The sequence below is a fragment of the Strigops habroptila genome, chromosome W (genome assembly GCF_004027225.2).
Source record: "Strigops habroptila isolate Jane chromosome W, bStrHab1.2.pri, whole genome shotgun sequence".
Lineage (NCBI taxonomy): Eukaryota > Metazoa > Chordata > Aves > Psittaciformes > Psittacidae > Strigops > Strigops habroptila.
The window spans coordinates 26,242,364-26,314,452 of NC_044301.2; the positions used below are offsets into that span (position 1 = coordinate 26,242,364).

Genomic DNA, 72,089 nt, shown 5'->3' on the forward strand with positions numbered 1-72,089 from the left:
AAGTCTTACAAATTCATCATAGCAGAGCATGAGCCCAGTTTGCTGACAAGAGAAGAGGTCCTGCTGTGGCAATGTGCTGTGCTGGAGAGCCTGAGGAATGGCTGACATCCCTCCCTGGGCAGAGGCAACCAGCTGGAGCAAGGTCCTTCCTGCAGACCCTGCTTTTCTACCTTGCTCCTTTTCCCTTTGCAGCCATCCCCTCAACACTCCTAGACTACAGGGGCTCACTTTCCAGTTTATTCCCTCTTGCTCTGGTCCCACTTTGCAGCATGGTGTCCCATGGCCCCACCAGCATGCCCTGCCTGGGACACAGAAGCAAAATACAAGACACCAAGAGGGTTTGAAGGAGCCGGTGACAAAGGTACCTTGGTGGGGTTGGTGGTTTCAGTCACACATCCCATGGTCCCACCGACACCAGGTCCCAGCAGTTGTATGCCAGATGTGCTCTGCAGAGCGGAACCAAAAGCAGAACCAGAAAGAGGATCTGTCCTCTCCTCTGTGTGGGGACATCCACCAAGCCGCTCTGGGCTAGGGATGTCCCTGCCAGGAAGAGGCTTGGGGGTTCTCAGAGGCAGCAGCAGCAGCTGCTCTGGCCCAAGTACAAGGCAGCTAAGAGCAGCCTGTGCATGCAACACTGCCTATCCCTCCCTTTCCTCCTCACCCTGGCCCATCCTCAAACACAGCTAGAGCAAATGACCTGGAGCTGGACCACAGGCAGTCCACATGCAGGGCTGAGCATCCCCAAACATCCTCCCAAATCTGTGGACTACAACAAATCCACTAATTGGTATCCAGAACTGCTGCACTATGTATGAGCCCTCAGTACCACATGTCCCCTGTTCCTTCCACTCAAGCCAAGAACCACAACCATTTTTGCCAGCCTAAAGTGAGGGCAGACACAACAGCGCCCGCTGGACTTGAAGGAAACAGTTGGTGTTGGGAATGCCTGCCCCTGCAGGTCCCCCCCCTTCCCTTTTCCAACCTGATGTGTTCAGGTATCCGCTCACTTCCTGAAGGCAAAGCCCAACCACCTTCACATGGCTTCTTCCATGAACTGCTTACTTCCCCCCATACAGACCTCAGCTCTTCAAATCCCAGTTCTCCCCAGGGAGCACAACCTGAAGAGCCACGATCTGCATCCCTGCTGCAAAGGGCCAAAGCCCTGAAATCCTCCAGAAATATCTCAGCAGCAGGGCTATCACCCCAACTTTGTGCTTCGCTAACAGTGTACTCACATGAGAAGCTATTAAGGCCAAGTACATCCAGCAGCCAAAGTGTTTTAGTTCTCTTACACTGCTCATTTTTCTACTTTGCTGGATTTTTGCATGGTATGAACAGGAAAAGCTTGAAGGGTTAGGGGTGCAAGTGGGCAAGGCTTGTAGGGACAGTCTCTTTCAGCAAACCAGTGGAGAACAGCTGGAAAACACAGGAGCTCTCTGGTACAAACTTTTTCCAGCTCTAGGTGGTTTCCCTATTTTCAATCTAACCCTTCCTCTGCTATGGGAAAGAGAGAGGATTGAAGAGTGAAAAGTGATAAGGCCACCAGTTCCTGTGAAAAACAGAATTACAGCATGAAGCGAGGCAAAGTGGAGCACTGGAAAAACCCATGTCCCCCAAGACAGAGTTACTCATCTGAAGAGTTGTGGGGAACAACAAAGACTTCACAAAAGTCTCACCAGCTGTGATAAACTGTGGACCAAGCCAAGTAAGCAGCATCCAGCTGAGCAAGAAACATTCCCATTTCCCACTTCATCCCCTCCTACAGGTACTCAATTTTTACAGTACTGGCCGAGGCAGCACTCAGCTCTTCCACATTGCTTTCCCACACACACACTCCTGAGCTTTAAGAAATGAGCCCAAGGCAATTCTGGCAACTCACTCATCTCAACCTGTAATTGAGAAAGCTATTTAATAAAGTTACTTAACCCCCGAGCAGCTCCAAGCTGTGCAGCAGCTGGTGAATATGCATGTCCTGGGACTTCCCAGCAGCAGTGTGAGGACAGGATGTCAGGCAAATTAGTTATGAGAAATGTGGCCTATGCAAACATTGGCTCTGCTCTGACTTCATGCTGCAGTTCTCATTCCTGAAGCCATTTTTGTTATTCTCTTATTTTCATGGGAAATGTAGTAACAAAATAATGTAGCTTTACAGAAATAGGTCCTATTCCTATGCACAGGATGGGTTCCTGAGCACAGCTGTAATAAGAGTGGGGTCCTGGACTAATGGCAGACAAAAAAAAAAAAAAAAAAAAAAAAAAAAACACACAACAAAAAAACACCACACACAAACAAAAACACAACCAAGAAAACACCACAATAAAAATGCAGAAGTGCTGCCAAGAACCTGTCAGGCCACACAATTGGAGTACATGCAAACACTCCCAAAGCAGGTGGCAGGTCTCAAGTTATTCACAAAGCAATCACCTACATGATTTCAGTACATGACCACCACCGAGGTTCAATATTAGATACTTGAAGTTATATCACCTAAGATTTTTGCAGCTCCACAAGAGGTTTGCAGGTGTAGCACGTACCATTCATAATTTCCCCATAGGACTTTGCCATGTTTCCCCATTTCCTGAATTTCAACATGCAAACTACCTGGTCTTCCTCCTCATCCAAAGCACACAATTAGCAAGATTTAATGGCTGCTGTAAAAATATGCCCAGAAAAACTACTCTTCTAGAGGCATGCACAACTTGCAACCCAGTGAGATAAAACTTCTTAGGGTCACTTGGAAAGCATATCTCCTTCAGTAAGCAGAGTATATTCCTTATAAAAACCTCAAGAGTTGGGGGGGGGACACGACACACCAAATTTTCCCCAACATATGCTTTTATATTAAAGATTTTGAGCCATGAACACCCTCTGGACAGTCCCCAAACAAGGGAGGTCCTCACCTTAATTCCATGACCACTGGATGTCACTATTGCTTTAACCACGGACACCAAGGCAGCCCTGCTAAGGCAGTAGGTTGGAAAAATCACCCCATAAACACCTAACACACAGGTACAGACTGCCAAGATGTCAGAAATAAATTTACAGTGACTTGTTTTCACTACACAAGTTTATTATGAAAGTTAAACATACAACACAAAGTAGCAAAAGCAATCCTGTAGCTTAAGGCAACTCTTACAGGAGATGAATTCAAGAAAGATGATGCAACTTCAGTTTAAATAGAAATTATGAAAAATATAAAATTGCATCAATAACTTAAAATGTACTTTAAAAAGTCTGCACTAGCCAGCAGAGTTGTAAGGGCTTGTGATCTTAATGCCAGCATTAAGATATTGAAAGCAGCAGAATGTTAAATGATAATAGGGGAAGTTCAGTATTTACACAAACATAACATTAATATCTGATAGCATAATTTCCTGTGTACTCATGGTATAAAACCACTGCCTGAAAAGGTAGGAAAACCTTTTAAAATACATCTTCAGACTATTCCAAAAATACACAGGTGGCAGAGGAGCTCCAAGGCTAGGGATGTGTGCAGGGGCATGCGGGTGTCCCTTAACTCATTGCAGAAACTAGAAAAATTCTTTCTTTGGGGGAAGAACAGCAAGAAGAATATGTGGTCAAAGAGTGAAAAAAGGTTCTTTTTCAGGTGAATCACATTTAAATTGAAGTATCAAAATATTCCTATTTGATGACATTATCACAGTTTACTGTTATTGACATGAATATTTAACATTCACATCAAAATATTATTAACATACAGTCTCCTTCACATTGACATCTGTTTACATTTTTGCAAGACCTCTTTTGCATCGTTTTGCCATTAGTGAGGAACGTAATTATCTTCATCACAGAATTTAATAAAGATTTAACTGTTCTAACCATAGTTCCTAACTTTGAAATAATTCTTAAAATACTGAAGCCAGATTACCTATTAAAAAAAAAAAAAAAAAAAAGAGAGAATTGCAGTGACATTTTAATTCATTGGGCTGTACAGGAAGCACCACATTTTAACAAAGCCAAATGACATCACATTTCCAATCTATTTTCTTCAAATATTGGATGCAATAAAAAATTTGGAACAAGTCCATTCACCATCACCCCAAATAAAACAAGATAATTCACACAAATTCATTCTAAATCTTACCCTGTTAGAAAATGCAATATATACTGCAATGTAGTCTTAATTTGCCTAAGATTGTCTTATGCATAGTATAAGATTCTCTGCACACAGCCTCATCTTAACTTTTTACCATTCAGCACTTTACAAAAAGCCTAAGTTATAAAATATACTTAAAGCGGCTATCTTAATCATGATTTAATACATATCACCTTTTGTTCCCAGTTGAATGTACTGTTGAATCCAATTGTAGAGTTGCAGTATCCCTTTGAAGTACTAAAAAAAAAAAAAAAAAAACAAAAAAAAACCCAAAACCAAAAAATACAAACCCCTGAATAAAACAGAAGCCAGCCTGCGACTTCTTATGAGTTTCAGTAAAGTACTATATACAGGGGTATAACCACGACCCAAACTTGCTTGATACTGTAATAAAAATATGAGACAGATACTGAGGCAGAATGCATTATTAATGCATTAAAATTACATTTAAAGATTTTATCCTTTAAAAAGTGGAACCAATGGATTGTTAGCAGTTAAAAGAATACTACAACTAACATTTACAAACCCACAAAATTTGAGAAGGGATTCCAACAGCTCTGATTCATGGGGTTTAGTTTGGAAATAACGCAAAATAATGTCAGCAGTTTTAAGGTCTTGCAAATTTAGAAAAAGTAGTAAAAGATAAGAATGCATATCTAAAAGCAGGAGCACGATAAGTACAAAATTCCAAAAGCCTATATTAAAAAAAATAAGCTTGGAATGCATTGGCTTCCAGCAGTTAAAAAAAACAACCAATCAAAAAAAAAAAAAAAAAAAAAAAAGAAACCCACAAAAAACAACCACCACCACCACCCACAAAACAAACAAAAAACAACCCACAAAAGAAACCCACACAAAAACCCCCCAACGAAAACACACAACCAACCAAAAACCAAAACAGAAAAAAGCTTTAAATTTGTAATATCTTGACCTATTTAAGTGACAATTACTAGGTTTGAGAAAAATGGTTTTATAGCTGCATAAGTTTCTATTTCACTAAAATAGTACCAACAAAAGTAAGGATGCATTTTAAAAAAAAACCACAACAAAATTTCAAATTGCCACTGGCTATATATGCTTAAAATGGAAAATGCAGGTATTGTTACATAAACATAGTGCAAACCATGGCAGTTCATGGTGATTCTGACTGCTGCAGGTCAGGAAAGAGACCATAGCATACCCAGTTATCACAGTTTCTGGTCTTTTATTAAATCCTTTGTCAAGTAGAAGCAATGCATGTGTGCAGACCCATGGTACACCTGCCACTTTTGATTAACGTAGTTTGAGATCATCGCCACTTCCTAGGTTAGATCCAGGACTAGGGTCTTGTTGTCTTCTTGCCTGCATTAAGACAGACATACTTAGGATCAAGAAGAAAGGATTTAGAAGTTAGCAGTTAATTTTTTCAGCATATTAACATGACCAAGACCATAACCAGTTCTAAGGCAGAAACTTTACATTTCAAGCAGTAACCAATCTGGCCTGGGAGCAGGCAAGGCTGGTGCTCTGGAGAGTGAGTGTGCACACACACGTGCACACTCAGACTGCCTCAGAGGCTCTCCTGTAACCAGACTGAAATGCTTCTCCACATCACTTCAACCATCAGCAAGAGACTTCCAGAATGGTTAGGCAATAAGTTTGTGTCTCTTCTTCCAAAACATATTTTCTTTCTTGTAAAATTCCCCGTTAACCTTTTTTGTGTTTTCAGGATCAAGATATTTGGGGATAAAGGCTACAATGCAAGATGGCAGGGTATGTTACATCACTGCCCAATAGATCTCCCCTCAGCATTTTTGTGTGAGAAACACTTACTTTAGGTTTGCCTGGAATAAACATGATATACATAACACACTAGCACAATTTAAACTGTAGACTGACACACATTTTAACACTTGTGGTTTTACCATAGCATACTTTTTCCCCTTTGGTGCACCTATAAAGTTAGCAATAATACAAAACTGAGGAACTCTAGTACTTATTACAGCCCTGCATTTAAAAAAAAAAAAAAAAAAAAAGTAATGTAAGTTCTCCTTTAAATAAGTGATTCTGTTAAACAGTTTAAGTTGATTGTATTTTGGTATTTTAAAGAGGAAGTTAAGGATGGTCAGTCATAATAATATCAGTCATCAAACATCACTATCTACTTTCCCTACCTGTACACATGCAGGCGGCTCTCAAGTAGCACACACAAATGCTGCAGGTAAATACTTTAAAACACTGATATACTTGAATTTTAAAGCAATATTTCAATTCTGGGAACATCTAATATATGCTAGCTAGTTTTTAAGACATTTCAGTGCTGATACTCTTATTTATCCTGTACAGAGTAAATAATAGCTGGCACCTCAGCCTACCCAAATGGTACCAGGGCCACCTTCTCAGCTGGCAGGAGACATCACTACACAAGCATTATTCCACATAGCTCCATTAGTTTCACCAGCTGCAATAGGTTGCCACATTCAGGGCTTAAAAAACAAACAAAACCAGAAAAAAAAAAAAAAAAACCAAAAAAAAAAAAACAAAACCAAAAACCACCAAACCACCAGCAAAAAAACCCAAAAACAACAAAACAAAACAAACAACACACCACACAAAGAAAGGAAAAAGAAATAACACACCAAAAAAAAAAAAAAAAAAAAAAAAAAAGGGGCTCTCTGGAAAAATGCAAATCAAGTGACCACCTCCCTACTTTGAAAGGCTTCTCATTTTGTTGAAAGAGGCAGGAACAGACTTGTCCAAGTTAGACTTTTCTCTTTTGCAATTGCTTTGTCAATTCCCCCTTCCCTAGCAAGTGATCCCAGCTGCTTGGCTTCCCTACTTTCTAGTTCATGAGTATCAGCCCCCTTCTCCCAGCATCGGAGCAACCAAGTGACCATGTGCTCCCCTGGAAGATGGCTGAAATCTTTTCGTTTATTCCACAGCTCAGTCGAGGTCTGGGATCCCGAAGTTACCTCCAATTCTTGTACTGATAACTCTTGGTCATATGCCATCCCCCCTATTACACACATTGGGTCTTCATCTTTCTTCACTGCATGGGTTGCTCTTTGTGGCTGTTGTTTGCTTTTCCCCTTGCTCATAGGGCAACTGATATTGGCACAGACTGGTCCTTTGGTTCAGCTGCAGTCTATCACTGTGGTTGGAGTGGCTGCAGTGTCTTTCAGCTGGGTTGAAGCGGCTGCTGTGCTTGGGGGTTGAGCAGCTGCATTATCTGTTGCTTTGCCATCAGATCCAGAAACATCTTTATCCCCTTGAAGGTGCTCCAAAGTATTGAGCAGGGCTCTGTAGGTGTAGGCGAAGCCCCAGTACGTTGCCATGATTTGTCCCTCTCTGGTATAACCAGGACGACAGCACACCTCGTTTAAGTGTTTTACTAGTTTTTCCAGATATTGCCCTTGTTCAGTGGTGAAGTTCCAAAGCACTGGAGGGGCCCACTGGCCTAGGTGCTTGCCCATACAATCCCACACACCCTGCCTGTGGGAGGTAAAAGGGACAGGATCTGCATGATGGGCTCGAGCAACACTCTGAATGCAAGCTATGAGGCCCTGATAACGAACAAGCCTTGGGCTGATGGGCCAGGATGTTGAGAGACAGATAAGCCAGGATGTTGGGAGACGGGAAAAGCATGGCATGCCTGGGCATGTTGAGAAGGTACTGAATGAGGGAATAAAAGGGGCTTGATTGTAATAAAGTTTGTCTCAGTATCCTCACCGACCTGAGTCCGTGCTTTCAATACACACACCTGCCACTCATGACTGTCCAGCCTCAGGGAAAGTTTCTTGGTGGTCCTCATATATCATTGTTTAAGCCTAGACAAGACCTGAGCCCAACCCTGCTTAACTTTTGAAATCAGACAAAATAGGGCATTCTCAAGGTGGTATGGCTGTGGGTAGAACACATGCAGTATTTGTGCCAACATGCTGATTCTCAGCAAAAGCAGCAGGCAGGTTTCAAGGCTATCCAAAGGCCATCCAAAACCTTTAGAATTCTTAAATGCTGCTGTAAATAGCCTGGTGGGGGAGCAGAGGATGTGAGCAAATGTCTCCTTCATAGGTTGCCCCCCCGAGGAGAAAAAAAAAAAAAAAAAAGCTGTCTAATTGCTCAACAACTCCATTATATGCCTCCCAAAGCATAGAGGCGATGGCCATGCTGAGAACACATACCAGACCAGTTTAATGATGAGTCTATTGTATTACAAGTCATCACCATGAAGCACAGCGAAACAAGAACCTTAGCCCAGGCCCCACAGCCGATAAACACTAAACCAGCAAATACTGGCTGTAAGTAAGGTACAACATGCTGAAACTCCGAGACCAAGCACAACAACTCTGAGAGCAAATAAATCAGCATTTTGACAAGTGACTATTAATCTGAAACAATGAGTGCTTATCACAAATATGATTAGACACACTCTGGTCAGATCTGTCATTATCTCAACCCTGCGTGCTGCATGTTGGGCGCGAAAAAGAACCATTGTCGTTTATGCCCAGTCGATAACTCAGAACCACACAGCTGCTCACTCACTCCCTCCCTGCATATATAACTTGGGACAGTGGTGAAGAGGTAAAGAGGAGGGAGATTATTTGAAGAAGGGCTGTCACAAGGAGTAGCCAAAATAAAGTCTCTCCACAGACAACTCAACTACAATTCTTTAATTGCATTCTGGCAATTCCATACTGCTGAAACAGAGCAGATGCATCATGTGCCTTAGCATCTGTCATCTATAATTTACTAAATAAGGGAAAAATCAGGGTATGACAAACTAAACAGTGAACATTTGGATTCTCTTAGAAGGACTGTGAACCTCCTGAAAAGCATTTCAATAAGACACCAAAACAAAACACAAACCTGAGAACACGCTGCAGATACTTTTCAAAAAAGTATACAACCACAGGACAAAACACACACCCGGACAAAAGCACACCCAGCCAAAAAAACCCAACCTGAAACAGAGAGCACCATTCAAAAATGACCAATTCCAATCAAGCACACCTCCATGTTAGTCCTGCTGAGGCAGACCCACATCAAGAAAAGCAACAACTGAAAGCTCTTCTCCAAGCTGCTGGTTAGCAAGAACCTCTCCTGTAGAGATTTAAACACAGTTAAAATGCTGACCATGCCTCCACTTCAGTCACCTTTACTCAATAGAAGAGTAGGGGTGGAAAAAACTCAGCCTTCTCAGAATTAAAGTCAGCAAAACCAGACCACTACAACATAGAATGACAGCTTACATATAATAGAACTTTCTTTGGTCACAGTCACAGCCTGATGAAGCACCCTGGGTGCTTTCAGGTCTCTGCAGGGATTGCAAAGAGACTCTCCTTCTCAATCTTCAATTCTCAGAAGAGCTTTAGCTACAGCATCAAAGGGACACCATCATCACTACATACTGCACCTACAACCCGCTGGCACTCAGTAGGGGATATGATTTTTAACCACATTCCTAGCAGGTATAGCTATCAGCATAAGACTTTGTGGCCCAGATCCAGTCTCTGGAGGTTGCTTGCTGGCCATAACAGTCTCAAATTTAGTAAGAGAAACTATACTGAAAGTCAAAATAAACAATTTTCTTAACAAAGGTCATAGATAATTATTTAGCACCTACCTCCATTAAGATTTCATTTCAAGCCTCCAATGATCTACTTCCTAGAAACAGAGTACTCCTAAACACACATCAGTCATGTTATACACAGTCTGCTCTCCCACCACCAGCTACAGAGAGCTATAGAGCACAACCAGGCCAAGGAGCATAATTTGCTTACCAGTCCTGATGCACTCTCTTGCCTGAAATCTTTGCAACAGTTGCATCTTTGTTTAAAAGCTATTATGAAGCTACAGATTCTAGTACCACCACATTGATAACTGGACTAAGATCAAGCCAAGAAAAGCAGCAGCATGGCAAGTGCATAGGTCAAGAGCTTTAATAAAGACTAAAACTTTTTATTTTAATATGAAATCTTCTTTTCCAAGAGGGAAAAAGTGAAACACTCCCTTTTAGAAAATAGTTTGAAAGCTGGTATAAAGATTATAATTAATGTTGATTGCCTCTAGACAGCATTTCTCTATTGCTCAGACCCTTTCTAACCTTGACTGAAAGATGACGCTTACAGTATTGCCCAATTTACAAGATTGATCTCTGTACTACCCTAAGCATTGATTCTGTACAGCACAAATTGTTTTTGCGAGATACGCGTTCCATAGCACTTTTACATGAGTACCAGCTATTGAAAGTTCTTATGAAGCAATGAAACCATCTAGTTATAACCTTAATGGCCTACTTGTACTATACTCACATTGTAGAGCCTTTTGAGGCAATGCATATTCACACACATAATTTTCTAAACTGCATCGTATTCACCCTGAATATAAACAGGTCATATATAGATGCTTATACACAAATACTTCTACATACACAAGCATATACCCACTCTGCATTCTCCACCACATATGAAGAATTAACAGTTTTTCTTTCCCATCCAAAAAGCTGCATTAAAGGTTATACTATTTTTATATTGTTGTCAGTTTGGGAAGCACATACTGTAATTAAACTCATTCTAAATTAATCAAAGTTTGATAAGAAAAGGTGAAAAAAAAGAGAAAACCTTATTGTAATACTGTATTTTCTTCTGAAGCCAGTTATATTTGACAAAAATAGAGAATTTATATACACTAGTAGTTTCATCTTAATTCCCCCCCCCCCCCCCTTTTTTTTTTTTAATAACTTCACTGTCTAGAACCTTGGAAGAATAGGAAAGTTCTACTACTTGATTTTGTTGTTTCTTCCGCAGCACAATAAAGGATTTTTAAATGAGAATTTCATGCAGTTTTACAAAATGGCTCTGCTTAGCCATTAACATAATTTATATTTAGCACAAGCCCACAACCAGACAGATCGCTAGACTAGACTGTTTCAGGGAAGAGCAAACCACTCTGCCACTTTACTCATGGTGCTTCCAAAATAGAGTGTGTGGCAGTAGCATGGGAAATGAACACAACATAGAAAAGTGACATTTAAAAGATCCTGGTTGAACAAATTTTGTAAAACTGAGAAGAGATCCAACCCACCTCCAAAAAAGGAGCAATCAGAAGAACATCCTTGACTAAGCTCAAGAGTAGTAGAGTAGGACAAACTGTGCACTCAAACAGATCACTTACTTAAAAATTGAAGTTACAGTTTGCCTATACAAATCTTTAGAAAAACAACTATCCGCACACAGCAACATGAGTTAACCTCTTCTCTTTACCCACTCCCTTGAAATCCACTGCTTTGTACCTGCTGCTCCAGTGAAGAGCTGCAGGAAGCACCTGCTTGCTGCTTTTCTGGACTGAACGCAGGCTGTTACTTGCAATGTATTCTAATTTCACCAACTGAGGACTATTTAAATCTCTCTCTGGACAGTGTAATGCGGTCCTGAGTTCAGCTATAACAGTTATTTTTCTCCTTCCTAGTAGCTAGTGCAGTGCTGTGTTTTTACCCTTAGTCTGAAAACAATGCTGATAACACACTGATGTTTTTAGTTGTTGTTACATAATACTTACCCCAATCAAGGACTTTTCAGTCTCATGCTCTACCAGTGAGGAGGGGGGGAGTGAGCGAGCATGGTTTTTGAGTTACCAGTTGGGCTTAAACCATGACCATTTTGCATCATGCTACTACGGTCAGAACACTGACTAAAAAGCCAAAGTTCTTACTGGAAGATTCAAGTACATCTAAGGCAGCAACCTCAGTGATTTCTGCAGAACACTTCTCATCCTGACACTGAACTCTGATCATTCATACTGAAGCCATAGCAAACAGAAAACACTAGTATTGACTCTATCCCCTTGTGTCTTGGTTTAGAAAGATAGTTAAAATTAAGCACCTGCCTTGCTGATACTCCTTTAGCCTCCATTTTTTCTAGTAGATTGGCAAAGGGGAACATACAAATACTTCAAATTCATATACCTGTTCAAAGGCATCAGCTCCAGAACACACCCCGAAACAAATGGCCTTGGACCAAGTTCCCTGTTGTGAGGCACTTGTCATGGGAAGAGAATTTTGCCTTTGACTAGTATAAAGCCCCTAAACAGTGCAAGCTCGCCAAGTAGATCAGTATTCCTAAACTAACAAAGCTTCACACAACCATTTATTTTTACCATAATCTTTAACTGGGGATAACGACTTTCTTCATGTGTATCATTAAATATTTACTGTCTCAGCATTCCAATATTTCTGTAGAAGTGAAAGCCATTGGAATTATTAATTTTGAAGCCATTAACAACTCACTGACTTCAAAAGCATCTTTGAAACAAAAGAATTCTGAACAGTGAGACAGGGTTTGCAGTAACTGATGTGACCAAGCTACATAAGTTGATAGAAAAACTCAAAAGCATCTTGTATTTAGAACGGAAAATGTTAAAAACACAGTAGAACACAGTTCAATTTAGAGGCACTTAATTTAAATGAAAATTCCTAAATCCACTCACACCCTCTTTACATTAGGGGAATGCTGTAACCACACAGAAATTTGATCACTTCTGGAAATTCAAGCCTTTATTTGGTTGTGTTGGTTTGGGTGTGTGGGGGGGGGGAGGGGCAGGAGTTTGTTTTTTGGTTTATTTTGGGTTTTCTTGTGGTTTTGTTTGGTTTTTAGGATGCTTAAGAAAATTAGTATAGTGATTACTCCCAAGTTGTTAATGCACTTGCTATTCCCCCTTCAAAGTATCACCATTCTAATATCCAGTGCCACATACAAACCACTTTTACTGTTTTCAACAACCTTCCTTAATCACTCCCAGGCAAGGATATAGCATTTGGTTTTAAAAGTCTACAGAAAGACTTAGACTAGGGAATGTTTCTTACACAGAAAGCTGTATAAAGAACTGAATCTGATCATTTTCATGTGCTGCCAGGCTTTGGGTGGATAAATGTTTCCAAAGCACTGGCACTTGTTTTGGGTAGGAATGGGTGGAATATTGCAGGATTCCCCTTCCCTCCCCCACTGAAGCAGAATCTGGTTTCTATTAAAGGCATTTCAGCTGTAATTCTACTGTCTGAAATATCCCAATTTTATGCAGTGTTGCAGTTCTTAAAATAGTCTAACACTGATGAGATCCTGTTCCAGGTCTGGCAATTCTGAGTTTTACTGTCCAAGCTTAGCAGGAAAGAAAATTTTCAGTTTTAGTGATGATGAAAGGTATATAGCTATCATATTGAAAAGCTTATGTGTGCTGAGGGGATCATCTGTGTGTCGTGTAACATACATAAAAATTTCACTCAGCACACTTAGAACCCACCTTTTCTAGATATAAAAACCTTCAAGTGCAACCAAAGATACTATTTCACCTACAGAAATCGCATAAACTGTACACAATACAGTTTAGACTAATGTTTTTATAGCTGTCAGCAACACAACTATCAGTAGGGTACAAGCTGACCAAGCATGTAAGCATTGGAAAACTTCATACAGGCCATAAATACAACACAGGAATGTGCATTTCTGTGTTACTTTCTATTGGGAATTTTGTATGATGATCATGAGCACCTTAAGTACTTACTGATTAAAGTTCATTTGACTGCCCAAACACTGCATTAGAACACAACTAAAGTGAAAGTCAGGGAAGCAATTGTTTGGAAACTTGATTCCTCCTTAGGAATGTATTGTAAGTCTATCTTAGCTCTCTCCCCTGCCCTGCCTCAAAACATCCCAATTTTTATGCAGTCTTAAGATCCAGAGTGCAAAAGCTCATTCTAGACATACAGCCAGGACATCTTTCTCCAAACAAAAATGAAAAACTGAAATGTAAAAAACACCAATTATAGAACTACAAGTAACTGAGGCAAAGATCTTTGTTATACATATTACACAAGCACAGTAAAATAAAATCTAAAGTATGCATAACAATGTATTTCAATTATTAAAAACCTGTATTTGACATCACAAATTTGAAGTACCTTTTGACAATCTTCCATTCTGCTTAAGCATATTTCAAAGTCAGTAATTTTTCCTTTTCTTCCTTTCTGTAGGTGATCTACACCAGTGCTTTAGAGCTAGAACAGTGACTATCATTGCTTTCAGAGCAAGTGCCTACTGGCAGCTAATAAGGATATTAAATAACAACTGCCTGCTGCCTTATTAAAAGACAGTCTTCAGAAGTTATTGAATCCAGCTCCTACAGCTGGCCAGGGATGTTGCTTTTTGTGTTTCAGTGTCACAAGTTCTGATGTCTGTCATGAAGCCCCAGATGCCCAATACTACCTCAATCTCACTATTAATTGAAAGGGTTTTTGCACATCCTAGCTGCAAATAAGTTGTCTTCTATGCTTGGAGGAAAGAAGAAGTCTCACAGAACTCCAGAAGTTATTTCAGGAAGCTTCACTTTTTTTTTTTTTTTTTAAACCTTCAGCACTCAGTAAGCACATGGCAGCTTCTCTGTAGTAACAGGAGTGGTGAAGAAGGGCACAGTAAAAGAAAACAAAATCAAGAAAAGCTTGAAGTAAATTGAGGTCAAGGACATCAGGCAAGCTTGAAGTTCCTACTGTGTTGTTAGAATTAAGGCAGACTGCCACAGATCTTCATGAACAGCTTTAAGTTAATTCCACCTTCCTGTTGAACTGAACTTACAAGCAGGTTCCAGCTCTGCTATGACAGAGGCAGAAAAATTCAGGTAATCTCACTGTTGCTCCAAAGATCCAGTGGCAGCAAGGCCTCCAAGGCAAGGATTTTACCTTTGCTACAGCTGACATCTAACCTGGCCACATCAGTGTTTACAAAGAGAAGCACACCAGTCACCCCTTCAAAGTGAGAGGTATTACTCCCTGCATCAGCCTTTTCCCTCCCATTCTCATGCTCAACATTTTCCAACTGTACTTGGAAGGGAAAAAAGCCTGTCTAATCTCAATTATCCATAAGGATGCTAGAAGAAAAGTAGTTTAGCAGTAACAATAATAAAATTCTCTAAAAACCTGAGAAGCAGCAGACAGATCACATTTGATTACTCAGCGGATAAAGAATTGGCTGGATGGCCACATGCAGAGTTGTGGTCAACAGCTCATTGTCCAGTTGGAGACCAGTAAGGAGTGGTGTCCCTCAGGGATCAGTGTTGGGACCTGTCTTGTTCAACATCTTTGTCGGCAACATGGACAGTGGGATTGAGTGCACCCTCAGCAAGTTTGCCAATGACACCAAGCTGTGTGGTTTGGTTGACATGCTGGAGGGAAGGGATGCCATCCAGAGGGACCTGGACACGCTTGAGAGGTAGGCCAACACCAACCTTATGAAGTTGGGGCAATCCCAGGCATAGCTACAGGTTGGGCAGAGAAGAGATTCAGAGCAGCCCTGCGGAGGACGACTTGGGGGTGCTGGTTGATGAGAAACTGAGTATGAGCTGGACTCAGTGTGTGCTCGCAGCCCAGAAACCAACCATATCCTGGGCTGCAACAAAAGAAGCGTGACCAGCAGGTTGAAGGAGGTGATCCTGCCCCTCTACTCTGCTCTCGTGAGACCCCACTTGGAGTATTGTGTGCAGTTCTGGTGTCCTCAACCTAAAAAGGACATGGAGCTGTTGGAGCAAGGCCAGAGGAGGGCCACGAGGATGATCAGGGGGCTGGAGCACCTCCCATATGAAGACAGGCTGAGAAAGTTGGGGCTGTTCAGCCTGGAGAAGAGAAGGCTGCTTGGAGACCTCCTAGCAGCCTTCCAGTATCTGAAGGAGGCCTACAAGGATGCTGGAGAGGGACTCTTCATCAGGGACTGTGGTAATAGGACAAGGGGTGATGGGTTCAGACTTAAACAGGAGAAGTTCAGGCTAGATATGAGGAAGAAGTTCTTTACTGTGAGGGTGGTGAGGCACTGGAACAGGTTGCCCAGAGAAGCTGTGAATGCTCCATCCCTGGCAGCGTTCAATGCCAGGTTGGACGGAGTCATGGTTTAGTGTGATGTGTCCCTTCCCATGGCAGGGGGGTTGGAACTAGATGATCTTAAGGTCCTTTCCAACCCTAACTATTCTATGATTATAGTAAAGTCAGGCTGTACTGATGAAGCAGAAAGTAAAAAACAGTAAGGGAAAAATTTTAAGTGTTTATTTTCTCCCTATTCTCTGCCCAACCTACAGCCTGCCTTGGCTTGCTAACTCTCCTTACGTATTATTCATCCTTTTACAGCTCTTGCCTTTCTGACATGTCAGAGCAGCTGGTTTCCATTCTCTTTCCTGGCTCCTCTTTGCTTGATCCCAGTAATTTCTGCTCTCATCAAGAGAAAACAAGATTCAAGACTGTGGGGCCCTAAAAAGAGCAAAGAACAAGATAGTGGGAACTACACCAGTGAAATAGAAGAGTAAGACTCTCTGCCACTAAGAAATAGGTGAGAGGAAAATAAAACCAGCCTGTACAAGAAAGCAGACTGTGGCATCTGATTTAACTCACTGGTAATGTTGCCCACAGCATGGGATTATGTGCCCACAGCTCCCAAAGCCTTTCCTGTGTTCATGAGAAATGCATGGAGGAAAAGATCCCTCTCTGCTATTAAAGTATCAGCTGAGAGAGATACAGCAGCTCTGTGAACAAATGTACCCTTAAAGCTCAAGTACCCACAGAAAAGGTCATGTACAGAAAGGAAGGATAAAATCTGAGAATTCTTATCAAAACTTCAAAACCTTGAAATTAATTTTAAGAGTTAAAAACAATGCATTTTGCAATTTTTATACAACAAACAGCAAACACAACATTGGACAGACAAATAAATGGAAACAAATATAAAGTTTCGGGAAAGTACTAACCAGTTACTGACAGCAGCTGTGAAACCCTCACCTCCATTTCCTCCCGATGAGACCTGTCTCTATCCTCAAATTCACGAGTTCGCCGCCGAGCTTCTTCAAAGGCTTGTTGTGCCAATGCATCCTCCTGCTACCAAACCAGACAGAGTGACACAAGAGGCTACCCTCGTTTCTATTAGATCACATTTCTTTTGAATATTAGGGATCACTTGGCAGCAAAGACAAGAATGTCCTACAGAATCTGCTAGAACACAGGTGAGTTCCAGCAAATGACAATATAGGTTAATGAAATGCCTTCATCACTGCAGTAGTGACACCCAAAGCTGCAACGCAGCTACTACTAAAATACACTTTAAAAGGAGAAGTGCTGTTCCAAAGTAGTTTAAAATGCTGTTTTCAAAAAAGCTAGGAATTCTTAGAAGTTATGAAAGAGGCAATGCATTTTATTCTCCTTATAAAAGTCATTTTGAAGGCAGTATTCACAGGTATATCTAGACAGTTCACCAGCATCATTATATAAATAATGGTAATTTAGTTCTCTTTCATTTAAAAGTATTATCTAAGTTATGATCCAAATAAACCCTGCACTTTACAAAAAGCTGCTGAAGGCACATCAATAGGAACATTCATAATCCTTATGTATCATTTAAATTTAGATGCATAAGAAAGTGCAAAGCAGAAGTTACTTCTCCACTTTGTACACATTCCCATACAATGCAGGTTTGACAGCCCTGTTTATTTTGAACAATGGCTTTTACACAGGAATACATTTAATTAATGCTAAAAAAGTTTTTAAAGTGTTATTAATATGTAGCCCACTATTACAAGTTGTCTTAGAAAAACCTTTTAACCCAAATTTTGCTCAGAATGAAAATAGATAGCTCCATTCCCCACCAGAATTTTCAAATGTTCAGAATGGAGGAAACAAGTCTAAAGAGGTTCCGCAAAAGACCAAGGAATAAAATTTATTGGCTCTCCCTCCTCCCAACTCCTCAGCTATAATTACTACTAACTCTGCTTACGATTCCCACATACATGCAAAATGTTATTTTCAAGTTGATAGTTTATTAAAATAAAAAAAAAAAAACTCTAACCTTGACTGTTAGAGGACACGAAAATGTTGAGAGTCCAACTAAATTTTACTATACCAAGGGACTAAGTGTATAATTATTTTAATTTAAGATAAAGCATCCCTAGTCTAAGAGAATGTTAAATTGCCTTTTTTGCCACCAGCACAACCATGCACCCTGAAGCTACTTTGTGAAATGATGTGAATGAGTGCCCCCCACGGCCTGACACAAATACAAACACCTGCCAATCAATAACACTGCACAGCCAGGTCCCCAGAAAGCTATGTCAAAAGGCAGTGTTTAAAGCTGCCAATAAGATCATTTTAACACTACCTACTATTTTTTAAGATTAGAATTTGGCCCTTTATAGCTATCTTAATGTTCACACAATGCACAGAAACCAAAGTCAGGCAGTAGAAAGTAAGTTTGTTCTTAATAATGCAGCAGGATAAAGATACATAAGCTTGTCTCCTAGATGACTACAGAAAAGCAGCTTTTGTAAATTAGGAATAAGGCAACATATGTCTTTATTACCCTATTTCTGGTACAAATCTACTAAGAAAAAGCAGCAGCAGCAAAACATGAGCCAGATCAACATGAGATCAGAATAAAAAAAAAAAAAAAAAAAAAAAAAAAAAAAAAAAAACCACACCACACCCCAACCCAGAAAAACAAAACCCAAGTGAAGCTTAAACATCCCTCCCCCGCTCATACACATTCCCCCCCCCCAGCAGCCTGGTAAGAAAAGACTGTGAGAACAACCACCACTTTTAACTACCACATAGCAAGAATGCTTTATTACAGAAGATATACAAAAGTACCCAAGACAGAAACAGCCTTTTGATAACCTTCAAGATAAATACCAAATCCAGGGAAATTTCAGCCCCAAATGGGGAAGATATTCAAGCACATATGTAGAGCTTTGTGTGCATTAGCCCACTGAAGTCTGAAAAAGCAGCTGAAGTGGGGCCTCCAGTAACAAAAAGACAGCTTAGTGGTAAGACATGAATAAGCTGTGAATTAAATGGAAAGAACATTAGCTTAAAAATTAAATACTGTACTGTTATGCATGTGTTTTTTCTTCCTAAAACATTTTTTGACCTGGTGAAGGATAGCATAATTTTCAAAGTGTGACAGCAAAGAAAAATTTTATCCAATCACAGTATTAGGAAGTGGTAAGAGACAGGAAAATGAAAAGTTAAGATTTCTTAAATGGAAACTCAAACAACATTAATAGTATTTAGATATGTAAGCATTCTTTTATTTAAGAGTTTATTTGCATAAGGCAAGCCCTCCAGAAAACATATGGGGGGGGGTGTGAATGCCAACAGGACTTCTTGTTACAAAAGACAGTAGGTACTACAGGCACTACACTGCATAGTATGAGGCACTTTGATCCCAAAACAACACTACTGTCAGAATGGGTTTAAATCAGAAGTTAGGTCAACTGCCACTGGCAATATTAAAAATTATTTAAGAAAAAAAAAAAAAAAAAAAAAAACCACACACACCCCCCCACACACAAAAAACCCACACAAAAAAAAAAAAAAACCCACCACACAAAAAAAAAAAAACCAAAAAACACACAACCCCACACAAACAACCTGAAAAATGTAAGATTGCCCTAACATTTACAATACTGACAACTACAAGGGTGCACCTACCTCTGTGTCTCTAGTGCCTTATGTCACTGGGAATTCTTAGGTACTACTGTAGCAAATAAGATGCCAAATGACTTCCCTGTAATTGCTGAGAAGCACAAATTACAATTGCAACTGAGTGCAAACGTATCTCTGTAGACCCACACTGTGTAATACCTCCAGCTCAGCACCCTGTACTCAAAACTCAAGAAAGCCCTGACATCTAAGAGCATGCATATATCCCCTCAAAACAAAACACACACACAAAAAACTACCCCAAACCCAACAAAAAAAGGCTAAATCACATGCTCAGTGCACAAACACTTTCTGAAGGCAACAGAAAGGAATTCTCGAGTGCAGTTAAGACAGCATATACAGGAACTAAAATAATCCAAGAGCATGCAGAAATATTTATCAGGGAATTAAAAAGAGAAAAATTGAAGTCACAGGTCACCTGACCACCCTCCTTTTTGGAAGGGTTCCCACTTTTTTCAGGAACTATCAGATTCTGGTGAAGAATGACACTATCGCCTTCTGAGCACATGTTCAAATCAGTCTCATCTCAGTTCAAAAGTCATGCGATTTAAGTGTTACGAATCAAACTTCATAGTTGGAGTTCAAGAACCTTGGGATTTATTTTGTACAGTCCTCAGGGGTCTATGTTTCACCTCATTGTGGAAGCTGTTATAGCCTAAAGGCCTTCTAATCAAGCAACATCTACAACAGTTACTATTTTTCCAAGGAGAGCACTGCTGCAACAGGAACTTGGCTAGCTTGAAATGCCAGCACCCAGCTTCAGAAGAAGTGAATGCCACAGCAAATAGCAGCATTCCAATAAAAGCTTGGTTCTGTGGCTTCTCTCACAGATTAACAAAAGGTGGCATGGAATATTCTCAGAATACCATAGTATACCCTCTCTTTCTAGGCATCTTGAAGAAAGCTTGCAGGGCTGTGACTATTTCGCACACACTATCTGGACACAAAGTATTTCTATGTAACCCAGAGCATAGTCACAATGACATGATCTCAATGTGCAAGTTGGCTTCTTAAGTTAGGGAGAGGCAAGGAACCCCAAAGCTTGCAGCTAAACATCCCTTGTATTCAGAATCACTTTGGACTTTGCCTTCATGTAGTTCCAACATTTCTAAATTATCAAACTACAGAAATGAACTGCTGAGTTCACCACAAAATAGAGATTTAAACAACAACTCTGGTAACTGATATTACACCCAATTTACTGTCCACTGCACATGCAAGTGATCTGCATGGAAGCATCCCCAAACTGGTGTAGCTGTTTTTAACATCAGTTTAGTAGCTTTGTTACCATTTGTTACATCTCAAAAGCAAGGATCTGTCTCAAGCCTGACTAAATTAAGGAACCCTACAGCTGTGTAAGTGAATCTTATATATGATACACACTTAATTTCCTGTGTTTGTTCTTGTGCACATCCAAAGATTCAACTGCTAGGCAGTCACCTTGGTGGTAGGAAGTAGACAGGAAGTATGTTCTCAAAGACTGCCATACCATAACAGAGCAGAGAATCCACCACTGTTAGATAACAAGTGATAAAATCCTATTCATCCTCCCCCATATGTAATAAAAAAGCAACTTAAAAACCAGCCACCCTAAACTGCTAAAATAGACCAACCAGTTGAATTGTTACAAGTTAGACATAGCTTTTCAAACACTTCAAGATGTACTACTCTGCAGCATAGTAAGTGTTAAATCACCCACAAAGCTGTAAACTACAGATGATTCCTGACCCTAATATTTTTATCTAATTTAAAACACTAGTTTAACTACAACCACTTATTTCTGAACTTCTATACTGTAAGTTTTCTTTGAAATTTATACACAAAGTGCAGGCAGGAAACAAGCACATTAGAATGTGTGATCACTACCTGTGTGTTTCCTTATAGAACGTCTAAGGCACAGTAGCTATGGGCAGACTGCCTTACCTGTGCTCTCTCTTCATCAAATTCCAGGCAGCCCATACCATCCAGTCTCTGAAGATCTATCCAGCCTTTCCAGATTACACAAACACCATTAAGAATCATAGGTGCCTTCAAGTACACCTGAAACAAAAGCAAAACACATGCTATGAATTTGAAAGCATTTGCACACATGCCTGCACAGTGACAACACTGACAATACTGATGCAGGAAGCTTCTATACATATTCTCAGAACAACTTCCACACCAGCTGGTAACATGAGACTCCACTTAACAGCTTCTCCTGCCTCCTTTCCAAGAATTCATTTTAATTGAGTGATATAACATTTGCCTACTGTACTGGATGGAATAAATTTAAGATGTGTTCTCATTTTATGAACTGGCATGCACCAGGATTTGGTTAGAATTCTGTTACTGCTTTCAGTTAAAGTAACTTTTTCTTGTCAGCTTACCTTCGTGTTGCAAAGAAAGCAGCATGCTGCTAGACAGGGAGGATCCTTTATGGTACATTTAAATGGTTAAACCAACACATGCTTTCCTACTCCCAAGCAGCACTGGATTTTACCCCAATACACAAGCTCTTTCAACAAAGAACAAGCACCAGTTTCAGTCCTCCTCAGATTTACCAACTAGTCAGAGTTTAGTAAAATACACCATACATACACGCACCATGCTAAGATTAGGCTTCCTGTATCTACCCTAGCATTTGTGAAAATGCTTTTCAAAAGCAGCACCACCACATGATCAAACCCTATCTGCAGCATCAACGTGCACACAGTGCCTTCAGTAGCAACCCAGCTAGGCAGGGGAATTTTCACACAGCACCTCCTCCAATAGTTCTAAATTCATCCTCTGGCAAATCCTCAAAGCATAATTAATGTTTAGCACTATGGTGCATTTCAAAGCACCCCAACTGTGCTGACTTGCTCTGTTCCACACTCATCAGCTAAGGTCATTCAAGCAGAAAAAACTAAGGCTTAGAGCCACAGGAGATGGGTAAGCCTTCCTTACACTAAGGCTGTCGTAGTAAAATTAAGTACTGAACAACATGAAAGGCAATCCATGAGTGGAAGGGAACAAATAAAACCAACTGACAAGCAAGTAATGTTATTTGCCAAAGAAAATACAGATTTTAATCTCCAAGCTTGATTTTTACAACTTAGCACACTTCAGTATGAAGTGACATACTCTAGAGGTTTTAATTAGTATAACATGCAGTAGCTTAATAAGAAGAAATAATATTAGTTGAAGCATATCTTCTTCCTGTCAGCTCTCCTACTGCAGGGTCTCCACTGAGAAGAGTAGAGCAGTTTTCTGTCCTGTGTTCACAGACTAGCTATGCACGTCATCACACCTATGTCTTCCATGATGACAGCATGCTATGCAGAGCACAGATCTACCAGCCAAGAGCCTTTGCAAGCAGAGGTGTCAGAACCAGCATGAGAAAGATGTGGATTATCAGGAAACCATGTCCCACAGCCCTCATTTCAAGATTAATAATTTCAAACAACATACAAAATACATTACTCCCTTTCAGCACCATCTTCACCGATTCATCTCACAAGAAACAAAGTAGACACAGTCAATTTAATAAATGCATCTAAGTGGTTTAGAAATGAAAGACAGTTAAAGAGGCTATTAGAATAAGAAGTCATTCTCTGAAAATGCAGAAAAAAACAACACCACACACCACACCAAACACACACACACACAAACACACCAAACCACACACAACCACACCCACACAAAAAAAACCCCACAAAAACACACAACACACAGAGCATCAACTATGGGCCTGTAAAGATAAAATAGTCTGTACTCTAATGCTAATTTCTTTCTGAGGAAGCAAACAAGTATTTTACTGATCTTCATTTAGGGTTTACCTTTTACCTAGCCTCTCCTACCCTTCTGGCCCACAACGAAAGCCTGGGACATCAAAAGTTACATAGGACTTCCCACAGATGACAATCTAGCTGCTCGAGTTGTCTATAAAGAGAGTAATCTTTGCTTGTTTCCTCAACGAGGAATGCCATGCTGCCACTAACTGCATTGTTTCAGTGGCTGTTCAATTGCCTTGATCCCTGCAGCTGCTAGCGCATTGTATGCAAACTTCATAGCTCAGTGCAACAGCACATAGCTTAGATGGAGCTGCTGAGGACTCAGTATTTCCAATACAATGCCTTAAGCATCACCTGCTCAGGCTTGCAATGCTTGAAATTCTGTGAAAGTCTTCAGAAGTCAAGAGGGGGAAAGGGAAACAAGTTGACAGAGGCGATGTGATTACTGATGCCTACTATCTGCCCTAAGCACACTGACAAACAGCTGAGCTACTGACAAAGCAGCTGGGGAACCTCTGGCACACAGACTGACCTTTCCAGATAAAGGACTCCACACCCTTGCTCCCGAATCAGAGCCCTGAAAGCCTCACACCGCTGGATTTGGTAGGCCTTCAAAACTCAAATAAAGAGTTTTCACCTCTGAAAAGCTGAATTCATCAGCAAGATATTTGAGTTTTAAAAATACTATATCATCAAATTTAGTATAATTCACATTGAAACCAGACATGCTTATGCAGGAACTTTTCTCTCATTAAAACATACAATAAAGCACACTCGTGCATTCTCCTTGACTTTAGAGAAAGGAATTTAGACTCCTTTTCCCCCACTCACCCCTTTCTGGAGAATGGAAACCACATAAGACTTGCCCAAACAGTTTAACCACAAATCTTTTCAGGTAAAGCCATGCTGGTTCCCTTTCAATTTCCAAACTTAACAGAATTATTAATAAGTTATTGCTTTTGTCTAGGAGCCCGTGATCTGTTATGGTACCTCAAAATCCAGCAAAGTTGTCTTTTAAACACTTGAGAATTATCTATTCTGAAAGTTGCCTTAAGACAGTCACAGTAAAGAAAGCAAAGGAAAAAGACGTTATTTCTATAAAGACCCCAACTCACCCCCTTAGTATTACTGAGCTATACAATTTGATTAGAAGTAGATAAAAGGATGTCTTTGTTAGAATAACTCTTTCAAGGTTTTGTTGCTAACCCCATCTTAACTGCATTTATATAATTTTATAAATCTTACCCACACCTCTGGGCACTTTTCATAATATCCAGAAGTCAGTCTTTTAAAACTCCAACCCTTAAGTGAAAAGCACTAGAGAGCAGTAGGAAGGAGGAGGGGTCAAAAGTCAGGCAATTACCAATTTCATATTCAGTGGATTAATTTAATGTTACAGAAACAAACACCATTATAGGGACATACAAGAAAATATATATTGTACAGCTGCTTCCTGTCAGAGTACAGTCTATCCTATAAACCAAATGAGGTACAACTTTTCTGACAGCAATAGTAGACAGTTGTGTAAATAAGTTAAGCATTATTATACATAATGTGTATTACACAATTAGTTTGCCCTCACTTTGCACCCTCATTTTCCACACACTGGCACAGCCACAGGTAAAACATCACATATTGATATCTGCAATTTTTACTAGCTTATACCAGCTAAATTTTTGTTTGGGTGGCTGTTTTACATAAGTTTCATTTCACCTCAAACTACGTCTTCCATTTCAAACTCTGATTACAAATCCAAGTAGCATTACATTTTTTTAATTAAGTAGACATGTTACTTCATTGGAATAGGCTTTTAGTGTTAGAACAAGTATTCTGCTTGCTGACTGAACAACCAGCAAGAGTAAAACCTGGCAGATTATCTGGATGGAGGATGAACAGTACCATCAACTTGACAAGGTGCTGCATGAATATGCTAGGCTCTAAGCTGTTGAACTGTGTTTGTGCTTTCTCTGCCTACCAGCTCGCTTGATCTCAAAGATACCTTCAACAGTGTCTCACCTGGCTTTTTGTACTCTTTCAACTAATTTGATATTTCTTTTCATCTGCATTTAAATCAGCAACCCCCACCTCCAACTCCTTGGGAGCTAGCTTTGTTAAAAACATGCAGGGACATGACTCCTGTAACACCATTTGTTCATATTTTAAAATCCAAGCTTGATTTGAATATAGATGCAGAGGACAATTCTCAATGACTTTAAAGGAAAAAGCTGCTTTATTTGAGCACAAGATGCAAAACCTCAGTTCCACATCCTATTTTAGTCCTCTAGTAAGTCCTTATCTTGCAACACCAGGGTATTTAACTGATGTGCTATAGATATGCTATCTGTACGCTCCATCCACACATCCTACAGTTACAGAATGTTCCTTCTCCCTAAAGCAACCAAGTCATTTCCTCCCCTAGAGATTGCGTGCAGTCCTCACCACCCACTGACTAACGAATCAGCATGCTCACAACAGCCACTACCACGGATGAGACCAACTTCACTCCCCCAGGAAACACCAGTCCTCAGTGAAACAGTGCGGTCCCCTTCCTCCTGTTTTCATTTTCCCAGCACACTTGAGCTAAATGCATTCTTTCAGAGGAGGCTCAGTTCTGACTCAGCTTGCCTTACACACACACATCTGCCCATTCACAACTGCTCACACAAGCTGCCTCTCTCTTGCTTGAGCCAACTACACGTCCCAGTTTTGATCCCATCTTCCCCTGAATCACACCCCACTTTTAAATAGTTCAACAGCAGCCTCCCCAGTGACTTCATAGATGAAACACTGACCACTAAGAAAGGAACAGCTGTAAACATTTACTTCGAGATGTTAAATTGGTTAAAGCTAACCTCATTTCAGCTTCTCTTTGCTTGTCTCTATACACCAAGTAAAAGGAGACTATTCAAAATGCTCAAAGAAACTATGTATTCAACCATTTCCTTTAATGAATTGTTTAAAGGAGAATATATACATTTTCATAAACAAAATGCAGTTATCTCACCATACAGATTTGGCATGACTATTCTGAAATATAAAGCTGAGTCAGTCCCCCCACTCCCCAAATACCAAGACTCGCTTTCATATGATAATCAGATAAGGGTCACTAGTCAAACATGAAAGCAGCAGCAATCTGTTAAAACAAAACCAAAGAAAACACACAAAAAACTTTTCTAAAACTTTAACTTATGCACTAAAATCCTCAATTATTTGGGGAACAAAACACAATAGGTACCTTCACTAGTGTAACAACTAAAGCTACAGCAAAAGCTGACTACTCCACACCAAACTTCAAATACTAGTCACACGTTTGAAAAGAAACTAACAAAGAACAACCAAGTCATACATTGAGTTTACAGCATTTATCAGACTAAGTTCAATTCTGAAGTAAAACCCTTATAATATAGTTTTAACTGGGAATGGAACAGGAAATAGAAACAGTTGTAAGGAATCCCACTACGAATGAAACATTTCTTAGTGGTTTTAATCTTAGAATAGACACATCACTGCAAATCAGAAGAGCCCAAAACTTCAACAGATTTAGATCAACCCTTCCATCTCATGCCTCAAAGCATATTACTATTCTTCCTTGAAACACGTTTAAGTTATTTTGAAAGCTACATCTTGACACAGCCTCCACTATGTGAAAATGAGGTTGTGTTAAAATTTAAACTTTATACTATGCTGTAAAAGCACAAAGGAAGTGACACTTCCTGACCAAGCAAGAGTCTTTCCTGAACAGTTGTACTTGGATGACCCAGCTGTGGCTTTCAAGATGAATACAGCTCTAAATTTCTCAAGGGTGGCACCTATGTCACAACTGTATCACTCCACCAACACCAGGCCCTTGCTGGTTGGACATGGCACTGCCAGGATAGTACTGGACACCAGGCTGAGCACAGCAGACCCTACAGAACCCAGAACCATCACCCTTCTGCTTGTGACCTGTTCCCACAGCTCCTCCTTCCTTTCTGTCATAGCACAAAGATATTTCACTTGCAATTTTAGACTACATAAATAATTTGAAGAGAGGCTGGTAACATCAGGAATAACCAGGCCTGTTGTAGTGCATGAAATGTTTTTCGGAAAAAGTCCTTTTCAACTTGTCAGTTTTCTTCTTTCCTCTGTGCTACTTACACATGCCATAACACACACCCACAAAAAACAAAAACAAACAAAAAAAAAAAACCACACTAAACAAACAAAAAACCCCACACAAAAACAAACAGACAAAAAACCAAAACACACACATACACGCACAAACACCACCAGAAATACACAAAAACACAACTACCCAGGCATTATTTTTCACAGACCACAAGAACTTCTGGAAAGAAAGTTTAACAGTCAAAATGAAATAGGATTACTCTATTACATCAGCTATGACAAATGTTGAGTCAAGCAAACCCGGAAACATGGCAAAGGTAGACTCAAGCAAACCCAGAAATATTAACAGTGTTGCTTGCTAGGAGTCTTGATCCAGACTGTTAAACTTGGAACAAAAGAAAATAAAGTTCTAAATACAGTCTTTCATACCACAATGTTTTCAGGTTACAAAAAGCAGTGGAAATATAAATTCACCAACTACAAGGAACAAAATGCCTTGAAGAATTTGCTGAAAAACATGATGGTCTGGTAGTATGCACTTCAGCCTATTCTGAAGTATGCTTATACAAGTCACTTATTTTTGCTACAAGTATCACTAAAGTTTCATAAAATTTGGATTCAGCAGAATCCATTTTTAAAATTCTAAGTAGTAAAAATATCCATGTATGGATTCACATGAAAAATGTCTTTGTAAGTAGTACCAGAGCTGTAACAAAACCCCTCTCAACATGCTTTCTGTACTACTGAAATACTACCATGATGGTTGGTTTCTAAAACATCAAATAAAGAACAGCAGAAGCAGCATCCTCACTTTAGTGAAGAGACAGAATTTACAAGGCACTTTAAGAAAACCTGATATTCTTACTTTTGGTGGTTGGTTGGTAGGTTTTTCCTGCATAGCTAGCTCAACTATGTAATCATGACTCCTTTTCAAAAGGAGGTCCATGTTCCATTGAATTATGCAAGTTACTGTTTCAGTTAACTAAAAAGCAAGTCTATAACCAAGATCAGATATGAAGCATTAAGGATGTCAGAGTAAATGCAATTCAAATCTGTGAAGACTACAGCATTTTATTCCTGGATTAAGATCACTGGTCAGTACTTATGCTTAGAAGCTAGCAGAGAAAAATACTAAAAGGCTACTGCACAGAAATTTTATTCATTTAACAAATAAATCTCCACAGTTCATCATTCCAAAATATTGCAATTGCAAATGCAGGAAACATTCACTACACTTGACCAAAACCACCAAAAAACCCCCAATACAAAGCAAAAAGTAGGTGGCTTCTTGTTTTTGCAGTGTCACTACAGAAAGGTCCAATGCCTCCCAACACCAAGTGTCTCATGCTCAGACTCCCGCCATTTGCCTTCAAAATGACAAAGCCAACCACACAAACTGAGAAACAACAAAAATGCAATGAATGGAATATAATCTGAAAGGCAAATACATGCTGGGGTTTTCCCCTGTGAAACTTTACGGGGGGGGGAGGGGGACAGACACCTGTTCCGTCAAACAATGCTGGCTACTCCTCAACTGCCATCAGGAGATATTTCATCAGAACATAAAAGGCCCCATCAAGTATTTGAAATGTGACAGCACTTTGTCCTCAGTCACTGTAGTTTAGTTGAAAATTTAATGTTTAATGACCCTTACTGTAAAAAAATTACACCAGGTTTAAGAACTTCTGTCACCTTCCACTGATTTTATGTTCTGTGTTTTATCTAACTCTCTAGGCAAAAGTATCTTACATACAGAAAGGCAGAAGTCCTGCGCAGGCTCCTCAAGCAGCTACAACGTGGACCTCGTAGACAAGTCTAGATATTACCGTAATGAATTATATAGGCTTTCTGCTTAGACAAAACATCTGCAGCATCAGCTATTCCCCAAAAAAATGATCCTTTCATTAGCACTCATCTTCTTAGATTAGCAGTCATGCGCAACAACTGTCCAAATCTCAGCCAGTGGCTGCTTGCTAGCACAGGACAACATGCACCTAGCAACCTATGAGCTTTGAAGATTTCTCTTCCCAAAAATCCAAGTTCCTAACTCTTTATAGTGTATAAACTGGATGCATGTTCCAGTTTTGGTGGAAAAGATACACTGTGACTACCCTGCTTCAAATGGAGTTTCAATTAAATAGCTCTCCTCTGTGCAACAGCAGGTCATAATGACTAACACCTCAGTGTCTAGGTAAAACAAAAGTTTCACTCTCCTCTAAAACAGGAACATAAAGAAATGAAGTATATGGAAAACAAGAAAAAAAAGAAACAAGAAACCAAGAGTCACAACTCTTAAGCACAAACAATAATAAAATCAAGAATTACAAGCATCTATAGTAAAGTAATATTTTACCCAAACCATATAGATGATCCTGGATGAAAATGGATCAAGGTGACCACCCAGGAGAGTGTGTTCTCCTCATTAACCAAGTCTTTCCAGGACTCCCACCACACAACTCCAAGAAAAAAATTAAGCTGTTCAGCCAGGCTGGGTACAAACTGAATAGAATCATAGAATAGTTAGGGTTGGAAAGGACCTTAAGATCATCTAGTTCCAACACCCCTGCCATGGGCAGGGACATCACACGCTGTCGTGGTTTGAGCCCAGCCGGTAACTCAGAACCACACAGCTGCTCGCTCACTCCCCCGCCCCCCCCTTCTTCCTCCCCCTGCTCCCGGAGGGATGGGGAGGAGAATGGGAAGAATGCAACTCCCACGGGTTGAGATAAGAGCAGTCCCGCAACTAAGGTATAACACAAAACCACTACTGCTACCACCAATGATAATAACGATTAGTGAAATAACAAGGGGAGAGGATACAATTGCTCACCACCCGCCGACCGATACCCAGCCCGACCCGAGCAGTGATCTGGGCCTTCCGGGTAACTCCCCCCGGTTTATATACTGGGCATGACGTGCTGTGGTATGGAATACCCCTTTGGCTAGTTTGGGTCAGGTGTCCTGTCTCTGCTTCCTCCCGGCTTCCCCTCCTCCCTGGCAAAGCATGAGACTGAGAAAGTCCTTGGTTGGAATAAACATTACTTAGCAACAACTAAAAACATCGGTGTTATCAGCGTTGTTCCCAGGCTGAAAGTTAAAAAAAACACAGCACTGCACCAGCTACTAAGCAGGAGAAAAATGACTGCTACAGCTGAACCCAGGACAGTATCCACCCCTTATTCCATACCATTCACGTCATGCTCAGATCCCACATCTCTCAGCACACCATCACCCCTGTCCCATATATACACATATATATACACCCACACCCACACACAGAGAAAGATATCGTTCCCTAGTCCATGGACCAATCCCTGTTAAAATTGCTGAACTCATCCAGTCCATGATGTCAGGTTCCATCTCTTGTAATAGTCTTTCAGGGCAGGAGGGACGGTACATAGTGTTGGGTTGTTGCCTGCTGATGATACCGCCAAACTCATCTGGTCACTGCTGAGCTCATCTGGTTTCCTCAAAATTCATTCTTTGTTGAAGTGATGATCGGAGGGAAGTCAGGGTCAATGGCTGGTGACCTGAAGATATCTAGCTGGTGGGCTATAAAAGTGTTATAGAGCAGGCAACAGCGTACAATTGAGTTCATTGGCTGTTTTCCCCCAAAATCAAATCCCCTTGAGGTACACATCGGACTTCCCCATCTTCCCGCATTACCCACCAAGTATATCCAGGTCCCTGAGCAAAAGCAACCCCACGAGTGGGTTTGCCTTTACCTGAAGCAGGAATAACCCAGACTGTCTTCCCCAACAAATTCTTTATGTGCACCACAGGAACTTTGTCCCCCTCTACAGTACGTAAAAGTTCTGATTGGGCTGGGCCAGCCCTGTTGGCAGATCCCCTACTGTTGACCAACCAGGTGGCTTTTGGTAAATGTGTATCCCAGTGTTTGAAAGTCCCACCACCCATTGCTCTCAGGGTAGTTTTTAACAGCCCATTGTACCGTTCGATTTTCCCAGAGGCTGGTGCATGGTAGGGGATGTGGTATACCCACTCAATGCCATGCTCTTTGGCCCAAGTGTCTATGAGGTTGTTCCGGAAATGAGTCCCATTGTCTGACTCAATTCTCTCTGGGGTGCCGTGTCGCCACAAGACTTGTTTCTCAAGGCCCAGGATAGTGTTCCGGGCAGTGGCATGGGACACAGCGTATGTTTCCAGCCAGCCGGTGGTTGCTTCCACCATGGTAAGCACATAGCGCTTGCCCTGGCGGGTTGGTGGGAGTGTGATATAGTCAATCTGCCAGGCCTCCCCATATTTGTACTTCAGCCATCGTCCTCCATACCAGAGAGGCTTTAACCGCTTGGCTTGCTTAATTGCAGCACATGTTTCACATTCGTGAATAACCTGGGCAATAGTGTCCATCATTAAGTCCACCCCTCGATCACGAGCCCATCTATATGTTGCATCTCTGCCTTGATGGCCTGAGGTGTCATGGGCCCACCGGGCTAAAAATAATTCACCCTTATGTTGCCAATCCAAGTCCATCTGAGCCACTTTAATCTTAGCAGCTTTATCCACTTGCTGGTTATTCTGGTGTTCCTCAGTGGCCCGACTCTTGGGTACATGAGCATCTACGTGGCGTACCTTCACCACCAGGTTCTGCACCCGAGCAGCGATATCTTGCCACAATGCAGCAGCCCAGATGGGTTTACTTCTGCGTTGCCAGTTGCTCTGCTTCCATTGCTGCAACCACCCCCATAGGGCATTTGCCACCATCCATGAGTCAGTATAGAGATAAAGTACTGGCCATTTTTCTCGTTCAGCAATGTCCAAGGCCAGCTGGATGGCTTTCACCTCTGCAAATTGACTCGATTCACCCTCTCCCTCAGCAGTTTCTGCAACTTGTCCCAGGGGACTCCACACAGCTGCCTTCCATCTCCGATGCTTTCCCTCAATATGGCAGGACCCATCAGTAAACAAGGCATATTGCTTTTCACTCTCTGACAGTTCATTATATGGTGGGGCCTCTTCAGCACGCGTCACCTCCTCTTCTGGTGACATCCCAAAATCTTTGCCCTCTGGCCAGTCCATGATGACTTCTAGAATTCCTGGACGACTGGGATTTCCTATTCGAGCTCGTTGTGTAATTAGTGCAGCCCACTTACTCCATGTAGCATCAGTTGCATGATGTGTAGAGGAGACTCTGCCTTTGAACATCCAGCCCAGCACAGGCAACCGGGGTGCCAGGAGGAGCTGCGCTTCAGTTCCAATCACTTCTGAGGCAGCTCGGACCCCTTCATAGGCTGCCAGTATCTCTTTTTCAGTGGGAGCATAGCTGGCCTCGGATCCTTTATATCCCCGACTCCAAAAGCCAAGGGGTCGACCTCGAGTCTCCCCTGGAGCTTTCTGCCAGAGGCTCCAGGTAGGACCATTCTCCCCAGCTGCGGTATAGAGCACATTTTTCACATCTGGCCCGGCCCGGACTGGTCCAAGGGCTACTGCATGAACTATTTCTCGTTTAATTTGTTCAAAGGCTTGTTGTTGCTCAGGGCCCCATTTGAAATCATTCTTCTTCCGGGTCACGTGGTAGAGAGGGCTTACAATCAGACTGTAATTTGGGATGTGCATTCTCCAGAACCCCACAACACCTAAGAAAGCTTGTGTTTCTTTCTTGTTAGTTGGCATAGCTGCGTTGTCTGTTGCTTTGCCATCAGATCCAGAGACATTTTTTTCCCTTTGAAGGTGCTGGATGGTGTTGAGCAGGGCTCTGTAGGCATAGGCCAAGCCCCAGCACGTTGCCAAAATTTGTCCCTCTCTGGTATAACCAGGACGACAGCACACCTCGTTTAAGTGTTTTACTAGTTTTTCCGGATGTTGCACTTGTTCAGGGGTGAAGTTCCAAAGCACTGGAGGGGCCCACTGGCCTAGGTACTTGCCCATACTATCCCACACACCCTGCCACTCATAACTGTCCAGCCTCAGGGAAAATCTCCTGGTGGTCCTCCTATATCGTCGTCTAACCCTAGACCAGATTCGAACCTGATACTGCTGAATTTTTGACATTAAACGAAATAGGATGTTCCTACGACGGGATGGCCGTGGGTAAAACACACTCCATATGTTTGCCAACATGCTGATCCCCAGCACAATCAGCAGGCAGGTTTCAAGGGTACTCAAAGGCCATCTAAAACCTTCAGAACTCTCAATTGCTGTTGCAAATAGGCTGGTGGGGGAACAGGGGGTGAAAGAGAATGCTTCCTTCGTAAGTTTACCCCCCGAGGAGAAAAAAAAAGATATGCAATTGCTAAAATATTTCATTATATACCTCCCAATGTATAGTGGTGATGGCCACGCTGGAAGCACAAACCAGACCAGTTTCATGATCAATGAGTCTATTGTATTACAAGTCATTACCATGAAGTACAGTGAAACAAGAACCTTAGCCCAGGCCCCCCAGCCGATAAACACTAAAACAGCAAATAGTGGCTGTAAGTAAGGTACAACATGCTGAAACTCTGAGATCAAGCGCAACACGTCTGAGAGCCAAATAATCACCATTGTGACGAGTAGTAACAATGAATGCTTATCACAAATATGATTAAACACACTCTGGTCAGATCTGTCGTTATCTCAACCTTTCGTGCCCCACGTTGGGCGCCAAAAAGAACTGTCGTGGTTTGAGCCCAGCCGGTAACTCAGAACCACACAGCCGCTCGCTCACTCCCCCCCCCCCCCAACTAACTAAAAACCAGTCAAGGACTGTGCAGAGCTACACAACAAACCTCAGCTCAACTTCAGATCTGGAAGTAACAGGACTGTTTTCCACAAGGGAGAGTGTTTATGAGCAGGACAGCTCCTGGGGAAACAAAGTGTCCTTACCAGATACCCTCCCATGTCCATGTTAAGAGACAATCCACAAACAACGCCAGGACACCCCTTAAAGGTTGACATTTGCTAGTTTAAGTTACATCCCGTATGCCTCCACCACCTACAAACAGCTCCATGAACTTTTATTAGGTAATGCCCACCTCTTCAGGGTTGTAGCACCAGCTCCTGAAGTGCTTTAAAGAGAGACCTTCATAATAATTTGAAGGAGCATTAAATTACTACAAATAAAATAATTAAGTCTTCATAACTGCTAAGACCACATGAATCTCATGGCTATCATTTGCCCTATGTTGTGGCACGCCACAGTATGATCTTTATTATGACTCTAGCATACTTGTTTTTTCTTTTTCCCTAAATCCCTAATACCAGACATCCTTTCCCACTGATCTGGAAAAAAGTTAAACTCAAATCCTATTGGTCCAGAGACTCAGTGGATGGCAGGGAACACATACAAGTAACTGCTAACTGTGAGAACATTTCAGACAGTGACAACACAAAAACCCAAAATACTGGTGGGACTGAAAACACAGGAACTTAAGCAATCTGTCTCTTTAGCACTACAGCAAGGGTAAAACAAGAGCTGAAACTGTAAATCAGTTTCCCAGACACCCTTACCCATTTTTTAAAAGTAAGCATATCTAAAGAAAAAAGTAAATTGCTACTCCAACTTTAAATGACTTAACATTTCCATCTAACATTGGTGGGGACCAAGAAAATTAAAATAAAACTTCTGATTTGATACAGATTAGCACTGATACTCAGGTATTTCTCATAAATTAAGCCCTATTTCCCAAGCAAATTCCACTGGGTACACTGTGATCCTATGTTTGACTGGAAACTGCATTTGCTCAGAAAATGGAACAGCCAAAACACCAACCCAATAATCTATGAAATTTTATTGAAGTCAGAAAAGAAGTTGATTTGGGGACAAGCCCTATCAAACCTCTAGTGATAGAAGAGGACATAAGTGGGAAAATGGGTGCTGTTGGCTTCCATTTAAATATAATTTTTGGTCAAATACAGCACCTTTTTTTTTTTTTCCTCTCGTTACATTCTGTAACTGCTGTAACATCTGCAGCACAGATATTTTCAGTTTAATTCATCCAAGCACTTAACATCAACTTATAGCCAAATATAATTTCCTAGTTACAACAAAAACCTGAATGAGTAGAAGCTCAGTATCTTCAGGAAGAAAGCTGAAGTCTGGTAATCTTTGGTTATGGCTAGAACAAAGTCAATGGTCTAGTGCCGTATATCACACACAGCATACCAGGCACTCCAATTTTGATCGTGTCTGATGTGCTTTCCCTCCAGAGTTGTGGAGTCTACAGCATATTATACTGAAATGAGCCTGTGTTGAAGAGCCTGGTTTATGAGCAGCTGCACCAAGCAGCAGATAGGAAGTTAAGCTGTATTAGAAGCAAGATGGAAAATAGTATTATAAAGGGGAGGGGAAGTAAAACTTCACACATTTCATCAGCCTAGTGACTGGTATTTAAACAAACAAAAAAATCTGAGACCTAATGTTCTTTCAGGCAAGACAGACAAGAGCTGTATGAACATATTGAGCAACAATCAAAAACTGGGAACATGTTATCTTACTGCAAAAATTACACAAAATGAATCACGCAAAGAAATTTGATCACAGTTCTTACCAAAACAAGGGGACTTTCAATAAAATCAGATTTTGAGAAGCACTGAAGGCCAAACACACAGTTCGGCCTGAAATTTGTTTATATGGTATCAATATAAAACTGAAGTAAAAAGTCAATAACTTCATTGAGCACAATAAAAACCAGTCTAAGTAATTAATGATACCAGAGAACCAAGGTGAAAATAAAGCTCTCCATTTCATTCCAGGGTTCAATTATGTGATATTTCATTAGACTACTACTGTCTGCCTCTGAATTTCTTAACAATATCTATTCATTTATTTAAAAAACCAAAACAAACAAAAAAACCCACAAAAAAAAAAAACCACAACCCACACCCACAAAACAACACCCAAGCAACCAAAAAAATTAATCCCCCCCAACTAGATATTAGCTGACAATAAAGGATCAGGAAGCCTTGGTATGGTTTGGATATCCAGAAACAGGACATACACTGAATTTGATGTACCCTCGATACCCCCACAATCACAAATCAAGTACAGTGTTCTATCATTTCTACAAATCTAGGGACCTATATTTAGTTCTACTTTTGCTATGACATACCTGAAAAAGTACTCAAATACACAATTAGATTTGCTACAGGTCGAAGACAGCACAGAATGTTAAAACTACCTTGGAAAAAAAATGTTAAGCTTGAGTTTAAAGCAAGTTGAAACATTAAGTGAGCACTTAGCTATCCAATTCTTGAATTAAGACAATGTACCCGCTAGAGGCCTACCTACCCACTGTGAACATCAGATGCATCAAATTAAAAGGCAAATTAAGCATATGAAACCCCCCCTCAGTTAGGAAATACCAGAATGAGAAACCTCAAACCTGTAAAGCAGTATTCACAGAATTCTGACTTTCACATGGATTTACAATCACTTGTAATGTTGAATGTTATTCAATCACTTGAGAAGCAATCCTAGCAGATGCCACATTGGTGGCTTTGTCAATCTTTGTACAAAACTGCTTAGGCACAATAGTGACATACTTCAACTCTGGATAAACTATTCTGGGCCATCATTTGCTCACCCAAACCCTGAAGCAGAATTCCAGAACAAAAATATTCTAGTGTTGGGAAGTTTATCTACATTCTAGATCTCAAACTAATACCTAAAATAATAATAAACTGACAGCTCCCCCCAGACTTTTTTACTCATATAATTAAAAACATGCATTGCTGGCTTAAATCTGGTGATGAACAAGCACATCATGCACTGCCTCAAGAATCAAAGCTCTCAAAACAAAGTTTCACAGACCTAAAAAAAAAAAAAAAAAAAAAAAAAAAAAAAAAAAAAATCACATGGTGTTAAGAGACCGCTGGAGCCTAAGAAATTCTTAATAAAGCCAACCAACCAAAATCTACAGAAGACAGTCTCAGGACAACTCACATGAAACACTTTCTGTTGATAAGGAACACACTCTCATCTTGCTTACTTCTCTTCTGAAGCTCTAGGAGTGGCTTACTCCCAGACAAGTTTAATTCTGTGCAGAGCAAGCCCACATTCACATGTGATTGACACTAGTAAAGTTTAATTACAAGTGTGAATTTGCTATTTGTTCATACTGGAGCATAACACTACTCCCATTTATTAGTTTGTCCACCTCCAGCCTCATTCAGATGAATTCTAAACATTTTAGCAAAGCACTCTAGAATTTACTGTAAACACACAAAACAAGGAGTGGCATTCATTAGTGAGGCTCTTTATTTTAATACACAGCATATCTACCATGCTCTTACATGATTAAGACAACACAAGAAAATGGATGAATTAGTTAAGTACTTTAAGAATTCAATCAGAGAAAACAAAGTTAAAAAATCATAGGAGTAAATAAAATTAGTTTTGACCTGGCAAGGAGAGAGACTTCAGTCTTCTTACACATTACAAGAAAAATTCCTCATTCAATTGTGAGCCAGAATCAATATTTTTCAGTTGGAGCCAGATTCAATTCAGTTTCCTTAGCAAAGCAGTCAATACCCAGCATAGCCAACTTTACTCCTTCTCCCCCAATTTGTCAAACTTCTGCAAGCTTCACAGGACTAAATGGAAAACTTTTTCTTCCAAATGAGCTCATTAACTTGAATTCCAAATACCATAACTGCCCCCAGGATTCCCCCCCCCCATCAACTTTTCCCACTATAGGAAATATTTATCTTCCACCTAGCAGCATTTAAAAGACCCAATATGCCATTAAACCCAAATATGTTTCAAATATTTCCTCCAGCCCAGTAGGTTCAGTAGCATTAGCTGTTACTTGTAACAAAGAGTAAAACTTTTAGGTAAAAGCGAGAATTTTGTGGTCTATTAAAAAATTTTAAAGTAAAAAAAAAAATATACAGAAGTTAGCCTGAAACAGAAAGGCTGTGGGGGCTTAAGTGGTGGTCCAAACATACTGGGGTCTGCAGAAAGTCTCCTACTGAATTCAGTGATCTTTGGATCAGTCCCTAAAGCACCTACAGCAGCACAGATAAAAGACAGCATCTACTTTTTAAAGATATGTTTTTCCTGAAGAAGGGGGGGGGGGGGGGGGGGGGGGAAGCAGGTGTGATTTCAGTAGCTTTATTCTAATGAGACTAAGCAAGATTTCTGGCTTTAAATCTAGTACGGCTTCACAGTAGCCATCAAAAAAAACTCAGAAATCAATTCCAAAAGTAATGCTGCTTCTGTGTTATCTCTCACAATGAAACTGAGAAAGAAAAAGCTTCACTCCAATAAGCAGCATGGTGAATGCTTGCTGTATCAACTGGCAACTTAAAACCCAAGGAAGTAACCTATTTGAAGTGCAAATTTTCATTAGTCTACTACAATTCATTGCCAAAAGTCTAATTTCTGAACCATTTTTGAAGCACCTACTCAACACCAAATTTAAGTTGTTCCCCAAAATTTAGTCACAGCATGACAGCAGAAATAAAGTTCCATTCTTCAAAATAATAAAAAGCCACTGGGACTACCCATGTGTTTCCCTCCAGAAATATTAACATGCTCTAAAATAAACTGATACCAGACTTTATCCAACCAGCTTCCATCTGTGCTCATGGGACTACCTACATGCACCAAGATGTGAAATATTAATTTCAGCTCATACATGTGGTCCATACTAATAAGATCATAAGCACAACATAAAAGTGTATTTCAGTCGCAACAATTTCCTTCTTACCTTGCCTCCTTCTCTGTCAAAGTCAACATATTCCCGAGTCGGTGTCTGTCTCTGCTCCCCCTGCCAAGTGGCCGGAAAAAACTGGAGAGACAGATTGGTTCCTGTGGCCACAAAAGCCTTTTAGAAAAATCAATACAAAGAGGATCAGGGAGCAAGACATTACATAAATTATGCAGGCAGTCATTTATTTTTACATGAGTTCATGTCTTAAGCCAGGCAGCATAGAGAATACTTAAAGTCAAAAACATGCACTCATTTTTCTTAAATATTAAGTTAAACATCCAATTCCATTTTGACAACATTTGCCATTGGCTGCTTTGGGTATAAAATACAACATGGAAACAATACTTTTTTCAAATCAGTTTTGCTGACATTAGAATCTATCCTTTCAGTTCTGTCTGGATACCCTGCACCTACTTACAGTTCCTACATTAAGAATTGCCCATGCTTTTCAAAGAGCTTGCATATCTCTAGAAGTACTGCTGAAGGAAAATGAACTCCTGAGACCTGTTACTTGGGACAATTTTTTTTTCAAAGGACTATTTCCTTTCACAACCTACCTGGTACCTAGGTAAACACTTAACTGAACTGGAATGTAAGTATTCCTATTTTGTCATCTACAGGCAAGCAGCATCAATATACAGCTCAATTAAGCTTAACAAGATGAAGCCCTCTTGCCACATTAGGACACCAGTGAAATCCAAATCAGCAGATGCTGTGTCAATGAGAATAGGCAACTGTAGAAATTCTTCTCAGCTGCAGCCATTTGTAAAAATCATTAAAGGGACTGATTTAACCATATTAGAAGCATAAGCCACTTTCAAGTAAATAATTTTCTATGGTATCAAATAAAAGTAAGATTCAGTTCTCTTTATAAACTCTGTATTTATTTGTAATCCTAACTCCAAGCCATGCAGCATATGTAAATTTCTAGACATTATTTCAATTTAAAAAAATTTCTGCAAGTAGAAGTCAGGTTCACAGTATTTATGCCCTTCACTGGCACACTTGAGTGTCCTGTAAGCATGTGAATACTCAAGCATGCTCCCAGAATAACTCTACTCAAAATCCCAGGGTTAAACATAATTTGTTGCAACCAAATAACTGCATTGATTACCATGATCACTTTAAGTATTCATTAATCCTGAATACAGTTTTTCTTCAAAGTTATACAAATACTGTTCTTATAGTTAGAATCTCCTGACAAACAGATTCCTTTCAACCCACCCAGAATTCAGTAACTTTTTGGTGTAACTGTACTGCTACCTATGACACAATAGCTCTACACATTAAGATAATTCTAGTCACATACTGCAATGCTGTCACAGGATTAATACCTCCCATTTTGAAAATAAAAGCGCTATAAAAGGGTACTATACTTGCTTTCTGGGAAACAGAACAAGACTGAAGTGCCCATGCCTCCCTGCTTCCACCCCCAAACTTGTGCTATGAAAAAACAGGAAAAATATCAGAGAAAAAAGCAGCACAAATTCCCCCATCCTCATCAAGTCACACAGACAATGTTCAAACCACAGGCTATCTAAAAAAGCTATATAGATATTTATTCTCTGGATTTTTGAAGCCTGTTCCCTCTCTTTGAGCAGATAAAACCATCCAATTAAAATACCCATGTGCTTCTTAAATCAAAACCATAGGTCAATACCTACCACCAAAAAACAAACAAAACCAAGCCTGAGAAGTCTTGCTAGTAACCATACAGGACTAGACCAAACCCAACAACTTTCTCCTAGTAACAAGCAAATTTTAAAAAATATTTAAGAAAAATCACACCACAAGTTTGGGCTTAAACTTGAAAGTAAGAAAAAATCAGGTGGTTTTTGGTTTGGTTTTTTTTGTTGTTTGGTTTTTTTACTGATCCTTTTAAATAAAGCTCAATCTGAAATACTATCCTACATATGCCTCACATTTTACAAAAAGCTTATCAGGTAGTACAAGGGTGATCTGACCCACTTGCGTACAACATAGATACTAGTACCTTCTGCGCAAGAAGGTAGTTAGGAAGTCTCCCAAAATAAACTGGACATGTAAAGTTATTTTCATGTTACCAAAGCAATACCAGTAAGCCCAAAAATTTTAGGTAAAATTTCTCAGTAACACTGATAATTATTTTCCTTATTCCATCAAGAGTTATTTGACAGGAGTAACCAATAACCTACTGCCAGTTCTACATTAAATCCCTAAGCTATTCTCTGCATTTTTTTGCTGCTTGAAAATATGTAAGGTCATTTGCAAAGGCTCCCTTTGAAAATAAAAGAATGTTTTTCCAGACATCAAGGATTTATTCAAGACTGAAAAAAGATAGCTAGCTCTTTTTAACATCAGTCATTACACACACATTTCTAAATAAACCTGACTACTTACGCCCTGTTCACAAACCAAAACCAGATGTTTCAGATCAAGTAGTTTAGAGACCGTTTCATAATTAAGTAAAAATACATAAGACAAGCATCACTGGTTGCTTCCAAGGGATGAAGTTCTGGCTAAGAAAGACAGCAGCAAGTACAGGTGAAACTACAGTGATTTCCCCTTTATATAACTGTGTAGGCTGCATTAGAAAGCTGTTATAGCCCACATGTCCATTTATTTTATTTTTTAGCAAAGGACTCGGATATACTATGCACTTTCCCCTGCTCAGGAACTTCAAATGCTAGCAAATTGTTTTCCTTACCTACCCATTGTTTCCCTGGTGACTTTTAAAGGAAGCAATGAAAAATGAATGGTAAAAAAAAAAAACCAAAACCAAAAAAAAAACTGACTACAAGGACCTTTTCACAAAATAACGTCACAGGTTCTAAGACCACAGGATAAGATTCAGCTAAAAATAAAGTTACTCAGTAAAAAGGTAAGCATGTACTTGAATGTATATCCTTTTACTCACGAATGCAAATGAACAAGATCAGTTGCAGTAAATGGTATTCAATTATATTTGCTGGGATGTGCATGCATAAGAATAGTTCCATCATAGAATCATAGATTAGTTAGGGTTGGAAAGGACCTTAAGATCATTTAGTTCCAACCCCCCTGCCATGGGCAGGGACACCTTGCACTAAACCATGTCACCCAAGGCTCTGTCCAACCTGGCCTTGAACACTGCCAGGGATGGAGCATCCACAACTTCCTAGGGCAACCCATTCCAGTGCCTCACCACCCTCACTGTAAAGAACTTCTTCCTTATATCTAATGTAAACTTCCCCTGTTTAAGTTTGAACCCATTACCCCTTGTCCTACCACTACAGTCCCTAAGGAAGAGTCCACAGTCCCTAAGGAAGAATCCAGAATCATGCATTGACTAGCAGTATCTATACCATGTGAAATTAAAAAAATAATCATAAACCAAACTTTATGAAAGTAGGGATTATCTTCTATGGAAAGAGAATTTTTACCTTTTACCTTTCAATATATTCTATAAATGAGAGGTTACTCATTTTATTAACAGTAAAGAGTTAAGAACAACAATAAGATACTGATCCTGCAGAGGCAACATATAGCAGAAATGCAGTCAGTTCTTGCCTACTTTGGGCCATACTTCATCTCACTTCTTAATTCAGAAGTAGCCTGTAATTAATCTTAATGAATGACAAAACCAGGGCTGAAGCAGCGAGTTTTAAAGCCTAATTTTAAAAGCATTCGATTTCTTTAAGGCCCCTTTCCAAACCAAATCATTCTATGATTCCATGATTTAGTTCACAAGCACATCACACAGCTCAGTCGAGACCTTTTAGCTAGCATCTCCTGAACAATTTTACACGTTTCTGAAAGCTAGTTCGAGAGAAGGAGGGGGAAGAGGGAGTTGAATATTGAAATAAGCAGGTTATGACTAACACGTGCACAGGGCAGGCAGCACAGCCAGTTTATATTCGCGTGTGGCCCTGAGATGTTCCTCACCTGCCCATCACCTCCCTTCAATCCCCCAACCACATTTTCATTGCTGGCGAAGGCAGAGCGATACGTTTCAGCGAGAAAAGCGCTATTCTGAAGAGGGGAAGAAATGCTGCCTTTTAATGAAAACCTCCTTTCCCTTGCCCTTTGAAAGGCGGCAGAATTTTTCTTTTCCTCAAGGAAAACTTTTCAGAGCAGGCACCGACCACCGTCCCCTCCCGCCGCACCCTGCACTTCAGCTCGGGCACTTCGAAGCGTTTCCCCCTCTAAGGCTCCCTGAAACTTTCAATTTAAAATCCCACCCACGGGGGGAAACGTCCCGGAGGGGCTGCCGGGTCCCAGGACGGCCGCTTCCTGCCCGCCGCATGGTCCCGAGGGAAGCTCGGCGCCACTTACGATCTCGGAGCGGCCATCACGGCAGGCGTTCTGGAAGCGGGCCTGCCTCTCCTCGTGCGGCCGGTCCCTGAAGCCGGTGTATTTAATCTGCGGAGGACAGAGCGCGCAATCAGGAGGGGCCAATCGCGGCGATAAGGGCGCAGCGGTGTGCACAGACTGCAGCTCGCCGCGCCGCCGGACCCAGCTCCCCACTGAGGGGAAACTTTCGCGAAGGGAATAAAAGAGGAGGAGAGGAAGTGTGCGTGCGTGCTCGCCACCACCTCACCTCACACTCTCGACTCAGCTTCCTGAAGAACTCCTCGTTCTCGAACTTGCTCCGCTGGTCAGGGACAACCCGCGGCATAGTGGTGGGGCTACCGCCGGTTACCCACCCGCACGCCCCAGCCCTCGCTTCGCCCTTTGTTAACCCGCCCGTCAGCCTCCTCCTCCTCTTCCCTCCTCCCGCCACCGCCCCCCAACTTCCTCCCCCACTCGTAAACTCCGTCCCAACAGCCACACCACTCACAACTCCAGCGCCGCCACCGCGCATGCGCCACCGCGCACCGCCCTCCGTAGGCGGGAAGCGGGGAGATCAGTGTCCCCCCCCCAGGCGTGTGGTGACTCACCCCGCGGGGCTGAGGGGAGCGGGCGGTCGCTACCCTTTGTCCCCCTTTCATGTTCACGGGGCTCATCTCGATGTTTTCTGGCTTCCTGCTGCGAGGGGAGCTGCCTCATAGAATCAACCAGGCTGGAAAATACCTTTAAGATCAAATCCAATCATTCCCCCAGCACTGGCAAGGCCACCACTAAACCATGTCAACCAAGGGCCTTGTCTACTCGGTTTTTGAACACTTCCAGGGACACTGACTCCACCACTGCCCTGGGCAGCCTGTTCCAGTGCCCGATCACCCTCTCTGAAGAATTTTTTTCTAATATCCAGTCTAAGCCTCCCCCAGCACAGCTTGAGGCCATTTCCTCTTGTCCTATCACTTGTTCCTTGGAAGAGACCAACCTCCACCTCAGCCCTACCACAGTGGCAATGGGGTGATGTCCCCTCACAGCACAGGCTCTGCCATCCCTGCACCTGCCACATAGTTGGGTCAGGAGCATTTTGGTGCTGTGACTCCCTCAGTCTCGGGGGGGGGGGACAACAGTGCTGGCATTGCACTGGCCACTCGGGTTCCCCTCACGGGCATCAGGGATGACTCCTGCCCAGAACTTGGCACACTAAGGGCAACAAAGCTGGTGAAGGGCCCAGAGCACAAGTCTGATGAGGAACTGCTGAGGGAACTGAGGGTGTTTAGTCTGTAGAAGAGAAGGTTCAGGGGGACCTTCTTGCTCTCTACAACTACCTGAAAGGAGGATGGAGCCAGGAGGTGGCTGGTCTCTTCTCCCAAAGAAGTGATAAGACAAGAGGAAACAGCCTCAAGCTGCACCAGGGGAGGATTAGACTGGATATTAGGAAAAAAAAAAAATCTCTTCACAAAAAGGGTAGCCGGGCACTGGAACAGGCTGCCCTGGGAAGTGGTAGAATCACCATCCCTGGAAGTGTTCAAAAAAACATGCAGATGAGGCCCTTAGCGACATGGTTTAGTGGCAGACTTAGCAGTACTGGGGTGACAGTTGGACTCGATTTTAAAAGGTCTTTTCCAACATGGTTGATTCTACAATTCCATGATGGCCTGGCTTGGCCCCAAAGGGTGGTCACAGAACAGAGCCCCACCACTGCTGGAGGTGCCCTGTCTGGCTGCCATCCCCAGCACATCTGTCCTGGAGCCACATCAGCCCCCTCGGCAGGACAGTGAGGGAGCAGCAGGGAGCTGGAGCCCAGGCCCATTCCTTCCTGAGGAGAGCAGATGCACCACCACATCCAGCTGCACAGTAGGGCTGACTTGAAGACTCGGTGTCAGCCTAGAGTAAAACACCCAGCGCTTCCCTTTACCAGCGCTTGCCAAGTTTACTTACCTGCAATGCTAAAAAAACAAACATAGTGCCAAGCCAACAGCCTGAACTCTCGATTCTTCATCTTCACAAATAGGCATTTTACAGCTAACTCAGCCAAAGAGTTCATCAAGACATGCATCACCTGTCCCTAAACCCATTTTGTCACAGTTATTTTCTTCCTCCAGGTTTTTCACAGCTCTGGAGCATTGTAAGGATAGCTTGCACATGCCAAAACACAGCTGGATATTACAATGCCTATTGCCAACAAAAAATTAGAGCATATTAGATCTTTTGATAAAGAAATGATGTTTTCTAATCTCAGTATTACAATCTTAACTTTGCATATACTCATGCAAATTGGAAGAGGGCAATGCTCGAGTTAGCCAGAAGGCATGACTTGAATCAAGTGCAAGCAAGTTAATAATTCAAAAAAAAAAAAAAAAAAAAAAGGAATTGTCTGTATGTAGAAAATATGCTATGAGAAGTTTAACACATTTCTGATCAATAGGAACTGGCAGATTTTAGGCAACACCACCATACGTGTTTAAGCTGTATCATGATTTTTCAGTACATTACTAATGTAGATCAATGTGTAAATTCAGAAATTAGAAGTACCGAACCATTTTAAAAGCTTTTCTTCAGTAATAACCAAATCTGAAAAAAATACACTGAGATTAAGAGCAAAAGTTATATATTGCCTTGATTAATTCAGATTAATACCAACCCTTAAGCAAAATTCTCCTGGATGTCAGGCACATTTAAAAGATCCCAAAATAAGGTTGGTTGGTTTGTTTTTTGTGTGGTTTTTTTAAAATCCATATCACTATTCATCTTACAGCAAGATCAATACCAAGAGCGTAGACCTGCAAGAGAACTGCCAAGTTAATAAGGTAGAAATTCACTCTCTTAACCTCCAATCATCTTTCACTTCTTGCTAGTATATCACCCAGTTCCCACCCAGAGTTTGTTTAAAAAAAAAAAAAAATTAAAAAATTAATTACCGAGGTCAGAAGCAAGATGAGCAGTTGTAAAGCCCTAAAATAAGACACAGGAGAAAATCACCTAGCAAGTTTGGGTTTTTGACCCTGGCATTTATTTTTCAAGACCTTTGGAAACAATATTAAATGTGACTGCTTTCCTCCAGGCAGCTCTTTGTTTAATGTTTGCCATGCTGGAGTTTTCATCTCTCCACAAAACTTTGTTTTAAATAATGTTGAGTCAATATTATGGGAATACAGAGAGCCATGAGCTATCAGAGTCAACTCCTGTCTGTGGAAGCACTTTATGCAGAGATGGATGTAGGGACTCCAAATGTGACACCACACAGCTTTCAGGACTTGGCTAAGTCCAAAGTTGATACCTAAGCACCTCATATAGCACAGAGATAAGAGCCAAACCACAAGTTCAACAAAATGATCTAGTTTTGTATTCCGAGTGGGAAGTTGCCTACCAGTTAAATGCTAAGCACAGCAGGTAGGAGGGAAGAAACAGCACCTGATGTCTCTCTCCTCTAAACTAGGCTACAAAACAGATGTATGTGTTCACTCCAGATACCAAAGCTGGAACCTTTTTTCTAAAAGAAGATGCCTGCAGGTGCTTACTCGAAATAACCAAATGGGACTCTCCCTTACCAGAACAGGACTCCTGCCTGCCTTTGTTGTTCCCAAGCATTTGGAGGACTAAGCCAGGACATAGGAGACCCTTCCCACATTGAAGCTGTCAAAGCCCAAATTCCCAGCCCCAACATTCACACCTCTGCTTCAACCTGAATTACTATCACAGTGTGACAGAAGACCTAAGTCTTCATGGGCAGGCCTAAGTGAAAAGCCAGAAAAACAACCATCCTTTCCCAGATGGGCTATTTGGACACCCTGGGCTATCTCTGATTTTGAGCCCCAGCAGTTTAACAGTGTGCTTCACAAAGAAATAGCCTTTGTTATAACAACATACATGTGCAGCATTTCCCACAAAAGCATGGCCTGTACAGCCTGGGACATCCATCTGAAAACACTCTTCTGACATTTGCGTGCCATTAGCTAACCATAAAGAGATCAGAGATGCGCAACTATGAAAGTAGAGTGTGATACCAGGTACAGGAGTCAGATGTAGTGAAGGCAGCCTCTGATTGAGCTTGGCACTGTCTTGGGAAAATATAACATCATAACGAATTGAAAATATGTTTCAATTCTTTCAGTTAACCAGGGGAATTACAGGTCTTTCTGGAAAACAACATGAAATGAAACTCAAGAATCTCAGAACCAAATATTCTTCCAATGATGCAACAGAGGCTGAACTACCCAATTTGCTAGAGAACTAAAACAGATTATCCCAGAAGGCTTGACTTTCATACTCATTATTTGGAACAGTGATGATAAGCAAAGTAGGTATAACTTTCTGTGGTTCTGTGCTATTTATACCTGTTTTGGCAACGGAACTATGCAGCTTTAGTATTTAAAACTCTTTTTTCATTTTATCAATCACAACACAAACTGAAAAGAAATATTACCTGAACTCAGAGTCTCCATTGTCTGACAAGCAGAGGGCAGGACTGGGTGCCTCTTCTAGCCTTTCCTGGGGCCTAAGTGACTTGGGGCATATGGCTCCACCTCTCATGCCTCAATTCTCCCACCTACCAAATGATTTGAGATCTCCAGATGAAGAACTCAAGATCTCTATGTAAAGAGCCAGGCAGTGTCATTATCCCTGATGTTGAGCAACAAGGAGAAAGTTTAACTGAGCACAAGGCATGACTCACTGTCCTGGGTTCAGCTATAGCAGTCATTTTTCTCCTTCTTAGTAGCTGGTGCAGTGCTGTGTTTTTTAACTTTCAGCCTGGGAACAACGCTGATAACGCTGATGTTTTTAGTTGTTGCTAAGTAATGTTTATTCCAACCAAGGACTTTCTCAGTCTCATGCTTTGCCAGGGAAGAGGGGAAGCCGGGCGGAAGCAGAGACAGGACACCTGACCCAAACTGGCCAAAGGGGTATTCCATACCACAGCACGTCATGCCCAGTATATAAACCGGGGGGAGTTACCCGGAAGGCCTAGATCACTGCTCGGGTCGGGCTGGGTATCGGTCGGCGGGTGTATCCTCTCCCCTTGTTATTTCACTAATCGTTATTATCATTGGTGGTAGCAGTAGTGGTTTTGTATTATACCTTAGTTGCGGGACTGCTCTTATCTCAACCCGTGGGAGTTACATTCTTCCCATTCTCCTCCCCATCCTTCTGGGAGCGGGGGGAGGAAGAAGGGGGGGGAGGGGGGTGAGCGAGCGGCTGTGTGGTTCTGAGTTACCGGCTGGGCTCAAACCACGACACTCACCCAAGCCTACATACATAAAAGGAAATGCTTGAAAACTGCCTTTGCGAAATGAGTTCTGAAGATGCAGTTATCGGCATACAGACAATGCTAAAGGCACTCAACTCTGTTGTTCAGGCACAGCTTTAAAAAGCTGTACTATCTACTGTCCTGCTATCAACCACACTCATTACATTGCATTTCTTAATCCACTAAAATCTTCTTCAAAAGTATACACATGGGTTTTGGGGTGGCATGCTATGGTAGAGAGCCTTTTACATGTTTTAGAAACATAAATCACAAGACATAAAAGTGCCAGACAAGATCTGTAATCTTGCAGATGTTCTAGAAGTCCCTGCAGATTTTCAGATCTCAAGGGCTTCCAGGAAGCAACGCGAGAATGGATGATGCAGACAGTTTTAGTTCCTCATGCCCAGCACAAGCCAGTTGCAGTACTCTGGCAGCTCAGGAGCTGCCCACCCAGGACATCTGAAGTTTTCTTCCACGTGAAGGAATCAGGGTGACACTAAGTGGTCACAGAGAGCCTTCAGGGTCTTTTGGTGTCACACACACACCCATTCACATACACAGCACTATGAAATTGGTTGACACAAACGAAGTTGGTGGCTGATGCAAGAGGAGCTTATGTGCAGGACAGCACAAGTATCTGGTCCTAAAGCCATTCCTTCTTGTTCCTGCATGAGCAGCACAGGGTACATTCAAAGAATGGAAACCAAACACTTGTAGGGATAGCTGTTCATAGGTTGATTTTGAGATGATGGGGGAGAAAGCTAAAGAAAAAGACTCAAAGCCCCATTGTTGTTTCACACACGTTTACCACGGAACAAGCTGTGTTACAGCCCGAGACACTTTTGATTATACTCAGTACAACTGTTAGAGGCAATTCAGCGCAGGTAACATCCAATTGACTCTTCAGATTCAAAAGACTATTCTCATAAGCTTTGAGCTATAATTCTTTGCTCTCATAGATCCAATGGTGGAAAGCAATTGCATTTATGAAGCTTTTTTACCTTCTCTATGGACAAAGCAGAAATGAACTCCCAACTGTAATCAAGGATTTTAAGAATTTGGCCAACTGAAATAAAAATATCAATAAATTTCACAGGAGGGGAGGTTTGCCAAAGGCAGATGTTAGCTGAAAGTGGTTTTGCTGGTGAGAAACAAAGATTTATGCACAAAAAGATCTTTCCTTCCAAAAATTCCATATTTGTTAGTAAGATTCAGACAAGTGCAGAGGAATAATCAGCACAACTTGCATTAAGATGAACAAAGATTTTGTTAAAATCCTGTCTGTTTCAAGGAAGTCTTCTACAAGATACTATGTTTTTCTGCTGCCATTCAGTCCTCTCAATCACTCATGCTTCACCCACCTTTACAACACACTCCCAACTTGAAATTTCCCCTCATAAAATGCAGAAAAACGTTGCCTTTCAGGGAATCATAAATTAGTTACAGTTGGAAAGGACGTCACAATAAACCACGTCACCCAAGACTCCATCCAACCTGGCCTTGAATACTGCCAGAGATGGAGCATTCACAACTCCCTTGGGCAACCCATTCCAGTGCCTCACCACCCTCACAGTAAAGAACTTCGTCCTTAGAGCTAACCTAAACTTCCCCTGTTTAAGTTTGAACCCATCACCCCTTGTCCTACCACTACGGTCCCTAATGAAGAGTACCTCCCTAGCATCCTTGTGGGCCCCCTTCAGATACTGAAAGGCTGCTATGAGGTCTCCACATAGCCTTCTCTTCTCCAGGCTGAACAGCCCCAACTTTCTCAGCCTGTCTTCATATGGGAGGTGCTCCAGCCCCCTTATCCTCATGGCCCTCCTCTGGACTTGCTCCAACAGCTCCATGACCTTTTTATGTTGAGGACACCAGAACTGTACACAGTACTCCAAGTGGGGTCTCACAAGAGCAGAGTAGAGGGGCAGGATCACCTCCTTTGACCTGCTGGTCACACTTCTTTTGATGCAGCCCAGGATACGGTTGGCTTTCTGGGCTGCAAGCACACACTGCTGGCTCATGTTAAGCTTCTCATCAACCAACACCCCCAAGTCCTTCTCTGCAGGGCTGCTCTGAATCTCTTCTCTGCCCAACCTGTAGCTGTGCCTGGGATTGCCCCGACCCAGGTGTAGGACCTTGCACTTGGCTTGGTTAAACTTCATAAGGTTGGCATCGGCCCACCTCTCAAGCATGTCAAGGTCCCTCTGGAAGGCATTCCTTCCCTCCAGCATATCAACCAAACCACACAACTTGGTATCGTCAGCAAACTTGCTGAAGGTGCACTCAATCCCACTGTCCAGATCGCCGACAAAGATGTTGAACAGGATCGGTCCCAACACCGACCCCTGAGGGACACCACCCGTTGCTGGTCTTCAACTGGACATTGAGCTGTTGACCACAACACTTTGCGTGCGGCCATCCAGCCAATTTTTTATCCATTGGGCGTCCGTCCATCAAACTGATGCCTCTCCAACTTAGAGACAACAACGTTGCGCGGTACAGCGTCAAATGCTTTGCACAAGTCCAGGTAGATGACATCAACTGCTCTGCCCCTGTCCATCAGTTCTGTAGCCCCATCATAGAAGGCCACCAAATCGGTCAGGCAGGATTTCCCCTTAGTGAAGCCATGTTGGCTGTCACCAACCACCTCGTTGTTTTTCATGTGCCTTAGCATGCTTTCCAGGAGAATCTGCTCCAAGATTTTGCCAGGCACAGAGGTGAGACTGACTGGTCTGTAGTTCCCCGGGTCTTCTATTTTCCCCTTCTTGAAAATGGGAGTTATATTACCCTTCTTCCAGTCATCAGGAACTTCACCTGACTGCCATGATTTTTCAAATATGATGGACAGTGGCTTAGCAACTTCATTTGCCAGCTCCTTCAGGACACATGGATGGATTTCATCAGGTCCCATGGACTTGTGAATGTTCAGGTTCTTAAGATGATCTCGAACCTCATTCTTCCCCACAGTGGGACTAAGGTCTTCATTCTCACAGTCCCCGCATCTGCCTTCCAAGACTTGGGTGGTGTGGTGTCCTGGGTTCAGCTATAGCAGTCATTTTTCTCCTCCTTAGTAGCTGGTGCAGTGCTGTGTTTTTTAACTTTCAGCCTGGGAACAACACTGATAACACCGATGTTTTTAGTTGTTGCTAAGTAATGTTTACTCCGACCAAGTACTTTCTCAGTCTCATGCTTTGCCAGGGAGGAGGGGAAGCCAGGAGGAAGCAGAGACAGGACACCTGACCCAAACTAGCCAAAGGGGTATTCCATACCACAGCACATCATGCCCAGTATATAAACCAGGGGGAGTTAGCCAGAAGGTCCAGATCACTGCTCAGGTGGGGCTGGGTATAGGTTGGCAGGTGGTGAGCAATTGTATCCTCTCCCCTTGTTATTTCACTAATCATTATTATCACTGGTGGTAGCAGTAGTGGTTTTGTATTATACCTTAGTTGCAGGACTGCTCTTATCTCAACCCGTGGGAGTTACATTCTTCTGATTCTCCTCCCCATCCCTCTGGGAGCAGGGGGAGGAAGAAGGGGGGGAGTGAGCGAGCGGCTGTGTGGTTCCGAGTTACCGGCTGGGCTCAAACCACGACAGTACTTTGTGGCGCCCAACGTGGGGCACAAAGGGTTGAGATAACGACAGATCTGACCAGAGTGTGTTTAATCATATTTGTGATAAGCATTCATTGTTACTACTCGTCACAATGGTGATTATTTGGCTCTCAGACTTGTTGCGCTTGATCTCAGAGTTTCAGCATGTTGTACCTTACTTACAGCCACTATTTGCTGTTTTAGTGTTTATCGGCTGGGGGGCCTGGGCTAAGGTTCTTGTTTCCCTGTACTTCATGGTAATGACTTGTAATACAATGGACTCATTGATCATGAAACTGGTCTGGTTTGTGCTTCCAGCGTGGCCATCACCTCTATACTTTGGGAGGTATATAATGAAATATTTTAGCAATTGCAAAGCTTTTTTTTTCTCCTCGGGGGGTCAACCTAGGAAGGAGGCATTCCCTTACACCCCCTGTTCCCCCACCAGCCTATTTGCAACAGCAGTTGAGAGTTCTGAAGGTTTTGGATGGCCTTTGAATACCCTTGAAACCTGCCTGCTGATTGTGCTGCGGATCAGCATGTTGGGAAACATACGGAGTGTGTTTTACCCACGGCCATCCCGCCCTGGGAACACCCTATTTCGTCTGATCTTGAAAGTTAAGCAGTATCGGGTTCAAATGTGGTCTAGGGTTAGACGGCGATATAGGAAGACCACCAAGAGATTTTCCCTGAGGCTGGACAGTCATGAGTGGCAGGGTGTGTGGGATAGTATGGGCAAGTATCTAGGCCAGTGGGCCCCTCCAGTGCTTTGGAACTTCACCCCTGAACAAGTGCAACATCCGGAAAAACTAGTAAAACACTTAAACGAGGTGTGCTGTCGTCCTGGTTATACCAGAGAGGGACAAATCATGGCAACGTGCTGGGGCTTGGCCTACACCTACAGAGCCCTGCTCAACACTATCCAGCACCTTCAAAGAGAAAAAATGTCTCTGGATCTGATGGCAAAGCAACAGACAACGCAGCTACTCCAACTACAAGCACAAAATGTGGGGTTATATTTGGAGGACAGTGGACATGTGATGAGCCAGCCATATGAGGGCCTCTTCTAAGCATGCAGCCGCATACCAAGAAGAAGATACGAGGATGCGAACCAGCCATCAGAGAGCTTCTTCTAAACACGTAGCTGCATACCAAGAAGAAGATAAGAGGAAGAAAACATCTGCAGTTGGATACATGGGAAGAACACCAGGAATTAGGTGATCCAATAAGGACACTTACCGAGCCGCGTGATTGCCTCGTGCAAGAGGGCTTTTATCAATCAAAAGGTGCGTGACCGCGTGTAGAGATAGAAAACTCTGTATATAAAGGGATCGTGGGAACAATAAAGTGGCTTCTGCTTGATTCACACTGAATCGTTTAGGGTCCATTGTCATCTCTCCTCAGTTGGTGACCCCGACGTGATCGTCATACAATAGTACCGGGAGCAACCCCGAAGGAGAGGACCGGCTGGAGAGCCGAGCCAGTGGGACTGGAGTCAGGACGGATCGGAGGACGGCCCGTGAAGAAAAAGAATGTACGTTGCAACGGGACACCCTTGGAGGTGAGCAGCCGGTAATAAGAGATAGGGCAGAGTGTAACAAAGGAAGAAAGCGTGATTGTGAAACTGCTCCTACATATACTCTCCAAGAGAGGAATTAAACACGACGAGCTTGTGCTCCGAAACTTATTAATATGGTGCCGAGAGAACGGGTTCCCCCCAGATCCACAGGCTGCTTTTAAGGTCGAAACTTGGGAAAAGTTTGGGGAACGGTTATGGGATGCCGTAAGCGACGGCAACAAAGAAGCTAAGGGACTAGCAACAACTTGGAAGCTGATTCTAATGACCCTTCAAGCAATGAGGGCAGTGCGATCAGCTGCTGCCGGAGCTTTTATAGCTTTACAGCCCCCATCGTCTAAGATCAAAGTTTTCGATCGGCTCCCTGTCCCTTCCCCTGCTGCCCCGTCGGCACCTCTGACAGAGGATGAGATGGATCCCCGGAAAAACGAGGGGATGGAAGTGAATGAATCCTGGTCCGTACCACTGCCTCCCGACCCCTGCGTAGAAAAGCCACCCAGGGGAGAGCCACCGCCCGTCCCGCCTGACCCATCTCACTCCAAGAGCCAGCCATCGCTTTTTCCACCTCTCCCTCCGTCCATGCCTCCCCCACCAACGTCTCTGCGAAAATCATCCACGCTCGAGCCCCACAGGGAACCGGACTGGGCGCAGAAACTACTTCGAAAGTTGGAGGACTTGGAAAGAGATAAGATCACTCAAGAAGAACACAGGGGGGAGGAGGAGGGCACGATAGCAAGCTGCAGGAAGCTCCAGGAGGTGGGGGGAGGCGAGAGATGAAACTGCTAAAACTGACGGGGACCCGACATGACGATGGAGAGGGATTATTGAGAATGCGTTAGTGAAAAAAAAAAAAAAAAATTGCAAAAGAATTTGCAAAAGGATAGAAAAAAGGGGGATTTGAGACAAGGAAGTACAAAATGCAATATAATCTTTTGTAAATAAGAAAATTTAGTTCTAAGTAACTTTAAGCTTGGTGGCTTTGTATATAACAACAAAACTTTCCAAACCTAAAAAAGGCCCGACCAAAAGAACACAGTAAGGGTCCTTGTCTAAGATGAATCGTTGTAGCTGACATAGTTCTGGAACCTTATGACCTTCGCATAAAATTTATTGTAGCCAAAACAGGATTGTAGCTAAGGAGAAGCTGAAACTAAGCAGATGTTCAGGAGGTGATGTAGTGAAGTTAACTGATAAGTAGAAGGACAAGGAGAAATCACTCATTTATGCCAGCAGTGTTACCGAACTAATTAAGTTGGCAAGTTCTTAACGAGTTTTACAAATCAATTTGGCACCCCAGATGGGACCCTCTCTGCTCGGCTGCAGGACCCGCTGAGAACAGGGCTCCCTAGGGCCCCCGGGGAATTTTCCCGGAGGGACCCCTCGACTCACTCGGATCACTGCGAGAGCAGTCAAGTACCACCTTTAAGAAAGTATTCTTTTGTAAATATTGTTTTGTTTTGGTTAACATTCCATAAGTCGTAGGAGACGTCCTGCACAGGAGTCTGTTTGAAGCTTGGATTTTGGTGGGTTAACATTTTGTTTGGAGCCTTCTGTAAATCGAGATATAGAAATCTTGTAGGTAAAGGCGTATACCCGGCTGCTAGCCCTCGATTGGTATACATTTGGATTTGTTTCTGTTTGTGACTTGCTGGTATTTGACCTAGTTTTGTGGATTATCACGGTAACGATTTTGGTGTTGACGATATAATATGGTTAAGGCTGCACTGTATGTTGTGATTGTGTCATTAATAGCTGTTTGTCTAATTGGATTTTGTTTGTGTTTTAGGTATTGTAGTTGTGTGGAGTGTGTTTGTGGGATCCCTTGTGTGTGTGTGTGTAAAATTAATAATGGAATATCAACAGAGCGAAGTAATGTATGCAGATATGCTTTTCACATTAAGAAACCAGCAGGAGTGGCAGAAGGAATGTGGAATTAAGAGAGCTCTGCCAGATCCCTTAATTTTAGCTTTGGAAAGGGACAGGAGCAATTAGAGAAAGGTCACATTAAACCGACCACAAGCCCTTGGAATACCCCAATTTTTACAATTCCAAAGAGAAGTGGCAAATGGCGCCTATCGCATGATCTGAGGAAAATTAATGAGGTCATGGAGGATATGGTGGCGTTACAGCCTGGATTACCCTCCCCAAATATGATTCCGAAAAATTGGGACATTTTAATTATCGACTTAAAAGATTGCTTTTTTACCATTCCCCTGCATCCAGAAGATTATCAGAAATTCGCTTTTTCTGTACCGAGCGTAAACAAAAGTGAACCTATGAAAAGGTACCACTGGGTAGTGTTACCACAGGGCATGAAAAATTCACCAACCATGTGCCAGGTTTACATGGCCTGGGCACTTACTCCGGTACATGAAGCGCATCCAGACTTGCTTATTTATCATTACATGGATGACATTTTGATAGCCGGAAAACAGCTGAATGGAGACCAATTGATTGTTGAATTACAAAATGTGTTGCAGTCAAATGGGCTACAATTGGCCCCTGAAAAAATACAAAAAACAGAAGTATGGAAGTATCTTGGCTGGGAAATCGACAAAGCAGTTGTTCAACCTCAAAAGGTGGAACTCCGGACGGAGATCCACACCTTGAATGATGTACAAAAATTGTTAGGAGATTTAAACTGGGTGAGGACCCTATGCGGTATTACCAATGAGGAGTTGGCACCTCTGATGAGGTTACTCAGGGGAGGAGGTGGTGCAAACGCACCCCGGACGTTGACAAATGAGGCCAAAGAGGCTTTACAGCAGATTAGCAATAAAAGTTAGTAAAGCCTACGCCCATTGCTGGAACCCTGATTATGGGATAGGTTTAGCAATAATCAATAGTGAGCAGCACCCTTTTGCTGTAATACTGCAATGGATTCCTGGAAGAGATCCTTTGCGGTTATTAGAGTGGGTGTTTTTATCGGCACAAAGCGGACAGTTACAACACGAATGGAGGCACTAGCACAATTAATCATGAGGGGGCAAAATCAAATTTTTGAAATAGCAGGGAAAGAACCATCTTTTATCATAATACCTTTAGTGGCAGAATATTTAGCTTGGGCTTTGCGCCAGTGTATTTTATTGCAAGTTGCGTTGCTGGATTATTCGGGTGAAGTAAAGGTGCACTATCCACCACACAAGTTTTTTAGTGTACTACATTCCTGTCAAATAGAAGAGCAACCTAGATGCTCTGCACGTCCGGTAGACAGTGCTACAGTCTTTACAGATGCAGGAGGAAGATCTCAAAAGGCTGCCATCACGTGGCAGGCCAACGGGCAATGGCATGATGTAGTTTTAACAGACTGTCAAGGCTCCACACAACATTTGGAGTTGCGAGCCGTGGTAGAAGTGCTTGCTCGATGGAAGACAACACCAGTCAGTGTTGTTTGTGATTCACTGTATGTAGTAGGAGTTGTATCACGTATAGAACGAGCATTGCTGAAAGAGAGAAACAATGAGGTATTGTACAAACTATTTCGGAGGTTGTGGCTATTGCTGTCAGAAAGACAATGTGAATATTTTATCACCCATATTCGGAGTCACACAGGAATAATCGAAGGCTCAGCGGAAGGCAACCGGAGAGCCGACAAGCTGGTAGTGCTGCTATGGGCGGCTCCCTCAACGGACCGGTTCACGTAAGCCAGACGGTCTCATGAATTTTCCCACCAGTCAGCCAAAGTACTGCGCCGCCAATTCGGGCTGTCTGAATCAGATGCCCGGGGCATTGCCCAGTCGTGCCCCGACTGTCAACAGTATACCGGAGGCTTGGCTCCTGGAGTCAATCCTCGTGGTACTGGACCCTTAGAAATTTGGCAAATGGATGTTACACATGTCCCAGCATTCGGTGAACAAAAATATGTGCATGTCTGCTTGGATTGTTTTGCTCTTGTAGTTTGGGCTACAGCTCAGACTGGCGAATCTAGCAAACATGTGCAGCGTCACATGCATTCGGCTATAGCAGCCCTTGGCGTGCCACGAGAAATCAAAACTGACAACGGCCTTGGCTATGTAGCTCGTTCCACGCAAGCGTTTCTCCAGCTCTGGGGCATTACTCACGTGACGGGTACACCCCATTCACCTACCAGTCAGGCTATGGTCAAACGTATGAATCAGACATTGAAGTGTTTGCTTCAAAAACAAAAAGGGGGAGAAAGTACTATGTCACCAACAGATAGATTAAACAAAGTCCTATATGTGTTAAATTTCTTACGATTGCCGCAAGATAGCTTGGTGCCACCAATGGTAAAACACAGGGCTGGTCTACAAGGAGGGTTGGAAGAAGTTAAGAGCAGACAATGTAAGGTAATGATTAAAAATGGGATAACAGGGGCCTGGGAAGGACCATTTAAGTGAATCACATGGGGAAGAGGATATGCATGTGTTGTTACGGATACAGGAACCAGATGGATACCAGCCAAGTGGGTAAAGCCATGGCAAGAAAAGTTGCATGACCCACCCGAAAACACCCCAGCACCTAAGGACTCCGTGCCATAACTGTGGAACTTGGGAGCCTTAGAGTTTGTGTGTTTGCGAGTATTGTGGGGTCAGATGGTATTGTCGAAGTTCTAGGGCACGTGCGGGGTAGAAGGTTATCAGTCACAATGGTTCAAGGGATATGTGTCAAATGACACATTGTTTAAGTTAGAGCTCAATATTACTTGTCAACAAGGATACAACTGAGGCCCGATTGGAATGATCAGGTACAATTTTGGGATGTGCCGTCTCGAGTTATTGTCTCCTTGTTTGCACCTGGAGTAGCTGCAGCAAAAGCATGAGGAGACATGACTGAGTTAGGGTGTTGGGCCACAAAGCAGATAAATTTAACGTCTGAAGTACGTACACAAATGCTTAATGATGTAGATAGCATAAGACACACTGCTTTGCAAAATAGAGCTACAATTGACTTTTGCTTTTAGCACAGAGTCACGGGTGTGAGGATTTTGAAGGGATGTGTTGTATGAGTCTGACCATTCGAACTCAATTCATAAAAGTCTCAAGGAGATAAAAGACAACATGAACAAACTAACGGTGGTCAATTCAGGTTTAGGTAAGTGGTTAAGGGGTTGGGGCATAACGGGATGGCTTTTAGATCTTTGTAAACAAGGCATTGTAATTTTAAGTATAATTGTGATTGTATTGTTAATCGTTCCCTGTATCTTAAAGGGAGTGTCTAACATGATTACTAATTCCTTGAAGAAAGTTTGGCTGGTTCAAAGAGAAAAAGGGGGAATTGTGGGGTTATATTTGGAGGACAGTGGACATGTGATGAGCCAGCCATATGAGGGCATCTTCTAAGCATGCAGCCGCATACCAAGAAGAAGATACGAGGATGTGAACCAGCCATCAGAGAGCTTCTTCTAAACACGTAGCCGCATACCAAGAAGAAGATAAGAGGAAGAAAACATCTGCAGTCAGATACATGGGAAGAACACCAGGAATTAGATGAACCAATAAGGACACTTACCGAGCCGCGTGATTGCCTCGTGCAAGAGGGCTTTTACCAATCAAAAGGTGCGTGACCGCATGTAGAGATAGAAAACTCTGTATATAAAGGGATCGTGGGAACAATAAAGTGGCTTCTGCTTGATTCACACTGAATCGTGTAGGGTCCATTGCCATCTCTCCTCAACAAAAGCTACTCAAAACCAGAAAGCAACAGACAATGCGGCTATTCCAAGCACCGCAGGTACACCAATCCCAGTGACAAGCACAGCAGCTACTCAAACCCCCGCAAGAGAAATTGCAGCCACTCCAATCCTAGTGGCAGACACTGCAGCCACTCCAACCACAGTGACAAACACTGCAGCTAAACCAAATGGCCAGTTTGTGACAATGTCTGTTGCCCCTGTAAGCAAAAGCAAACGAGAGGCACAAAGAGCAACCCGTGAAGCGAAGAAAGATGAAGACCCAATGCCATTACTACACGGAACAGGATCTGAACAAGAGTTACTACTACGTGGCTCAGAGGAACAGGAAGAAGAAGAAGAGGTCACTTCTCGACCCCGGACCTCAACCGAGCTGCGGAATACACGAAAAGATTTCACCCGTCTTCCAGGGGAGCACATTGTCACCTGGTTGCTCCGATGCTGGGACAATGGGGCCGACGGTCATGAACTAGAAGGTAGGGAAGCCAAGCAGCTGGGATCACTTGCTAGGGAAGGAGAAATTCACAAAGAGATTGCAAGAGAGAAGCGAGCCCTCAGTCTTTGGAGGTGGCTGTTGGCAGCTCTGAAGGAAATGTTGCCCTACAAAGACGATACTACGAGTCGCTCAGCCAACTGGACCACGATAGAGAAAGGCATCCAGTCCCTGAGGGAATCAGCCATTCTAGAGATGATCTATCGTAGGCCGGATGCCAGGAACAGATCCGTAGATCCAGATGAAGTCGAATGTACACAACCCATGTGGCGGAAACTTACATGGAGTGCGCCATCATCATATGCCCACACATTGGCATCAATGACCTGGAATGACGGAGTATCATAAACAGTGGATTACCAGATTCGTCAACTCCGAGAGTTCGAAGACAATCTCACCCCTTCCATCATTTCAGCTGTGGAAAAACTGTCCCAGGAGTTCAAACAATTGAGAGACATCGGTGGGCCCCTCCAGTGCTTTGGAACTGCACTCCTGAACAAGGGCAAAATCCGGAAAAACTAGTAATACAGGTAAACCAGGTTTGCTGTCGTTCTGGTTATACCAGAGAGGGACAAATTATGGCAACGTGCTGGGGACTGGCCTACGCCTACAGAGCCCTACTCAACACTATCCAGCACCTACAAAGGGAAAAAAATGTCTCTGGATCTGATGGCAAAGCAAAAGACAAGGCAGCTACTCCAACTCCAAGCACAGCAGCTACACCAACCCCAGTGACAAGCACAGTAGCTACTCAAACCCCGATAGTAACAGACAATATAGCTACTCCAAGCACCGCAGCTACAGCAACTCCAGCAACAAGTACAGCAGCTACTCAAACCCCGACAGCAACAGACAACGCAGCTGTTGGTGTTACTCAACCCACAAGCACAGAAGCTGCACCAACCCCAGCAAGAGACACTGCAGCCACTCCAATCCGAGTGGCAGACACTGCAGCCACTGCAACCACAGTCATAGACACTGACCAAAACCAAATGCCCGAATTGTGACAATATCTGTTGCCCCTGTAAGCAAAAGCAGACGAGAGGCACAAAGAGCAACCCGCGAAGCGAAGAAAGATGAAGACCCAATGCCATTACTACACGGAACAGCATCTGAACAAGAGTTACTACTACGTGGATCAGAGGAAGAGGAAGAAGAAGAAGAGGTGACTTCTCGACCCCGGACCTCAACCGAGCTGCGGAATATGCGAAAAGATTTCACCCGTCTTCCAGGGGAGCGCATTGTCACCTGGTTGCTCCGATGCTGGGACAATGGGGCCGACGGTCACGAACTAGAAGGTAGGGAAGCCAAGCAGCTGGGATCACTTGCTAGGGAAGGAGGAATTGACAAAGCGATTGCAAGAGAAAAATGAGTCCCAAGCCTTTGGAGGCGGCTGTTGGCAGCTGTGAAGGAAAGGTTTCCCTACAAGGATGATGTTATGTGTCGCTCAGCCAACTGGACCACGACAGAGAAAGGCATCCAGTCCCTGAGGGAATCAGCCATTCTAGAGATGACCTATCGTATGCCAGATGCCGGGAATGCATCCGTAGACTCAGATGAAGTGGAATGTACATGACCCATATGGCAGAAACGTACATGGAGTACACCAACATCATATGCCCACTCAGAGACATCAATGACCTGGAACGACAGAGCACCACCAACAGTGGATGAAGTGACTCATCAACTCCGAGAGTTCGAAGACAATCTCACTCCATCATTTCACCTGTGGAAAAACTGTCCCAGGAGTTCAAACAATTGAGAGACGATTTATCCGATCTATCCAGCTCCCCATGCGTACCAACCCATGTCTCAGCTATTAACAAAAGGCACCCTACTGCTCAAGAAAGAAAATATAGGAGGTACACGCCACGGGCCACCCTATGGTTTTACCTGCGGGATCACGGAGAAGACATGAGAAAGTGGGATGGAAAACCTACTTCAGCTCTGGAGCAACGGGTGCGTGAACTGAAGAGGAGAACAATGGTCAAGGATGATCCTCCCAGGAAAGCTGCTGCTCCAGTCTCTGGTGAGCAGTTTCCCAGATGGAGTGGAAGAGCTGATTTTACTCCAGCTCCTGTGATAAGGAATACTAATCCCTTTCTACAGGACATAAGTGGAGAATTTTATGATCACTATTAGAGGGGCCCTGCCTCCAGCCAGGTGGAGGAGAGGGATAATCGGGTTTACTGGACTGTGTGGATCAGATGGCCTGGCACATCAGTCCCACAGAAGTATAAGGCTCTAGTAGATGCCGGTGCACAGTGTACTCTGATGCCATCAAGGTATCAAGGGGTGAAACCCATTTATATTTCTGGAGTGACAGGAGGATCCCAACAGTTAACTGTACTGGAAGCTGAAATCAGCCTGACTGGGAGGAAGTGGCAAAAGCACCCCATTGTGACTGGTCCAGGGGCTCCATGCATCCTTGGCATAGACTGTTTCAGGAGAGGGTACTTCAAAGACCCAAAAGGGTATAGATGGGCTTTTGGTATCGCTGCCTTGGACATAGAGGAAATTAAGCAGCTGTCCACCTTGCCTGGTCTCTCAGAGGATCCTTCTGTTGTGGGGTTGCTGAAGGTCAAAGAACAACAAGTGTCAATCGCAACCACAACAGTGCACCGGCGGCAATATCGCACCAACCGAGACTCCTTGATTCCCATCCATAAGCTGATCCGTAGACTGGAGAGCCAAGGAGTGATCAGCAGGACCCGCTCACCCTTTAATAGCCCCATATGGCCAGTGCAAAAGTCTCATGGAGAGTGGAGACTAACAGTAGACTATCGTGGCCTGAACCAAGTCACACCACCATTGAGTGCTGCTGTACAGGACATGCTAGAACTTCAATATGAACTGGAGTCAAAGGCAGCCAAGGGGGATGCCACAAGTGATATTGCCAATGCATTTTCCTCAATCCCTTTGGCAGCAGAATGCAGGCCACAGTTTGCTTTCACTTGGAGGGGCGTCCAGTACACTTGGAACCGACTGCCCCAGGGGTGGAAACACAGCCCTACCATCTGCCATGGATTGATCCAGACTGCACTGGAACAGGGGCAAGCTCCAGAACACCTGCAATACATTGATGACATCATCGTGTGGGGTGATACAGCAGAAGAAGTTTTTGAGAAAGAAAATAATCCAAATCCTGCTGAAGGCCGGTTTTGCCATAAAACAGAATAAGGTCAAGGGACCTGCACAGGAGATTCAATTTTTGGGAATAAAATGGCAAGATGGACGTCGCCAGATCCCCACAGATGTGATCAACAAGATAACAGCAATGTCTCCACCAACTAACAAGAAAGAAACACAAGCTTTCTTAGGTGTTGTGGGGTTCTGGAGAATGCACATCCCAAATTACAGTTCATTTGTAAGCCCTCTCTATCACGTGACCCAGAAGAAGAATGATTTCAAATGGGGCCCTGAGCAACAACAAGCCTTTGAACAATCTAAACGAGAAATAGTTCATGCAGTAGCCCTTGGACCAGTCCGGGCTGGGCCAGATGGGAAAAATGTGCTCTATACCGCAGCCAGGGAGAATGGTCCTACCTGGAGCCTCTGGCAGAAAGCTCCAGGGGAGACTCGAGGTTGACCCCTCAGCTTTTGGAGTCGGGGATATAAAGGATCCGAGGCCAGCTATACTCCCACTGAAAAAGAGATACTGGCAGCCTATGAAGGGGTTCGAGCTGCCTCAGAAGTGATCGGAACTGAAGCGCAGCTCCTCCTGGCACCTCGGTTGCCTGTGCTGGGCTGGATGTTCAAAGGCAGGGTCTCCTCTACACATCATGCAACTGATGCTACATGGAGTAAGTGGGCCACACTAATTACACAACGAGCTCGAATAGGAAATCCCAGTCGTCCAGGAATTCTAGAAGTCATCATGGACTGGCCAGAGGGCAAAGATTTTGGGATGTCACCAGAAGAGGAGGTGACACGTACTGAAGAGGCCCCAGCATATAATGAACTGCCAGAGAGTGAAAAGCAATATGCCTTGTTTACTGATGGGTCCTGCCATATTGTGGGAAAGCATTGCAGATGGAAGGCAGCTGTGTGGAGTCCCCTGGGAGAAGTTGCAGAAAGTGCTGAAGGAGAGGGTGAATAGAGTCAGTTTGCAGAGGTGAAAGCCATCCAGCTGGCCTTGGACATTGCTGAACAAGAAAAATGGCCAGTACTTTATCTCTATACTGAGTCATGGATGGTGGCAAATGCCCTGTGGGGGTGGTTGCAGCAATGGAAGCAGAGCAACTGGCAACGCAGAGGGAAACCAATCTGGGCTGCTGCATTGTGGCAAGATATTGCTGCCCGGGTGCAGAACCTGGTGGTGAAGGTACGCCGTGCAGATGCTCATGTACCCAAGAGTCGGGCCACTGAGGAACACCAGAACAACCAGCAAGTGGATAAAGCTGCTAAGATTGAAGTGGCTCACATGGACTTAGATTGGCAATGTAAGGGTGAATTATTTTTAGCCCGGTGGGCCCATGACACCTCAGGCCATCAAGGCAGAGATGCAACATATAGATGGGCTCGTGATCGAGGGGTGGACTTAACAATGGACACTATTGCCCAGGTTATTCACGAATGTGAAACATGTGCTGCAATTAAGCAAGCCAAACGATTAAAGCCTCTCTGGGATGGAGGACAATGGCTGAAGTACAAGTATGGGGAGGCCTGGGAGATTGACTATATTACACTCCCACCAACCCGCCGAGGCAAGCGCTATGTGCTTACCATGGTGGAAGCAACCACCGGGTGGCTGGAAACATATGCTGTGCCCCACGCCACTGCCCGGAAGACTATCCTGGGCCTCGAGAAACAAGTTTTGTGGCAACACTGCACCCCAGAGAGAATTGAGTCAGACAATGGGACTCATTTCCGGAACAACCTTATAGACACTTGGGCCAAAGAGCATGGCATTGAGTGGGTATATCACATCCCCTACCATGCACCAGCCTCTGGGAAAATCGAATGGTACAATGGGCTGTTAAAAACTACCCTGAGAGCAATGGGTGGTGGGACTTTCAAACACTGGGATGCACATTTACCAAAAGCCACCTGGTTGGTCAACACTAGGGGATCTGCCAACAGGGCTGGCCCAGCCCAATCAGAACTTTTACATACTCTAGAGGGGGATAAAGTTCCTGTGGTGCACATAAAGAATTTGTCGGGGAAGACAGTCTGGGTTATTCCTGCTTCAGGTAAAGGCAAACCCACTCGTGGGGTTGCTTTTGCTCAGGGACCTGGATATACTTGGTGGGTAACGCGGGAAGATGGGGAAGTCCGATGTGTACCTCAAGGGGATTTGATTTTGGGGGAAAACAGCCAATGAACTCAATTGTATGCTGTTGCCTGCTCTATAACACTTTTGTAGCCCACCAGCTAGATATCTTCAGGTCGCCAGCAAGTGACTCTGACTTCCCTCCGATCATCACCTCAACAAAGAATGAATTTTGAGGAAACCAGACGAGCTCAGCAGTGACCAGACGAGTTTGGCAGTGTCATCAGCAGGCAACAACCCAACACTACACACCATCCCTCCTGCCCTGAAAGACTATTACAAGAGATGGAGCCTGACATCATGGACTGGGTGATTTCAGCAATTTTACAGGGATTGGTCCATGGACTAGGGAATGATATCTTTCTCTTTGTGTATGGGTGTGGGTGTATATATATGTGTATATATGGGACAGGGGCAATGGTGTTTTGAGAGATGTGGGATCTGAGCATGACGTGAATGGTATGGAATAAGGGGTGGATACTGTCCTGGGTTCAGCTATAGCAGTCATTTTTCTCTTTCTTAGTAGCTGGTGCAGTGCTGTGTTTTTTAACTTTCAGCCTGGGAACAACGCTTATAACACTGATTTTTTTAGTTGTTGCTAAGTCATGTTTACTCCGACCAAGGACTTTCTCAGTCTCATGCTTTGCCAGGGAGGAGGGGAAGCCGGGAGGAAGCAGAGACAGGACACCTGATCCAAACTGGCCAAAGGGGTATTCCATACCATGGCACGTCATGCCCAGTATAGCAACCCCGCGGGGCTACCCAGAAGGCCTAGATCACTGCTCGGGTCAGGCTGGGTATCGGTCGGCAGGTGGTGAGCAATTGTATCCTCTCCACTTGTTATTTCACTAATGATTATTATCATTGGTGGTAGCAATAGTGGTTTTGTATTATACCTTAGTTACTCTACTGCTCTCATCTCAACCCATGGGAGTTACATTCTTTTGATTCTCCTCCCCATCCTTCTGGGAGCGAGGGGAGGAAGAAGGGGGGGAGTGAGTGAGCAGCTGCATGGTTCTGAGTTACCTGCTGGGCTCAAACCTCAACTTGCGGTCAGAGCATTTGCTAGTGAAGACTGAGGCAAAGAAGTCATTAAGAACTTCAGCCTTCTCCACATCCAGGGTAGCCAGTTCTCCTCATAGCTTCCAGAGAGGGCCCACTTTGTCCCTAGTCTGTCTTTTAATTGCTACTTACCTATACAAGCCCTTCCTCTTATCTTTCACATCCCTTGCCACATTTAATTCTAACTGGGCCTTAGCTTTCCTTACCTGGTCCCCAGCTTCCCAGACAACATCCCTATATTCTTCCCAGGCCACCTCTCCTCACTTCCACCTTTTATAAGCTTATTTTTTCCCCCCTAAGTTTCCTCAGCAGCTCTTTATCCATACATGGAAGTCTCCTGGCCCTCCTGCTGCATTTCCTTCAAGTTGGGATGCAACACTCCTGAGCTTCAGATTGAAAAATCTTGTTCTTAGAAAAATTAATTTCATTTTCCTGGTCAAAGTTATGTTTCAGAACAGAGCAGAGTTCTGTCATCCTGTTACACACTAACCAACATTTATGCCCCATCCCTGGCAATGTTCAAGGCCAGGTTGGATGGGGCTTGGAGCAACGTGGTCTAGTGGAAGTTGTCCCTGCCCATGGCAGGTAAGTTGTAACTAGATGATCTTAAAGTCCCTTCCATTCCAACCCAGTCTGTGATTCTGTGATCAAAAATTGTTTCCATATACCTAATGCATCATGCTGCCATGTCATATCCTAAGTGGATTGTTGACTGTTTTTTTGTTCTTTCAGAGAATTCAGGGCTCCAACTGAGGTGAATACAGACTGAGAGACCAAGTCATGAAGCCTGCTGTCTCATTAGACATTCAAGGCTAGGAAGAGCTGCCAGCATTATAGATGGAAGACTGAGAGGTGAAGTCTCTTGCTGAGGCTGATACTCAAAGTTAGTAATATTTAAATTTGTGTGTCAAACCAAGTCCACAAGGAAATATTCCTTGTTATCAGCACAGTCCATCACAGGCACGTTCAGAGCACTCTGACATAGGGGGTCCCAACTGCTGCTTTCATTATGGAGCTTGCAAAGGTACAAGAAGAAGGAAGAAGAAAAAATAAAAATAAAAAAAAAAAAAAAACCACAACCACCCCATAACAAAAAAAACCCCCCAAAACCACCCACCAACACACACACCCCCCTCCCACCACCCAAAAAACCAAATGACAACACACAACCTGGCTGCTGCTTTGGGGAGCTACCAAACTCCACCAGCCTCACATCATCTTCAAGAAAGCAAAGCAAAGCCCATTTCTCAGGTGTGTGCTGTTGATGGAGCTGCCTTTTCACCTTCTTTTAATAGTGCTGTTATTGGTTTTGTTCACATTGATCTTATCCCTTTGAGAATTTGGACAGAATTTCAAAGAGGCAGGGTGCTGAGAGTAGCTTTGTTTTTGTGCTTTCTCTGTTGCTAGAGCTATTTGTTTATAATGACTAGGAATTAATATGGCCCCAGTCCTCTGCCTTGATCCTAACAGGCATGCTCTGGGTCAGAATGAAGTCTCATAGACTTTCCCTTGCAAAGGGAACATCCCTGATCTAGATGTCCATGCTCATTGCAGGGGGGTTGGACTAGATAACCTTTGAAGGCCCCTTCCAACCCAGACAATTCTATGATTGATTCATAGGTGCACAAGAAATTCCCCATGCAGATTTTATTGCATATTCCAAGTTGAAGGGTGGATTTCCAGCTGCCCTTTTGCCTTATGTCAAGACATTTCTCAGCATGCTCTACCATAGGATTTTCTTATTCGATGTGGATTTTCATCCCTCAAGTCTTTAGGGTTATAATTTGCTGCCTTTTTGTGCTTTCCTCCCCCTGCCTAGGCCTGTGCTTACTGACAGGAAAGCAGAGACCAGCAAGACATCTATGAGCCAATGCTATAGCAGTAGTTAAAGCAGCAATGCCCAAGAGCAGCAGAGGTTGCTTTTCACCCCTCAGTCACCTTTGTGGTCTCCATTAGCAGCTGCAGCACTTGTAGATGTCCAGTTAAGCTTAAGACTGACCCACAAGAACAAGGGGAAACAAAGGTCACTTCCAGTTTCACCAGAAAAATTCCAGTGGCTACTCCAAGCCCATAATCCAGCCATGATTAATAGCATATCAAAGGCAGATCTGGTTTCAGAGATCCTAGATTTTCAACAGTCTCAGCTGCTTTGGGGAAAAACAACAAAACCCACCCTTGAAAGCTGAAAGAGGAAAAATACAGCTCAAATATAAAGTAGGATCCTGTCACAGGGGTGTTAAATGACAGTGTTCTACACAAACACAGGCTGCTCTGGGGAGCATTAAAACAAAGGTAGGCTGGTTTCCTCAGGATTTGCACCTCCATTCTCCCCTTTCACCAACACAACCTAATTTAAGAACTTTTGAAGGGATTTCCAAAACCCACTTTCCCTCCCACTCTCAACTTTGCTTGAATTTGACTTGCAGACTCAACAGTTTGTTGTGTAGAAAAGTAAAAAGGCACACAGGTGTAGTGATCTCCCATACCTTGCTTTACTACCAGTCCAGTGTCAAACCAAGTTTGTACAGGGTGAGACTTTTTTTTTTTTTTTTTTTTTTTTGGACAGAAAGTCCTTTCAGGAAAAGGAGAGCAACTCCTGATCCTCTCACAAGAAACATCTCAGTATCAACTGGTATTCCCAGCCTGGAGCCAGGCCAACTGACCCATGTCTGCCATGGAGAGCTGTCATTTTGGGGGGGTAAACACCTGGCTGACTGATCTTCGAGTCACAGCCCTGCTCCCAGATTTCAGATCAGAGCACTCAACTTCCATAAATAGTCCTATCTGCCATAATGCAGCAGTATCCTTCCCAGGAGAATCTCCTTTCCTAGGAGAAAGCAGTTTCCACCATGGGAGGTAGTCAGAAGCAGATGGAGTGCAACCATCCCTGCTGTAGCAAAGAGCAGCTAAAATGTGAACCAGGTGACAAAGTTCAGTATTTACTCTATACAATGATTTACACATGCTAACAACAAGCAATAATGCTCTTCCCTTAGATCACTGACAGTTATGAAGTCCTTCTATTTTTCACATCCACATTTTAAGAGACAATATCTCTACCCCCATCTGACAGAAGTGATGAGGCAGAGGTACATGGAAGTTGTGTGACTTGTCCATGCTCATCAAAAACTACTTCAGGTAGGGCTGATGACACCAGCATTTAGAGTTTTGCATTCATCACTTCTCAACCCAAATTTTTCTTCTCCCTGGGAATTTCAGAAAAGTTCACACGCACATTTTCATGGCCACAGATTGATGGAGTTCCTTTTTTGGGCTGCTGCTTCTGCTCTAGGGTTTGAGCCCAGTGCCCTAGGATCTCCTTACACCTATCTCATATTCCCTTTCTTCTTTTCTCCAGTCAGGGGATTTCCACTGTTGTCAGATCCAAGGTTGCATACATCCCTTTTATCTAGCAGTTTGCTGTGCTTAGTCTTTCTGAGGAAAGATCTTGGATAAGAGATTCCCTCCCCGCCTTCATCATCTACTTTTCAACTCCTTCCTTTCACTTCCAACCTGGCAGGTCTTCACTGCATGTCTAGCTACTTAATAAAATGGTGATTCCTATTTGCTGGTTTTGTTCCTCTTTCAGGGCTTCATTTTAATTGTAGAAAGTCAAAGAGGAAACCTTTGGAAATCAGAAGCAGCCACTTGAGAGTATCAAAAGATTCAACAGAATGACCTACTGCTGCCCAACCAAGGATGCCTGGTGGGCAGCTCATGACCCTGACAACAGCTTGTGTCCTCACCACTTCTTTATTGCTCTTAACAGCAGCCTCCTTGATGTTAGCACATACCAACAAATTTATGAGTATCAGGTTTGAGTTGAGCTTAACAGATCTTTGGAGATCCAGAGGTTTTCAGTTTCCTCTACCCCATTGTCTTTTTAGATTTGATTTTCATGTCTTTCATATTTATGGTCATTTTTTCAGTAAAATGAAGTTGTTCACCTGCTTTTTCTTTGGTTTGTCTCTAGATGGGAAACACCTAGAATTCAGGATCTGTTCTTGTTTTGCAATCTGCGCACATTGATTTCCTACAGTGTTGGATCCCAGCCTCTATCACATCTGCTCTCAGTTTGGCAATGCACTCATTTTCCACTATGGTATCTTAATGGCTCTTTTTTGTTCTCATAAGGAGTCTACTGCCATTTCAGAGTTTTACCCTTTAATGTCTTCATCTGGCAAGAACCTGAAGAAACATTAATTTCCAGAAACAAAAACCAGGTGTACTCTTCATGCTACTGTTTTAGGGTCAGGAAGGGGTATATTTGGCCACCCAGTTTAGGCTTCTGCCTCCAGTAAAAGCCAAGTACAGATTCAAGGGATTCACACCTTCAGCTTCACTAGTAACCTGTCTGGATGAAAGCGTGCTGAAGACAACCCACAATGGCACTGAAGGGTTACCTTCCTGACAGATCTGCCTGCAGGCAGCATAGTCCATCACCTCCAAGGTAAGGCTTGCAGATCATTATAGAGGAGAAAATAATCTTAGCCAACCATTACTTTGCAGCTCTTTCCCAATTAGTAAGTTGTCATGGCAGACCTGTTCCTCTCTGCCAAAGGAGAGACATAAGCTGGGCACTGCTCAGCTGAGAGCAGACAACACAAAAATCAGGGAAATTGTTCTTAACAGAAAATATTAATTCAAGCACTTCAATGTAAGAACAGAGCTTTAAGGTCCAACTCTCCCTGTTTCAAGGTGCATCACGCACCACACGGTTGCAAAAGGCTGAATTTCAGTAGGTTTTTCTCCCCTAAGATGTACATGGCTGGAGTTTGATCTCCCATAGAAAAAGCCAGATACCTGAAAGCATCTCCAGGAAACAAATTCCCCAAGAACCACAAAGCTGGTAAAAGCCTCCACTTTCTGTCCACTAAAAAAACCAAAAAAAACCACCCTAGTCATTTTGGATTCAATTAGTTACAGCCCCTGAATTACTTTGGGGCATGCTGAAATTAAAGGTAGTTGTGTCAGCCTGGTCCTCAGGTAACCAGAGCTCAGCATCCAAGCTACACACCACTACTGTCCCCACCCAGGCACAGGAGAACAAAGTCCTAACAATGCTCTCCTGTGGGTCTGTTCCCCAGCATTTATCACCAACACTGCATTTAGGAACAACGCAATTGTCTGCAAACATCTAATGAAAGCCCAGGAGCACTGTGCAGCAATTGAACTCACTGCCTGGAAGCTTCTTGCTCCCACAGCTGCTGCCTGCACACCAGCTTTCGCTCTACTTCACATGAAGGGCATGCAAAGTGCTCTGAAAGTCAGGTCTGCACATTTTTCTCAGAAGCTGCCTGTAATCCACCTTTTTTTAATCTTATGTAGGCAAAATTGAGTACAGCTGCAGTCCCAAGCACAGAGGCAGGCTGTTAAACAGGCTGCTGCCCTCAGTTTGAAAGCATCATCCTCTTCCACTTTGTTTCTCAAACACTGGTATTTAATAACAAATGAGCTTTTCTCCAAGGAAAGCAACATTGCCACAACCAAGCGAGAAAACTGGGTCACAAGTTACATTCAAAACACAGTCAAAGCAGAGGTGTGCATGAATATGGCACTGCCTTTGAACTGAAAGAGGAAGTGCTCATGGCAATGCAGGATGCAAAGCTGATTATGCTTTGCTCTGTAGGAAAAGACATGTAGCCAGGGAACACATGACTGCCAAAAAATTAAGAGGAGACTAAAATTCACCACTTCATAAGCAGTTCTACAAAGTATTCTTTTTTTTTTTTTCATCCTGCTTTCCCTTCAAAGACTTAAGAAAACACAT

General features: G+C 42.9%; 1 protein-coding gene across 1 annotated transcript; it reads right to left on the bottom strand.

The window, feature by feature from the left end:
• Positions 1-5,309: 5,309 nt before the first annotated feature.
• On the bottom strand, positions 5,310-43,769 carry LOC115618944 (core-binding factor subunit beta-like). The gene is made up of 6 exons (XM_030510918.1): positions 43,691-43,769; positions 43,426-43,512; positions 39,130-39,246; positions 21,537-21,653; positions 16,902-16,997; positions 5,310-5,458 (listed from the first exon to the last, which is right to left on the bottom strand). Exons 1-6 carry the CDS (start codon positions 43,766-43,768, stop codon positions 5,390-5,392), a joined length of 564 nt encoding a protein of 187 aa, XP_030366778.1. The 5' UTR covers position 43,769; the 3' UTR covers positions 5,310-5,389.
• Positions 43,770-72,089: the final 28,320 nt, after the last annotated feature.

Excerpts from the sequence above, each read along its gene's own strand:
- LOC115618944 (XM_030510918.1), bottom strand. The coding sequence starts at position 43,768 with ATGCCGCGGGTTGTCCCTGACCAGCGGAGCAAGTTCGAGAACGAGGAG. Across the intron at positions 43,513-43,690 it reads AGCTGAGTCGAGAGTGTGAG|ATTAAATACACCGGCTTCAG; the intron begins GTGAGGTGGTGG and ends TGTCCTCCGCAG. Across the intron at positions 16,998-21,536 it reads TTGATGAAGAGAGAGCACAG|CAGGAGGATGCATTGGCACA; the intron begins GTAAGGCAGTCT and ends CTGGTTTGGTAG.